Source organism: Somniosus microcephalus, unplaced genomic scaffold (assembly GCF_052327205.1).
Source record: "Somniosus microcephalus isolate GS21.2 unplaced genomic scaffold, FLI_Smic_1.0 unresolved_chr5, whole genome shotgun sequence".
Taxonomy (NCBI): Eukaryota; Metazoa; Chordata; class Chondrichthyes; order Squaliformes; family Somniosidae; genus Somniosus; species Somniosus microcephalus.
The window spans coordinates 35,263,601-35,335,689 of NW_028225183.1; positions in this window are offsets into that span (position 1 = coordinate 35,263,601).

The following is a 72,089-nucleotide window of genomic DNA, read 5'->3' on the forward strand; positions in this document are numbered from 1 at the left end:
CTCAACCTGACCAAACACACTGAAACTGACGCACTGACAACCTGACAGAGCACAAACCAACTGACACATTGACCACAACCAGAACGGTGACACAGAAACTGACCCACTGACCAAAACCTGACCAAACAATCAGGTTCTGACCCAATGACCACAACCTGACCGAAAACATAGAAACTGACAAACTGACCACATCCTGACCGAACACTCAGAAACTGATCCACTGGCCACCACCTGACCAAACATACAGAACCTGACCCACTGCCCACCACCTGAACAAACACACAGAAACATACCCACTGAACACAACATGACCGAACACACAAAAACTGACCCACTGACCACAACCTGACCGAAAAGACAGAAACTGACCCACTGACCACAATCTGACCAAACACACAGAAACTGACCCATTGACCACAACCTGACCAAACATACACAAACTGATCCACTGACCACAACCTGACCGAGCACACAGAAACTGAACCACTGACCACAAACTGACTCAACACACAGAAACTGTCACACTGACCACAATATGATCGATCACACAAAAAGTGACACACTGACCACAATCTGACCAAAAACAGGGTCACTGACCCACTGACCACAACCTGACAGAACACAGAGTAACTGACCCACTGACCACAACCTGACCAAATATAAAGAAACTGGCACACTGACCACAAACTGACTGAGCACACAGAAACTGACCCACTGCCCACAACCTGAGCTATAACACACAGAAACTGACACACTGCCCACAACCTGACCGAATACACAGAAACTTACCCACTGACCACAAACTGACCAAACACACAGAAAGAGACCCACTGACCACAACTTGAATGAACACACAGAAATTGACCCACTGACCATAACCTGACAAGGCAGACAGATACTGACCCATTGACAACAACCTGACCGAACACAGAAACTGACACACTGACCATAACCTGACTGTACACACAGAAACTGACCCATTGACCAGCACCTGACCAAACAGACAGAAAATGACCCACTGACCACAACATGAACAAACACATAGAAACTGTCCCACTAACCACAACCTGACCGAACATAAAGAAACTGACCCACTGACCACAACATGACCGGACACTCAGAAATTGAAACTGCCCACAACGTGACTGAACACTCAGAAATTGACCCACTGACCACAACCTGACCGAAAACGCAGAAACTGACCCACTGAACTCAACTTGACCGAACACACAGAAACTGAAGCACAGTAATTCGGTGAGATTTAAGGTGGTCATGGAAAAAGACAATGATGGCCCGGAAATAAGGGTTCTAAATTGGGGGATGGCCGATTTTAATATGATAAGGCAGGATCTGGCCAAAGTGGACTGGGAGCAGCTACTTATAGGAAAATCCACATCAAAGCAGTGGGAGGCTTTCAGAAGGGAAATAGAGAGAGTACAACGCCAACATGTTCCTCTAAAGGTCAAGGGTGGGACCAACAAGCAAAGGGAACCTTGGATGACAAGGGATATACAAAAATGCATTAGGAAAAAAAGAGGGGCTTTTGGCAGTTAGAAAAGATGAAAGACGGAGGAAGCCCTAGAGGAGTATAAAAAGTGCAGGGGCATACTTAAAAAAGAAATTAGGAGGGCGAGGAGGGGCCATGAAATAACACTGGCGAGCAAAATAAAGGAAAATCCTAAGATGTTTTATAAGTATATTAAGGGCAAGAGGATAACCAGGGAAAGGGTAGGGCCCATTAGGGACCAAAGTGGCAATCTGTGTGTAGAGCCAGATGATGTAGGCGGGGTTTTAAATGAAGTTTTTGCATCTGTGTTCACTATGGAGAAAGATGATGTAGACATAGAAATCGGGCAAGGGGACTGTGACATACTTGAACATATTAGCATCGGGAGGGAGGAGGTACTAGCGGTTTTAGCAGGCCAAAAAGTGGATAAATCCCCAGGCCCGGACGAGATGTATCCCAGGCTGTTGGGTGAGGCAAGGGAGGAGATTGCAGGGGCTCTGACACAAATTTTCAGAACCTCTCTGGCCACAGGGGATGTACCAGAGGACTGGAGAACAGGTAACGTAGTACCATTATTCAAGAAGGGTAGCCGGGGTAAACCAGGGAATTACAGGCCAGTGAGCCTAACATCTGTGGTAGGGAAATTATTGGAAAAAATTCTGAGGGACAAAATTAGTCTCCACTTGGAGAGGCAAGGATTAATCGGGGATAGTCAGCATGGCTTTGTCAAGGGTAAATCATGTCTGACAAATCTGATTGAATTTTTCGAGGGGGTGACTCGGTGTGTGGATGAGTGAAATGCTGTGGATGTGGTTTACATGGACTTCAGTAAAGCTTTTGACAAAGTCCCGCATAGGAGACTGGTCAAGAAGGTAAGAGCCCATGGGATCCAGGGTGCCTTGGCGCGTTGGATCCTAAACTGGCTGAGTGGCAGGAGGCAGAGGGTGATGGTCGAAGTTTGCTTTTGTGACAGGAAGCCTGTGTCTAGTGGGGTACCTCAGGGATCGGTGCTGGGTCCCTTGCTGTTTGTGATCTACATAAATGATTTGGATGAGAATGTAAAAGGTATGATCAGTAAGTTCGCAGATGACACGAAAATTGGTGGGGTGATAAATTGTGAGGAGGAAAGCCTCAGGCTACAGGAAGATATAAACGAGTTGGTCAGATGGGCGGAAAAGTGGCAAATGGAATTTAACCCTGAAAAGTGCGAGGTGATGCATTTTGGACGGACAAATAAGGCAAGGGAGTACACAATGAGTGGTTGGACCCTAGGAAGTACAGAGGGTCAGAGGGACCTTGGTGTGCATGTACATAGATCCCTGAAGGCAGCAGAACAGGTAGATAAGGTGGTTAAAAAGGCTTATGGGATACTTGCCTTCATTAGCCGAGGCATAGAATATAAGAGCAGGGAGGTTATGATGGAGCTCTACAAAACGCTGGTGAGGCCACAGCTGGAGTACTGTGTGCAGTTCTGGTCGCCTCACTATAGGAAGGATGTGATTGCTTTAGAGAGGGTGCAGAGAAGATTCACCAGGATGTTACTTGGGATGGAGCGCCTCAGCTATGAAGAAAGACTAAACATGCTGGGGTTGTTTTCATTGGAGCAAGAAGGCTGAGGGGGGACCTGATTGAGGTGTACAAAATGATGAGGGGCATAGATAGGGTAGATAAAGAGGAACTTTTCCCCTTAGTAGGGGGGTCAATAACAAGGGGACATAGATTCAAGGTAAGGGGCAGGAGATTTAGAGGGGATTTGAGGAGGATCTTTTTCACCCAGAGGGTGGTTGGAATCTGGAACTCTCTGCCTGAAAGGGTGGTAGAGGCAGGAACCCTCACAACATTCAAAAAGCATTTGGATGAGCACTTGAAATGCCATTGCATACAAGGCTATGGACCAAATGCTGGAAAATGGGATTAGACTGGACAGGGATTGATGGACGGCGCAGACACGATGGACCGAAGGGCCTCTTTCTGTGCTGTAAAACTCTATGACTCTATGACTACACAATCTGACAAAACACACAGAAACTGACCGATTGACCAGAACATCACCGAGCACACAGAAAGTGAACCAGTGAACACATCCTGACCGAACACACAGAAACTGAACAATTGACCATATCCTGACTGAACACACAGAAACTGACCACTGGCCACAACCTGGCAGAACATACATTAACTGACCCACTGACCACAACATGACCGAACACACAGAAACTGACCCACTGACAACAACTTCACCGAACACACCGAAACGGATCCACTGACCACATCCTGATCGAACTCAAATTAACTGACCCATTGACCACATCCTGACCAAATGAAAGGTAACTGACCCACTGACCACATCTTGACCTAACACACAGATACTGAAACATTGAACATATCCTGACCGAACACACAGAAACTCAGCCACTGACCTCAAACTGACAGAACACGCAGAAACTGACCTGTTGACCACATCCTGACTGGTCCCACAGAAACTGACACACTGACCACAACCTGGCAGATCACACATTAACTAACCCACTAATCACAACCTGACCAAACATACAGAAACTGACACATTCACCACAACTTGACTGAGTACACATAAACTGACCCACTGACCACAACCTGACCAATCTCACAGAAACTGCCCCACTGATCACAACCTGTATGAACGCACATAAACTGACTCATTGACCACATCCTGACAGAACACACAGAAACTGACACATTGACCACATCCTCACCGAACATTCAGAAACTTACCCACGACCACAACCTGACAGAACACACAGAAAATGACCCATTGACCACATCCTGACCGGAAACACAGACTGACCCATTGACCACTTCCTGACCGAACATTAAGGAAATGACCCACTGACCACAACCGGACAGAACACGCAGAAGCTGACCCACTTATCAGAACCTGACTGAACACAGAACATGACCCACTGATCAAAACATGACCAAACACACAGAAACTAATCCACTGACAAAAACCTGACCAAACACCCTGAAACTGATCCATTGACCAGATCTTGATCGAACTCAGCGAAACTGACCCACTGAATACAACCTGACCGGTCACACAGAAACTGAGTCATAGAATACAAACTGACCAAACACTCAGAAACTGACACACTGACCACAACCTGACCGAACACACAGAAACTGACCAGCTGACCACAAATTACCAAAACAGACAGATATGACGAATTGAACACAACCTGACCGAAGATACAGATTACTGACTCATTGACCACAACCTGACTGAACACACAGAAACTGACACATTGACCACAATCTGGCAGAACTCACAGAAACTGTCCCACTGACCACATCCTCTCCGAGCACACAGAAACTGACCCACTGAGAACAGTCTGATGAAGCACACAGAAACGGACCCACTGAACAGAATCTGACAGAACACACAGAAACTGACCGATTGACCACAACCTCACCGAGCACACAGCAACTGACCAACAGAACAGAACCTGACTGAACACACAAAGCTGACCCATTGCCCACAACGTGACCAAGCACACAGAAACTGGACCACTGCCCACAACCTGACCGAACATACATAAACTGATCCACTGACGACAACCTGATCGAACACACAGAAACTGAACCACTGACCGAAACCTGACTAAACACACAGAAACTGAACCATTGACCACAACCTAACCAAACACACAGAAACTGACCCATGGGCCACGACTTGACCGAGCACACTGAAACTGACCCACCGACCACATCCTGACCAAAATCACTGGAACTGAACATCTGACAATAACCTGACCGAGCCCGCAGGAACAGACCCACTGACCACAACATGATCGAAAACACAGAAACTGACGCACTGACCACAACCTGACCGAACACACAGAAACTCACCCGCTGCCAAATATTGAGTTTAAATGAATAAACTGACCCTGTGAAAAGAAACTGACCGATCAGACAGAAACTGACACAATGAACACAACCTGATCGAAAACACAGAAACTGACCCACTGACCACAACATGACAAAACACACAGAAACTGACCCACTGACCACAACCTGACTGAACACACAGCAACTGACCCACTGACCACAATCTGGACGAGCACACAGAAACTGACCCAATGACCACAATCTTTCCGAACACAGAGTACCTGACCCAGTGGCCACAACCTGACCGAGCATACAGAAACTGACTCACTGACCACAAACTGACCGAACACAAACAAACTGACCCACTGACCGCAACTTGAAAAAACATACAGAAACTGACCACATGAACAGAACTTGACCGAAAACAAAAAAACTTACCCAATGAACACAACCTGACAGAACACGCAGAAACTGCCCCGTTGACCACATCCAGAGGCGACCCACAAAAACAGAAACACTGACCACAACCTGGCACAACACACATTAACTAACCCACTGACCACAACCTGACCGAACACACAGAAACTGACCCACTGACAATGATATGACCGAAAACACAGAAGCTGACCCATTGACCACAACTTGACCGAAAACACGCAAACTGACCCACTGACCACAAACTGACAAATCACACAGCAACTGCCCCACTGACCACTACCTGACAGAACACACAGAAACTGACCCACTGACCACATCCTGACAGAACACACAGAAACTGACACATTGAACACATCCACACTGAAGGTTCAGAAACTGACCCAAAGAACACAACCTGACAGAACATACAGAAACTGGGCCATTGACAACAACCTGACTGAACACACAGAAAGTTACCCACTGAACGGAACCTGAATGAACAAGAAGAATATGACCCACTGACCAAAACTTCACCGAATACACCAAAACTGATCCAGTCACCACATCCTGATCAAACACACAGAAACTGACGCATTGACCACATCCTGACCGAACACACATAAACTGACCCACTGATCTTAACCTGACAGAACAGGCAGAAACTGATCCTTTGACCACAACCTGACTGAACACACAGAAACTGACACACTGACAACAACCTGACCGAAGATACAGAAATTTACCCATTGACCACAACTTGACTGAACACACGTAAACTGACGCACTCACCACAAACTGACTAATCACAAAGAAACTGCCCCACTGAACACAATCTGACAGAACACACAGAACCTGTCCCACTGACCACAATCTGACTGACCACAAAGCAACTGGCCCACCGTCCACAACCTGACCAATCACACAGAAACTGACCCACTAACCACAACCTGACAGAAAACTCAGAAACTGACATTTAGACCACATTCTGACAGAAAACACAGAAACTGGCACATTGACCACATCCACACCGTACATTCAGAAACTGACCCACTGAGCACAACCTGACCAAATGCACAGAAAGCGACAAATTGACCACAACCTGACCGGAAAAATAGACAGATCCATTCAAAACATCCTGACCGAACATACAGAAAATGATCCATTGACCACCAGCTGATAAAAACACGCAGACACTGACCCACTTACCACAACCTCTCATAACACAGAAACTGACGCAAGCCTGACCAAACACAAAGAAACTGATCCACTGACCGCAACCTGCTCAAACACACTGAAACTGAGCCATTGACCAAAACTTGACCGAACACACCAAAACTGACCTACTGATCACCACCTGACCTATCACATAGAAACTGACTCATAGAAGACAAACTGACCGAACACACATGAACTGACCCATTGACCACAACCTGACCGAACTCAACCAAACTGAGCCACTGATCACAAACTGACCGAACACACATGAACTGACCCGAATACACAGAATCTGATACACTGACCAAAACCTGACTGAACACACAGAATCTGACACACTGACCACAATCTCACCGAACACACAGAAACTGACCAGCTGACCACAAACTGATATATTGACGACAACGTGACCGAAGACACAGAAAATCACCCATTGACGACAACCTGACCGAAGACACAGAAACTGACCCGTTGACCACAACCTGATAAAACACACTGAAATTGAACCATTGACGATAATCTGACAGAAATAACAGAAACAGACACACTGACCAGATCCTGTCCGAGCACACAGAAACAGACCCACTGACAACAGTCTGATAAAAATACGCAGAAACTGACCCACTGATGGAACACACAGACACTGACACAATGGCCAAAACCTGAACAAACGCACAGAAACTGACCCACTGACTACAACCTGACCGAAAACAGAGAAACTGACCAACTGACCACAACCTGACAGCACACACAGAAACTGACCCACTGACCACAACCTGACGAAACACAAAGAAACTGACACACTGACCGCAAACTGACCGAGCACACAGAAACTGACCATCTGCAAACAAGCTGTCATAAGACACGGAAACTGACACGCTGACCACAAATTGACCAAGCCCATAGAAACTGACACAATGCCCACAACGTGACCAAACACTCAGAAACTGACCCACTGACCACCGCCTGACCAAACTGACAGAAACTGACCCACTGCCCACAACCTGAACAAACACACAGAAGCTGTCCCACTGACCACAACCTGACCGATCAAACAGCTTCTGACGCAACAGCCACAACCAGACCAACACACAGTTTTTTGACCCATTGACCACAACCTGACTGGACACACAGAAACTGACCCATTGAGCACAACCTGACAGAACACACAGAAACTAACCCACTGACGACATCCTGACTGAACTCAAAGAAACTGACCCACTGACCACAACCTGACTGAAAACAAAGCAACTGACACACAGACCACATCTGACGGAACACACAGAAACTGACCCACTGTGCACAACCTGACCGAGCAGACAGAAATTGACCCACTGACAACAACCTGACTGAACACACGGAAACTAACCTACTGATCACAACCCACCTGGACACACAGAAACTGACCCACTGAACAGAACCTGACTGAACACACAGAAACTGACACACTGCCTACAACCTGACCAAACACACAGAAACTGACCCACAGAACAGAACCTGACCGAAAACATAGAAACTGATCCACTGACCACAACCTGACCAAACACACAGAATCTGACCCACCAAACACAACCTGACGGAAAAGGCAGAATCTCACCCACCATCCATAATCTGACAAAACAAACAGAAACTGACGCACTGACCACCACCTGACCACATACATGGAAACTGACCCTGTGCCCACAACCTGACTGCACTCACAGAAGCTGAACCACTGATCACAACCTGTCCGAGCACACAGATTCTTACCCACTGACCACAATCTGACTGAACACACAGAAACTGAACCACAGATCACAACCTGTCCGAGCACACAGATTATGACCCACTGACCACAATCTGACAGAACATGTCTGAACACACAGTAACTGACCCACTGACAACCATCTGACGAAAAAAAAAACTGACCCACTGCCCACAACATTACCGAACACACAGAAACTGACTCACTGACCACAACCTGACCGAGCTCAAAGAAACTGACCAACTGGCCACAACCTGACCGAACACACAGAAAAAGACCCGCTGCCAACAACCTGATTGTACACAGAGAAACTGACCCACTGACCGCAACGTGACCGAACACTCATAAATTGACCCACTGACCACAACCTCACCGAACACACAGAAACTGACACACTGAACACACATGACCGAGCACAAAAAACTGACCATCTGCCCACAACGTAACCGAACACACAGAAACTGACCCACTGACCAGATTCTGATGACCACACACTGACCGAACACACAGTAACTGACACACAGAACAGAACCTGATTGAAAACACAGAAACTGACCCACTGCCCACAACCTGAACGAACACACAGAAACTGACCTCACAGAACAGAACCTGACGGAAAACATAGAAACTGATTCACTGACCACAGCCTGACAAAACACACAGAATCTGACCCACCAACCACAACCTGACGGAAAAGGCAGAATCTCAACCACCATCCATAATCTGACAAAACAAACAGAAACTGATGCACTGACCACCACCTGACCATGTCCACGGAAACTGACCGTCTGCCCACTACCTGATTGAATACATAGAAAATGACTCACTGACCACAACATGACCGAACACACAGAAACTGACACACATTCCACATGCTGACTGAAAACACAGAAACTGACCCACTGACCACCACATGACCAAACACACAGAACTTGACACACTGACCACAACATGACCGACAAACACAGAATCTGACCCACTGCCCACAAACTTAACAAACGCACAGAAAATGACCGACTGACCACAACCTGACTGAACACACAGAAAATGTCCCACTGCCCACAATCTGACTGATCCTAAAGAAATTAACTCACTGACCACAACCTGACCAAGCACACAGAAGCTATCCAATTGACCAGATCCTCATCTAACACACAGAAACTGATCACTGACCACAACCTGACCGAACAGACAGAAACAGACACATTGACTACAAATTGTCCGAACACACCCAAACTAAACCACTGACTACAACCTGAACCGAACACATAGAAACTGACCCACTGACCACAACATGAAAGAATACACAGAAACTGGCACATTGACCACAATCTGACCGATCACACAGAAACTGACAAATTGACCACATCCTGAGCAAACATACAGAAAATAGCCCACTGAACACAACCTGAAAAAACACAAAGGAACTGAACCATTGACCACAACCTGTCCGAGCACACAGATTCTGACCCACTGACCACAATCTGACTGAACACACAGAAACTGAACCACTGATCACAACCTGTTCGAGCACACGGATTCTGACCCACTGAACACAATCTGACAGAACACACAGAAAATGGCACACTGATGATAACATGTCTGAACACACAGAAACTGACCCACTGACAACCACCTGAAAAAAAACAGAAACTGACCCATTGCCCACAACATTACCGAACACACAGAAACTGACTCACTGACCACAACCTGACCGAGCACAAAGAAACTGACCAACTGGCCACAACCTGACCGAACACACAGAAAAAGACCCCCTGCCAACAACCTGATTGAACACAAAGAAACTGACACACTGACCACAACGTGACCGAACACTCAGAAATTGACCCACTGACCACAACCTCACAGAACACAGAGAAACTGACCCCCTGACCACAATCTGACCGAACATATTGAACACAAATGACCGAGCACAAAAAAACTGACCATCTGCACACAACGTGACCGAACACACAGAAACTGACCCACTGACCAGATTCTGACCGACCACACAGAACTGGCCCACTGACCACAAACTGACCGAACACACAGTAACTGACCCAATGATCAGAACCTGACCGAACACACAGAAACTGACACACTGACCACAACATGACCGAACACACAGAAAATGATGCATTGAGCACTGCCTGACCGAAGACAAAGATTTTTTACCCATTGACCACAAACTGACTGAACACACAGAAACTGACCCATTGAGCACAACCTGAGTGAACACACAGGAACTGACCCTCTGACGACATCCTGACTGAACACAAATAAACTGACCCACTGACCACATCCTGTCCAAGCACACAGAAACTGAACCACTGACAACAGCTTGATGAAACACACAGAAACAGACCCACGGAAAAGAGTTTGACGGAACACACATAATCTGACCCACTGCGCACAACCTGACAGAACACACAGAAACTGACCCATAGGCATCAACCTGCCTGAACTCACAGAAACTGACCCACAGAACAGAACCTGACTGAACAAACAGTAACTGACCCAGTGCCTACAAAGGGACCAAGCACACAGAAACTGACCCACAGAAAGGAAACTGACCGAAAACACAGACACTGACCCACTGCCCACAGCCTGACCGAACACACAGAAACTGACCCACAGAACAGAACCTGACCGAAGGAACAGAAACTGACCCGTTGACCACAACCTGACTGAACACACAGAAACTGACCCACTGACGACACCCCGACTGAACAGAAAGAAACTGACCCACTGACCACAACCTGACTGAACACAAAGCAACTGACACACTGACTACATCCTGTCCGTGCACACAGAAACTGAACCACTGACAACAGCCTGAAAAACAGACAGAAACAGACCCACTGAAAAGAATCTGATGGAACACACAGAAACTGACCACCTGCGCACAACCTTATCGAGCACACAGAAACTGACCCCCTGGCAACAACCTTCCTTAACACACAGAAACTGACCCACAGAACAGAACCTGACTAAACAAAAATAAACTGACCCACTGCCTACAACCGGACCAGGGACACAGAAACTTACCCACAGAACAGATGCTGACCGAAAACACAGAAACTGACCCACTGCCCACAACCTGACTGAACACATAGAAACTGACCCACAGAACAGAACCTGACCGAAAACACAGAAACTGACCCACTGCCCACAACCTGACCGAAAACACAGAAACTGATCCACTGACCACAAATTGACCGAACACACAGAAACTGACCCTCCAACCACAGTCTGACGCAAAAGGCAGAAACTCACCCACCATCCATAATCTGACAAAACACACAGAAACTGACGCACTGACCAGCACCTGACCATATACACGGAAACTGACCATCAGCCCACTACCTGACTGAACACATAGAAACTAATCCACTGATCAGAACTTGACCGAACACACAGAAACTGACACACTAACCACATCCTGACTGAAAACACAGCAACTAACCCACTGACCACCACCTGACCAAACACACAGAAACGTACCCACTGCCCACAACCTGACCGAACATACAGAAACAGACCCACTGCCCACAAACTGCCCGAACACACAGAAAATGACCCATTGACCACAAATTGACCGGACACTCCCAAACTAATCCAGTGACCACAACCTGACCGATCACACAGAAACTGACCAAATGACCACAACCTGACAGAATAGACAGAAACTGACACATTGAACACATCCTGACCGAACACACAGAAACTGACCCAATGACCACATCCTGACAGAACACACAGAAACTGACCCACTGAGAACAACCTGACTGAGCACATGGAATCTGAACCACTGACCACAACCTGACTGATCACAAAGAAACTAGCACACTGAACACAACCTGAGCTAGCACACAAAAACTTCCCAACTGACCACATCCTCATCAAACAGAAAGAAACTGATCCACTGACCACAATTGACCGAAAACACAGAAACTGACCTAGTGACAACAAATTGAATGATCACAACCAAACTGACCCACTGATTACAACCTGACCCATCACATAGAAGCTGATCCACAGACCACAACCTGACAGAATACACAGAAACTGACACATTTAAGACATCCTGACAAAACACACAGAAACTGACTCATCGAGCACATCCTCACCGAACACACAGAAACTGACACATTGCCCACATCATGACCAGAAATACAGAAACTGACCTACTGACCACATCCTGACTGAACACACTGAAATTGACACAGTGATCATGTCTTGACCGAGCACACAGCAACTGTCCCACTGACCACAACCTGACCAAGCACACAGAAACTGAACCAATAACCACATTGACCAAACACAAAGAAACTGACACACTGATCCAAATCTGACCAAACACACAAAACTGACACAGTGACTAAGTCCTGACCGAGCGCACAGTAACTGATCCACTTCTCACAACCTGAGTGAACACACAGAAAATGACCCACTGACCACAATCTGATCGTGTACACTGAAAATGACACACAGACCACAACCTGACCGAACACAGAGTAACTGAACAACTGCCCAGAACATGATTGATCAAAAGGAAACTGACCCACTGACCAAAAGCTGAACCAGCACACAGAAACTGCCCAACTGACCACATCCTCACCAAACACAGCAACTGCCCCACTGACCACTACCTGACAGAACACACAGAAACTGACCCACTGACCACGTCCTGACAGAACACACAGAAACTGACACATTGAACACATCCACACTGAAGATTCAGAAACTGACCCAAAGAACACAACCTGATAGAACATACAGAAACTGGGCCATTGACCACAACCTGACTGAACACACAGAAAGTTACCCACTGAACGGAACCTGAATGAACACGAAGAATATGACCCACTGACCAAAACTTCACCGAATACACCAAAACTGATCCAGTGACCACATCCTGATCAAACACAAAGAAACTGACGCATTGACCACATCCTGACGGAACACACAGAAACTGAACCATTGACCATATCCTGACCGAACACACATAAACTGACCCACTGATCTTAACCTGACAGAACAGGCAGAAACTGATCCTTTGACCACAACCTGACTGAACACACAGAAACTGACACACTAACAACAACCTGACCGAAGATACAGAAATTTACCCTTTGACCACAACTTGACTGAACTCACGTAAACTGACGCACTAACCACAAACTGACTAATCACAAAGAAACTGCCCCACTGAACACAATCTGACAGAACACACAGAACCTGTCCCACTGACCACAATCTGACTGACCACAAAGCAACTGGCCCACCGTCCACAACCTGACCAATCACACAGAAACTGACCCACTAACCACAACCTGACAGAAAACTCAGAAACTGACATTTAGACCACATTCTGACAGAAAACACAGAAACTGGCACATTGACCACATCCACACCGTACATTCAGAAACTGACCCACTGACCACAACCTGACCGAATGCACAGAAAGCGACAAATTGACCACATCCTGACCGGAAAAATAGACAGATCCATTCAAAACATCCTGACCGAACATACAGAAAATGATCCATTGACCACCAGTCAATAAAAACACGCAGACATTGACCCACTTACCACAACCTCTCATAACACAGAAACTGACGCAAGCCTGACCAAACACAAAGAAACTGACCCACTGACCGCAACCTGCTCAAACACACTGAAACTGAGCCATTGACCAAAACTTGACCGAACACACCAAAACTGACCTACTGACCACCACCTGACCTATCACACAGAAACTGACTCATAGAATACAAACTGACCGAACACACATGAACTGACCCATTGACCACAACCTGACCGAACTCAACCAAACTGAGCCACTGATCACAACCTGACCGAGCAAACATGAACTGACCCGAATACACAGAATCTGATACACTGACCAAAACCTGACTGAACACAAAGAATCTGACACACTGACCACAATCTCACCGAACACACAGAAACTGACCAGCTGACCACAAACTGATACATTGACGACAACATGACCGAAGACACAGAAAATCACCCATTGACGACAACCTGACCGAAGACACAGAAACTGACCCGTTGACCACAACCTGGCAAAACACACTGAAATTGACCCATTGACGATAATCTGACAGAAATAACAGAAACAGACACACTGACCACATCCTGTCCGAGCACACAGAAACAGACCCACTGACAACAGTCTGATAAAAACACGCAGAAACTGACCCACTGATGGAACACACAGACACTGACACAATGGCCACAACCTGAACAAACGCACAGAAACTGACCCACTGACCACAACCTGACCGAAAACAGAGAAACTGACCAACTCACAGCGCCAGGGACCCGGGTTCGAATCCGGCCTCGGGCGACTGTCTGTGTGGAGTTTGCACATTCTCCCTGTGTTTGCGTGGGTTTCCTCCAGCTGCTCCGGTTTCCTCCCACAGTCCAAAGATGTGCGGGTTAGGTTGATTGGCTATGATAAATTGACCCTTAGTGTTAGGGGGATTAAATACGTGGGGTTACAGGGATCGGGTGGGATATGTGTCGGTGCAGGCTCGATGGGCCGAAATGGCCTCTATCTGCATTGTGGGGTTTCTGTGATTTCTGTGAACCTGACAGTACACACAGAAACTGACCCACTGACCACAACCTGACCAAACACAAAGAAACTGACACACTGACCGCAAACTGACCGAGCACACAGAAACTGACCATCTGCAAACAAGCTGTCATAACACACGGAAACTGACACGCTGACCACAAATTGACCGAGCCCATAGAAACTGACACAATGCCCACAACGTGACCAAACACTCAGAAACTGACCCACTGACCACCGCCTGACCAAACTGACAGAAACTGACCCACTGCCCACAACCTGAACAAACACACAGAAGCTGTCCCACTGACCACAACCTGACCGATCAAACAGCTTCTGATGCAACAGCCACAACCAGACCAAAGACACAGTTTTTTGACCCATTGACCACAACCTGACTGGACACACAGAAACTGACCCATTGAGCACAACCTGACAGAACACACAGAAACTGACCAACTGATGACATCCTGACTGAACTCAAAGAAACTGACCCACTGACCACAACCTGACTGAAAACAAAGCAACTGACACACAGACCACATCTGACGGAACACACAGAAACTGACCCACTGCGCACAACCTGACCGAGCACACAGAAATTGACCCACTGACAACAACCTGACTGAACACACGGAAACTAACCTACTGATCACAACTTGCATGGACACACAGAAAATGACCCACAGAACAGACCTGACTGAACACACAGAAACTGACACACTGCCTACAACCTGACCAAACACACAGAAACTGGCCCACAGAACAGAACCTGACCGAAAACATAGAAACTGATCCACTGACCACAACCTGACCAAACACACAGAATCTGACCCACCAAACACAACCTGACGGAAAAGGCAGAATCTCACCCACCATCCATAATCTGACAAAACAAACAGAAACTGACGCACTGACCACCACCTGACAACATACACGGAAACTGACCCTGTGCCCACAACCTGACTGAACTCACAGAAGCTGAACCACTGATCACAACCTGTCCGAGCACACAGATTCTGACCCACTGACCACAATCTGACAGAACATGTCTGAACACACAGTAACTGACCCACTGACAACCAACTGACGGAAAAAAAAAACTGACCCACTGCCCACAACATTACCGAACACACATAAACTGACTCACTGACCACAACCTGACCGAGCTCAAAGAAACTGACCAACTGGCCACAACCTGACCGAACACACAGAAAAAGACCCCCTGCCAACAACCTGATTGTACACAAAGAAACTGACCCACTGACCGCAACGTGACCGAACACTCTGAAATTGACCCACTGACCACAACCTCACCGAACACACAGAAACTGACACACTGAACACAAATAACCGAGCACAAAAAACTGACCATCTGCCCACAACATAACCGAACACACAGAAACTGACCCACTGACCAGATTCTGATGACCACACACTGACCGAACACACAGTAACTGACACACAGAACAGAACCTGATTGAAAACACAGAAACTGACCACTGCCCACAACCTGAACGAACACACAGAAACTGACCCACAGAACAGAACCTGACCGAAAACATAGAAACTGATTCACTGACCACAGCCTGACAAAACACACAGAATCTGACCAACCAACCACAACCTGACGGAAAAGGCAGAATCTCAACCACCATCCATAATCTGACAAAACAAACAGAAACTGATGCACTGACCACCACCTGACCATATACACGGAAACTGACCGTCTGCCCACTACCTGACTGAACACATAGAAAATGACCCACTGACCACAACATGACCGAACACACAGAAACTGACACACATTCCACATGCTGACTGAAAACACAGTAACTGACCCACTGACCACCACATGACCAAACACACAGAACTTGACACACTGACCACAACATGACCGACAAAGACAGAAACTGACCCACTGCCCACAAACTTAACAAACGCACAGAGAATGACCCACTGACCACAACCTGACTGAACACACAGAAAATGTCCCACTGCCAACAATCTGACTGATCCTAAAGAAATTAACTCACTGACCACAACCTGACCTAGCACACAGAAGCTATCCAATTGACCAGATCCTCATCTAACACACAGAAACTGATCACTGACCACAACCTGACCGAACAGACAGAAACAGACACATTGACTACAAATTGTCCGAACACACCCAAACTAAACCACTGACCACAACCTGAACCGAACACATAGAAACTGACCCACTGACCACAACATGAAAGAATACACAGAAACTGGCACATTGACCACAATCTGACCGATCACACAGAAACTGACCCACTGACCACAACATGAAAGAATACACAGAAACTGGCACATTGACCACAATCTGACCGATCACACAGAAACTGACAAATTGACCACATCCTGAGCAAACATACAGAAAATGGCCCACTGACCACAACCTGAAAAAACACAAAGGAACTGAACCATAGACCACAATCTGACTGAACACACAGACACTGAACCACTGATCACAACCTGTTCGAGCACACGGATTCTGACCCACTGAACACAATCTGACAGAACACACAGAAAATGGCACACTGACGATAACATGTCTGAACACACAGAAACTGACCCACTGACAACCACCTGAAAAAAAACAGAAACTGACCCACTGCCCACAACATTACCGAACACACAGAAACTGACTCACTGACCACAACCTGACCGAGCACAAAGAAACTGACCAACTGACCACAAACTGACCGAACACACAGAAAAAGACCCACTGCCAACAACCTGATTGAACACAAAGAAACTGACACACTGACCGCAATGTGACCGAACACTCAGAAATTGACCCACTGACCACAACCTCACAGAACACAGAGAAACTGACCCCCTGACCACAATCTGACCGAACATATTGAACACAAATGACCGAGCACAAAAAAACTGACCATCTGCACACAACGTGACCGAACACACAGAAACTGACCCACTGACCAGATTCTGACCGACCACACAGAACTGGCCCACTGACCACAAACTGACCGAACACACAGTAACTGACCCAATGATCAGTACCTGACCGAACACACAGAAACTGACACACTGACCACAACATGACCGAACACACAGAAAATGATGCATTGAGCACAGCTTGACCGAAGACAAAGATTTTTTACCCATTGACCACAAACTGACTGAACACACAGAAACTGACCCATTGAGCACAACCTGAGTGAACACACAGGAACTGACCCTCTGACGACATCCTGACTGAACACAAATAAACTGACCCACTGACCACATCCTGTCCAAGCACACAGAAACTGAACCACTGACAACAGCCTGATGAAACACACAGAAACAGACCCACGGAAAAGAGTTTGACGGAACACTCATAATCTGACCCACTGCGCACAACCTGACAGAACACACAGAAACTGACCCACGGGCATCAACCTGCCTGAACTCACAGAAACTGACCCACAGAACAGAACCTGACTGAACAAACAGTAACTGACCCAGTGCCTGCAACGGGACCAAGCACACAGAAACTGACCCACAGAAAGGAAACTAACCGAAAACACAGACACTGACCCACTGCCCACAGCCTGACCGAACACACAGAAACTGACCCACAGAACAGAACCTGACCGAAAAAACAGAAACTGACCCGTTGACCACAACCTGACTGAACACACAGAAACTGACCCACTGACGACACCCCGACTGAACAGAAAGAAACTGACCCACTGACCACAACCTGACTGAACACAAAGCAACTGACACACTGACTGCATCCTGTCCGTGCACACAGAAACTGAACCATTGACAACAGCCTGAAAAACAGACAGAAACAGACCCACTGAAAAGAATCTGATGGAACACACAGAAACTGACCACCTGCGCACAACCTTATCGAGCACACAGAAACTGACCCCCTGACAACAACCTTCCTTAACACACAGAAACTGACCCACAGAACAGAACCTGACTAAACAAAAATAAACGGACCCACTGCCTACAACCGGACCAGGGACACAGAAACTTACCCACAGAACAGAAGCTGACCGAAATCACAGAAACTGACCCACTGCCCACAACCTGACCGAACACATAGAAACTGACCCACAGAACAGAACCTGACCGAAAACACAGAAACTGATCCACTGACCACAAATTGACCGAACACACAGAAACTGACCCACCAACCACAATCTGACGGAAAAGGCAGAGACTCACCCACCATCCATAATCTGACAAAACACACAGAAACTGACGCACTGACCAGCACCTGACCATATACACGGAAACTGACCATCAGCCCACTACCTGACTGAACACATAGAAACTGACCCACTGACCACAACTTGACCGAACACACAGAAACTGACACACTAACCACATCCTGGCTGAAAACACAGCAACTAACCCACTGACCACCACCTGACCAAACACACAGAAACGTACCCACTGCCCACAAACTGACCGAACATACAGAAACAGACCCACTGCCCACAAACTGCCCGAACACACAGAAAATGACCCATTGACCACAACCTGACCGAACACACATTAAATGTCCCACTGCCCACAATCTGATAATCTTAAAGAAACTAACCCACTGACCAAAACCTGACCTAGCACACAGAAGCTGTCCAACTGACCAGATCCTCATCAAACACACAGAAACAGACCACTGACCACAACCTGACCGAACAGACAGAAACTGACCCATTGACCACAAATTGACCGGACACTCCCAAACTAATCCAGTGACCACAACCTGACCGATCACAAAGAAACTGACCAAATGACCACAACCTGACAGAATACACAGAAACTGACACATTGAACACATACTGACCGAACACACAGAAACTGACCCAATGACCACATCCTGACAGAACACACAGAAACTGACCCACTGAGAACAACCTGACTGAGCACATGGAATCTGAACCACTGACCACAACCTGACTGATCACAAAGAAACTAACACACTGAACATTACCTGATCTAGCACACAGAAACTTCCCAACTGACCACATCCTCATCAAACAGAAAGAAACTGATCCACTGACCACAATTGACCGAAAACACAGAAACTGACCTGGTGACAACAAATTGAATGATCACACCCAAACTGACCCACTGATTACAACCTGACCCATCACATAGAAACTGATCCACAGACCACAACCTGACAGAATACGCAGAAACTGACACATTTAAGATATCCTGACAAAACACACAGAAACTGACTCATCGAGCACATCCTCACCGAACACACAGAAACTGACACATTGCCCACATCATGACCAGAAATACAGAAACTGACCTACTGACCACATCCTGACTGAACACACTGAAATTGACACAGTGATCATGCCTTGACCGAGCACACAGCAACTGTCCCACTGACCACAACCTGACCAAGCACACAGAAACTGAACCAATGACCACATTGACCAAACACAAAGAAACTGACACACTGATCCAAATCTGACCAAACACACAAAACTGACACAGTGACTAAGTCCTGACCGAGCGCACAGTAACTGATCCACTTCTCACAACTTGACTGAACACACAGAAAATGACCCACTGACCACAATCTGATCGTGTACACTGAAAATGACACACAGACCACAACCTGACCGAACACAGAGTAACTGAACAACTGCCCAGAACATGATTGATCAAAAGGAAACTGACCCACTGACCAAAAGCTGAACCAGCACACAGAAACTGCCCAACTGACCACATCCTCACCAAACACAGAAACTGACCCACTGATCACATACTGACTGAACACTCAGAAATTGACCCACTGACGACATCCTGACTGAACACAAAGCAACAGACCCACATACCACAACCTGATGGAACACACCGAAACTGACCCACTGAACACAACAAGACTGAACACACAGAAACTGTCACACTGAACACAACCTGACCAAACACACAGAAACTGACCCACCGCCCACAATCTGACCAAACACACAGAAACTGATCCACCGCCCACAATCTGACCAAACACACAGAAACTGACACACTGACCACATTCTGACCGTACACACAAATACTGACCCACTGCCCACATCTTGACCGAACACATAGAAACTGACCCATTGAAAACAACCTGAAACAACACACAGAAACTGACCCACTGAACACAACAAGCCTGAACACACAGAAACTGACACACTGAACAAAACCTGGCCAAACACACAGAAACTGACCCACCGCCCACAATCTGACCAAACACACAGAAATGACACACTGACAACATTCTGACCATACACACAAAAACTGACCCACTGCCCACATCTTGACCAATCACATAGAAACTGACCCATTGAAAACAACCTGAAAGAACACAGAGAAATTGACCCACTGACCACAACCTGACAGAACACACAGAAACTGAGCCACTGACAAATATTGTCCAAACACGAAGAAACTGACCCATTGAAAACAATCTGACCGAACACATAGAAACGGAGCCACTGACCACAACCTGACTGAATACACAGAAACTGATACATTGAACACAACCTGATGGAAAATACAGAAACTGACCCAGTGAACACAGCTTGACCAGACACACAGAAACTGACCGATTGACCACAATCTGACCGAACAGACAGAAACTGACACAGCGACCACAACCTGACCAAACACACAGAAACTGACCCACTGATCACAACCTGACCGAACACACAGAAACGGACCAACTTACCACAAACTGACCGACCACACAGAACTGGTCCACTGAACACAAACAGACCGAACACACAAAACTGACCCACTAACCACAAATTGATCAAACACACCCAAAATGATCCACTGAACAGAAACTGTCTGAACACACTGAAATTGATCCTCTGAACACATCCAGACTGAACTCAGAGAAACTGAACCACTGAACACAACCTGAGCGAGCACACAGAAACTGACCCATTGACCATATCCTGACCAAACACACAGAAACTGATCCACTGACCACAAGCTGAGAAAACCTGCAGAAACTGACCCATTGACCACAACCTGACTGAACCCACAGATACTGACGCACTGACCACAAACTGAACAAACACACAGAAACTAAACCAATGACCACATCTTGACTGAACACACCCACACTGAACCACTGACCACAACCTGACCGATCACACAGAAACTGAGCCACTGACCACAAACTGACATAATACACAGAAACTGACACATTGAACACATCCTGACAGAATACACAGAAACTGACCCATCGACCGCATCCTCATCAAACACACCGAAACTGAAACATTGACGAAATCCGGACCAAACGTACAGAAACTGATCCACTTGCCACATCCTCACCGAAAACACAGAAACTGCCCCATTGAACACTTCCTGACTGAACACACAAAAAATGACGCACTGACCACAACCTGAACAAACACACAGAAACTGACCCACTGACCACAACCTGTCAGAACACACAGAAACTGACCCACTGACCACAACCTGACCTAGCACACAGAAAATAACACAGTGACCAAGTCCTGACCGAGCACACAGAAACTGACCCACTGGCCACAACCTGACCCAGCACAAAGAAACTAACACAGTGACTACGTCCTGTCCGAGCACACAGAAACTGAACCACTGCCCACAACCTGACTGAAAACACAGAAACTGGCCCACTGCCCACATATTGATCGAGAACTCAGAAATGTCCCAGAGACCACAACCTGACCGAACACACAGTGACTGACCAACTGCCCACAACATGACAAAACACAAAGAAACTGACACACTGACCACATCATGACCGAACACACAGGAACTGAACCAATGACCACCACCTGACCAAACACACAGAAACTGCCCCACTGACCGCAACCTGACCGAACACACAGAAATAGAACCCCTGCCAACAACATGACTGAACACAAATAAACTGATCCACTGATCGCAACGTGACCGAACACTCAGAAATTGACCCACTGACCACAACCTGACTGAACACAGAGAAACTTACACCCAGCCTCAATTTGACCGAACACACAGAAACTGACCCACTGACCACAAATGTCCGAGCACGAAAAAACTGACCCTCTGCCCACAAAATGACCGAACACACAGTAACTGACCCACTGATCAGAACATGACCGAACACACAGAAACTGACACACTGACCACAACTTGACCGAACACACAGTAACTGACCCACAGATCAGAACATGACCGAACACACAGAAACTGACACACTGACCACAACTTGACCGAACACACAGAAACTGACCCACTGACGCCATCCTGACTGAACACAAAGAAACTGGCCCTCTCACCACAACCTGACTGAACACAGAGCAACTGACACACTGACCACATCCTGTCCGAGCACACACAAACAGAACCACTGAAAAGAATTTGACAGAACACACAGAAACTGACCCACTGCGCACAACCTAACCGAGCACACAGAAATGACCCACAGGCCACAACCTGCCTGAACACACAGAAACTGACACACAGAACAGAACCTGACTGAACAAACAGAAATTTACCCACTGCCTACAACCGGACCAAGCACACAGAAACTGACCCACAGGACAGAACCATACCGAAAACACAGAAGCTGATCCACTGCCCACGTCCTGAACGACCACACAGAAACTGGCCCAGAAAACAGAACCTGACCGAAAAAACAGTAACTGACCCATTGACCATAACCTGACTGAACACACAGAAATTGACCCACTGACGACATCCTGTCCAGGCACACAGAAACTGAACCACTGACAACAGCATGACGAAACACGCAGAACCAGACCCACTGAAAAGAATCTGATGGAACACACAGAAACTGACCCACTTCAGACAACCTCACTGAGCACAGAGAAACTGACACACTGAGAACAACCTGACCGAGCACACAGATACTAACACACTGACGACAACCTGAACTAGCACACAGAAACTGCCCAACTGGCCACATCCTCATCAAACACATAGAAACTGAACCACTGACCACAACCTGACCGAACACACAGAAACTGACCCAGTGACAACAAACTGAATGAACAAACCCAAACTGACCCACTGACCACAACCTGACAGAATACACAGACCTGACACATTGAATACATCCTGACAGAACATACAGAATCTGACACATTTACCACATCCTGAGCAAACATACAGAAAATGGCCCACTGACCACAACCTGAATAAACACAAAGGAACTGACCCATTGACATTCTGACAGAACACACAGATACTGACCCATTGACCACAACCTGACCGACCACACAAAAATTGTCAAATTGACCACATCCTGAGCAAACATACAGAAAATGGCCCACTAACCACAACCTGAAAAAACTCAAAGGAACTGACCAACTGACCACAACCTGACTGAACACACAGAAACTGAACCACTGATCACAACCTGTCCGAGCACACACATTCTGACCCACTGACCACAATCTGACAGAACACACAGAAAATGGCACACTGACCATAACATGACTGAACAGACAGAAACTGACCCACTGATAACCAACTGACATAACACAAAGAAACTGACCCAGTGCACACAACATGACCGAATACACATAAGCTGACTCACTGACCACAATCTGACCGAGCACAAATAAACTGATCAACTGACCACAACCTGACCGAACATACTGGAAAAGACCCCCTGCCAACAACCTGACTGAACACAAAGAAGCTGACCCACTGACCGCAACGTGACCGGACACTCAGAAATTGACCCACTAACCACAACCTGACCGAACACAGAGAAACTGACCCCTTGACCACATACTGACTGAATACTCAGAAACTGACCAATGACCACAAATGACCGAGCACAAATAAACTAACCCTCTGCCCACAAAGTGACCGAACAAACAGAAACTGACCCACTGATCATAACTTGAACGAATACACAGAAAATGGCACACTGACCACAACATGACCGAACACACAGAAAATGATGCCTTGACCGAAAACTGACCGAATTCACAGAAACTGACCCACTGACCACAAATGACTGAGCACACAGAAACTGACCCACTGAACACAAACTGACCGAACACACAGTAACTGACCCACTGATCAGAACATGACCGAACACACAGAAACTGACACACTGTCAACAACTTGACCGAACACATAGAAAATGATGCCTTGACCACAACCTGACCGAAGACACAAATTCTAACCCTTTGACCACAACCTGACTGAACACACAGAAAGTGACCCACTGATGTCATCCTGACTGAACACAAAGAAACTGACCAACTGACCACAACCTGACCGAACACACAGAAAAAGACCCCCTGCCAACAACCTGACTGAACACAAAGAAACTGACCCAATGACCGCAACGTGACCGAACACTCAGAAATTGACCCACTGACCACAACCTGACTGAACGCAGAGGAACTGACACCCTGACCACAATCTGACCGAACAAACAGAAACTGACCAAATGACCACAAATGACTGATCACAAAAAACTGACCCTCTGCCCAGAAAGTGACCGAACACACAGAAACTGACCCACTGACTACATTCTGAACGACCAGACAGAAACTGACCCACTGAACAAAACTGACCGAACGCACAGTAACTGGCCCACTGATCAGAACATGACCGAACACACAGAAACTGACACACTGACCACAACATGACCGAACACACAGAAAATGACCCATTGACCACAACCTGACCGAACACACATTAAATGTCCCACTGCCCACAATCTGACTAATCTTAAAGAAACTAACCCACTGACCAAAACCTGACCTAGCCCACAGAAGCTGTCCAACTGACCAGATCCTCATCAAACACACAGAAACAGACCACTGACCACAACCTGACCGAACAGACAGAAACTGACCCATTGACCACAAATTGACCGGACACTCCCAAACTAATCCAGTGACCACAACCTGACCGATCACAAAGAAACTGACCAAATGACCACAACCTGACAGAATACACAGAAACTGACACATTGAACACATACTGACCGAACACACAGAAACTGACCCAATGACCACATCCTGACAGAACACACAGAAACTGACCCACTGAGAACAACCTGACTGAGCACATGGAATCTGAACCACTGACCACAACCTGACTGATCACAAAGAAACTAACACACTGAACACAACCTGATCTAGCACACAGAAACTTCCCAACTGACCACATCCTCATCAAACAGAAAGAAACTGATCCACTGACCACAATTGACTGAAAACACAGAAACTGACCTGGTGACAACAAATTGAATGATCACACCCAAACTGACCCACTGATTACAACCTGACCCATCACATAGAAACTGATCCACAGACCACAACCTGACAGAATACGCAGAAACTGACACATTTAAGATATCCTGACAAAACACACAGAAACTGACTCATCGAGCACATCCTCACCGAACACACAGAAACTGACACATTGCCCACATCATGACCAGAAATACAGAAACTGACCTACTGACCACATCCTGACTGAACACACTGAAATTGACACAGTGATCATGCCTTGACCGAGCACACAGCAACTGTCCCACTGACCACAACCTGACCAAGCACACAGAAACTGAACCAATGACCACATTGACCAAACACAAAGAAACTGACACACTGATCCAAATCTAACCAAACACACAAAACTGACACAGTGACTAAGTCCTGACCGAGCGCACAGTAACTGATCCACTTCTCACAACTTGACTGAACACACAGAAAATGACCCACTGACCACAATCTGATCGTGTACACTGAAAATGACACACAGAACACAACCTGACCGAACACAGAGTAACTGAACAACTGCCCAGAACATGATTGATCAAAAGGAAACTGACCCACTGACCAAAAGCTGAACCAGCACACAGAAACTGCCCAACTGACCACATCCTCACCAAACACAGAAACTGACCCACTGATCACATACTGACTGAACACTCAGAAATTGACCCACTGACGACATCCTGACTGAACACAAAGCAACAGACCCACATACCACAACCTGATGGAACACACCGAAACTGACCCACTGAACACAACAAGACTGAACACACAGAAACTGTCACACTGAACACAACCTGACCAAACACACAGAAACTGACCCACCGCCCACAATCTGACCAAACACACAGAAACTGATCCACCGCCCACAATCTGACCAAACACACAGAAACTGACACACTGACCACATTCTGACCGTACACACAAATACTGACCCACTGCCCACATCTTGACCGAACACATAGAAACTGTCCCTTTGAAAACAACCTGAAACAACACACAGAAACTGACCCACTGAACACAACAAGCCTGAACACACAGAAACTGACACACTGAACAAAACCTGGCCAAACACACAGAAACTGACCCACCGCCCACAATCTGACCAAACACACAGAAATGACACACTGACAACATTCTGACCATACACACAAAAACTGACCCACTGCCCACATCTTGACCAATCACATAGAAACTGACCCATTGAAAACAACCTGAAAGAACACAGAGAAATTGACCCACTGACCACAACCTGACAGAACACACAGAAACTGAGCCACTGACAAATATTGTCCAAACACGAAGAAACTGACCCATTGAAAACAATCTGACCGAACACATAGAAACGGAGCCACTGACCACAACCTGACTGAATACACAGAAACTGATACATTGAACACAACCTGATGGAAAACACAGAAACTGACCCAGTGAACACAACTTGACCAGACACACAGAAACTGACCGATTGACCACAATCTGACCGAACAGACAGAAACTGACACAGCGACCACAACCTGACCAAACACACAGAAACTGACCCACTGATCACAACCTGACCGAACACACAGAAACGGACCAACTTACCACAAACTGACCGACCACACAGAACTGGTCCACTGAACACAAACAGACCGAACACACAAAACTGACCCACTAACCACAAATTGATCAAACACACCCAAAATGATCCACTGAACAGAAACTGTCTGAACACACTGAAATTGATCCTCTGAACACATCCTGACTGAACTCAGAGAAACTGAACCACTGAACACAACCTGAGCGAGCACACAGAAACTGACCCATTGACCATATCCTGACCAAACACACAGAAACTGATCCACTGACCACAAGCTGAGAAAACCTGCAGAAAGTGACCCATTGACCACAACCTGACTGAACCCACAGATACTGACGCACTGACCACAAACTGAACAAACACACAGAAACTAAACCAATGACCACATCTTGACTGAACACACCCACACTGAACCACTGACCACAACCTGACCGATCACACAGAAACTGAGCCACTGACCACAAACTGACATAATACACAGAAACTGACACATTGAACACATCCTGACAGAATACACAGAAACTGACCCATCGACCGCATCCTCATCAAACACACCGAAACTGAAACATTGACGAAATCCGGACCAAACGTACAGAAACTGATCCACTTGCCACATCCTCACCGAAAACACAGAAACTGCCCCATTGAACACTTCCTGACTGAACACACAAAAAATGACGCACTGACCACAACCTGAACAAACACACAGAAACTGACCCACTGACCACAACCTGTCAGAACACACAGAAACTGACCCACTGACCACAACCTGACCTAGCACACAGAAAATAACACAGTGACCAAGTCCTGACCGAGCACACAGAAACTGACCCACTGGCCACAACCTGACCCAGCACAAAAAAACTAACACAGTGACTACGTCCTGTCCGAGCACACAGAAACTGAACCACTGCCCACAACCTGACTGAAAACACAGAAACTGGCCCACTGCCCACATATTGATCGAGAACTCAGAAATGTCCCAGAGACCACAACCTGACCGAACACACAGTGACTGACCAACTGCCCACAACATGACAAAACACAAAGAAACTGACACACTGACCACATCATGACCGAACACACAGGAACTGAACCAATGACCACCACCTGACCAAACACACAGAAACTGCCCCACTGACCGCAACCTGACCGAACACACAGAAATAGAACCCCTGCCAACAACATGACTGAACACAAATAAACTGATCCACTGATCGCAACGTGACCGAACACTCAGAAATTGACCCACTGACCACAACCTGACTGAACACAGAGAAACTTACACCCAGCCTCAATTTGACCGAACACACAGAAACTGACCCACTGACCACAAATGTCCGAGCACGAAAAAACTGACCCTCTGCCCACAAAATGACCGAACACACAGTAACTGACCCACTGATCAGAACATGACCGAACACACAGAAACTGACACACTGACCACAACTTGACCGAACACACAGTAACTGACCCACAGATCAGAACATGACCGAACACACAGAAACTGACACACTGACCACAACTTGACCGAACACACAGAAACTGACCCACTGACGCCATCCTGACTGAACACAAAGAAACTGGCCCTCTCACCACAACCTGACTGAACACAGAGCAACTGACACACTGACCACATCCTGTCCGAGCACACACAAACAGAACCACTGAAAAGAATTTGACAGAACACACAGAAACTGACCCACTGCGCACAACCTAACCGAGCACACAGAAATGACCCACAGGCCACAACCTGCCTGAACACACAGAAACTGACACACAGAACAGAACCTGACTGAACAAACAGAAATTTACCCACTGCCTACAACCGGACCAAGCACACAGAAACTGACCCACAGGACAGAACCATACCGAAAACACAGAAGCTGATCCACTGCCCACGTCCTGAACGACCACACAGAAACTGGCCCAGAAAACAGAACCTGACCGAAAAAACAGTAACTGACCCATTGACCATAACCTGACTGAACACACAGAAATTGACCCACTGACGACATCCTGTCCAGGCACACAGAAACTGAACCACTGACAACAGCATGACGAAACACGCAGAACCAGACCCACTGAAAATAATCTGATGGAACACACAGAAACTGACCCACTTCAGACAACCTCACTGAGCACAGAGAAACTGACACACTGAGAACAACCTGACCGAGCACACAGATACTAACACACTGACGACAACCTGAACTAGCACACAGAAACTGCCCAACTGGCCACATCCTCATCAAACACATAGAAACTGAACCACTGACCACAACCTGACCGAACACACAGAAACTGACCCAGTGACAACAAACTGAATGAACAAACCCAAACTGACCCACTGACCACAACCTGACAGAATACACAGACCTGACACATTGAATACATCCTGACAGAACATACAGAATCTGACACATTTACCACATCCTGAGCAAACATACAGAAAATGGCCCACTGACCACAACCTGAATAAACACAAAGGAACTGACCCATTGACATTCTGACAGAACACACAGATACTGACCCATTGACCACAACCTGACCGACCACACAAAAATTGTCAAATTGACCACATCCTGAGCAAACATACAGAAAATGGCCCACTAACCACAACCTGAAAAAACTCAAAGGAACTGACCAACTGACCACAACCTGACTGAACACACAGAAACTGAACCACTGATCACAACCTGTCCGAGCACACACATTCTGACCCACTGACCACAATCTGACAGAACACACAGAAAATGGCACACTGACCATAACATGACTGAACAGACAGAAACTGACCCACTGATAACCAACTGACATAACACAAAGAAACTGACCCAGTGCACACAACATGACCGAATACACATAAGCTGACTCACTGACCACAATCTGACCGAGCACAAATAAACTGATCAACTGACCACAACCTGACCGAACACACTGGAAAAGACCCCCTGCCAACAACCTGACTGAACACAAAGAAGCTGACCCACTGACCGCAACGTGACCGGACACTCAGAAATTGACCCACTAACCACAACCTGACCGAACACAGAGAAACTGACCCCTTGACCACATACTGACTGAATACTCAGAAACTGACCAATGACCACAAATGACCGAGCACAAATAAACTAACCCTCTGCCCACAAAGTGACCGAACAAACAGAAACTGACCCACTGATCATAACTTGAACGAATACACAGAAAATGGCACACTGACCACAACTTGACCGAACACACAGAAAATGATGCCTTGACCGAAAACTGACCGAATTCACAGAAACTGACCCACTGACCACAAATGACTGAGCACACAGAAACTGACCCACTGAACACAAACTGACCGAACACACAGTAACTGACCCACTGATCAGAACATGACCGAACACACAGAAACTGACACACTGTCAACAACTTGACCGAACACATAGAAAATGATGCCTTGACCACAACCTGACCGAAGACACAAATTCTAACCCTTTGACCACAACCTGACTGAACACACAGAAAGTGACCCACTGATGTCATCCTGACTGAACACAAAGAAACTGACCAACTGACCACAACCTGACCGAACACACAGAAAAAGACCCCCTGCCAACAACCTGACTGAACACAAAGAAACTGACCCAATGACCGCAACGTGACCGAACACTCAGAAATTGACCCACTGACCACAACCTGACTGAACGCAGAGGAACTGACACCCTGACCACAATCTGACCGAACAAACAGAAACTGACCAAATGACCACAAATGACTGATCACAAAAAACTGACCCTCTGCCCAGAAAGTGACCGAACACACAGAAACTGACCCACTGACTACATTCTGACCGACCAGACAGAAACTGACCCACTGAACAAAACTGACCGAACGCACAGTAACTGGCCCACTGATCAGAACATGACCGAACACACAGAAACTGACACACTGACCACAACATGACCGAACACACAGAAAATGACCCATTGACCACAACCTGACCGAACACACATTAAATGTCCCACTGCCCACAATCTGACTAATCTTAAAGAAACTAACCCACTGACCAAAACCTGACCTAGCCCACAGAAGCTGTCCAACTGACCAAAACCTCATCAAACACACAGAAACAGACCACTGACCACAACCTGACCGAACAGACAGAAACTGACCCATTGACCACAAATTGACCGGACACTCCCAAACTAATCCAGTGATCACAACCTGACCGATCACAAAGAAACTGACCAAATGACCACAACCTGACAGAATACACAGAAACTGACACATTGAACACATACTGACCGAACACACAGAAACTGACCCAATGACCACATCCTGACAGAACACACAGAAACTGACCCACTGAGAACAACCTGACTGAGCACATGGAATCTGTACCACTGACCACAACCTGACTGATCACAAAGAAACTAACACACTGAACACAACCTGATCTAGCACACAGAAACTTCCCAACTGACCACATCCTCATCAAACAGAAAGAAACTGATCCACTGACCACAATTGACTGAAAACACAGAAACTGACCTGGTGACAACAAATTGAATGATCACACCCAAACTGACCCACTGATTACAACCTGACCCATCACATAGAAACTGATCCACAGACCACAACCTGACAGAATACGCAGAAACTGACACATTTAAGATATCCTGACAAAACACACAGAAACTGACTCATCGAGCACATCCTCACCGAACACACAGAAACTGACACATTGCCCACATCATGACCAGAAATACAGAAACTGACCTACTGACCACATCCTGACTGAACACACTGAAATTGACACAGTGATCATGCCTTGACCGAGCACACAGCAACTGTCCCACTGACCACAACCTGACCAAGCACACAGAAACTGAACCAATGACCACATTGACCAAACACAAAGAAACTGACACACTGATCCAAATCTAACCAAACACACAAAACTGACACAGTGACTAAGTCCTGACCGAGCGCACAGTAACTGATCCACTTCTCACAACTTGACTGAACACACAGAAAATGACCCACTGACCACAATCTGATCGTGTACACTGAAAATGACACACAGAACACAACCTGACCGAACACAGAGTAACTGAACAACTGCCCAGAACATGATTGATCAAAAGGAAACTGACCCACTGACCAAAAGCTGAACCAGCACACAGAAACTGCCCAACTGACCACATCCTCACCAAACACAGAAACTGACCCACTGATCACATACTGACTGAACACTCAGAAATTGACCCACTGACGACATCCTGACTGAACACAAAGCAACAGACCCACATACCACAACCTGATGGAACACACCGAAACTGACCCACTGAACACAACAAGACTGAACACACAGAAACTGTCACACTGAACACAACCTGACCAAACACACAGAAACTGACCCACCGCCCACAATCTGACCAAACACACAGAAACTGATCCACCGCCCACAATCTGACCAAACACACAGAAACTGACACACTGACCACATTCTGACCGTACACACAAATACTGACCCACTGCCCACATCTTGACCGAACACATAGAAACTGTCCCTTTGAAAACAACCTGAAACAACACACAGAAACTGACCCACTGAACACAACAAGCCTGAACACACAGAAACTGACACACTGAACAAAACCTGGCCAAACACACAGAAACTGACCCACCGCCCACAATCTGACCAAACACACAGAAATGACACACTGACAACATTCTGACCATACACACAAAAACTGACCCACTGCCCACATCTTGACCAATCACATAGAAACTGACCCATTGAAAACAACCTGAAAGAACACAGAGAAATTGACCCACTGACCACAACCTGACAGAACACACAGAAACTGAGCCACTGACAAATATTGTCCAAACACGAAGAAACTGACCCATTGAAAACAATCTGACCGAACACATAGAAACGGAGCCACTGACCACAACCTGACTGAATACACAGAAACTGATACATTGAACACAACCTGATGGAAAACACAGAAACTGACCCAGTGAACACAACTTGACCAGACACACAGAAACTGACCGATTGACCACAATCTGACCGAACAGACAGAAACTGACACAGCGACCACAACCTGACCAAACACACAGAAACTGACCCACTGATCACAACCTGACCGAACACACAGAAACGGACCAACTTACCACAAACTGACCGACCACACAGAACTGGTCCACTGAACACAAACAGACCGAACACACAAAACTGACCCACTAACCACAAATTGATCAAACACACCCAAAATGATCCACTGAACAGAAACTGTCTGAACACACTGAAATTGATCCTCTGAACACATCCTGACTGAACTCAGAGAAACTGAACCACTGAACACAACCTGAGCGAGCACACAGAAACTGACCCATTGACCATATCCTGACCAAACACACAGAAACTGATCCACTGACCACAAGCTGAGAAAACCTGCAGAAACTGACCCATTGACCACAACCTGACTGAACCCACAGATACTGACGCACTGACCACAAACTGAACAAACACACAGAAACTAAACCAATGACCACATCTTGACTGAACACACCCACACTGAACCACTGACCACAACCTGACCGATCACACAGAAACTGAGCCACTGACCACAAACTGACATAATACACAGAAACTGACACATTGAACACATCCTGACAGAATACACAGAAACTGACCCATCGACCGCATCCTCATCAAACACACCGAAACTGAAACATTGACGAAATCCGGACCAAACGTACAGAAACTGATCCACTTGCCACATCCTCACCGAAAACACAGAAACTGCCCCATTGAACACTTCCTGACTGAACACACAAAAAATGACGCACTGACCACAACCTGAACAAACACACAGAAACTGACCCACTGACCACAACCTGTCAGAACACACAGAAACTGACCCACTGACCACAACCTGACCTAGCACACAGAAAATAACACAGTGACCAAGTTCTGACCGAGCACACAGAAACTGACCCACTGGCCACAACCTGACCCAGCACAAAGAAACTAACACAGTGACTACGTCCTGTCCGAGCACACAGAAACTGAACCACTGCCCACAACCTGACTGAAAACACAGAAACTGGCCCACTGCCCACATATTGATCGAGAACTCAGAAATGTCCCAGAGACCACAACCTGACCGAACACACAGTGACTGACCAACTGCCCACAACATGACAAAACACAAAGAAACTGACACACTGACCACATCATGACCGAACACACAGGAACTGAACCAATGACCACCACCTGACCAAACACACAGAAACTGCCCCACTGACCGCAACCTGACCGAACACACAGAAATAGAACCCCTGCCAACAACATGACTGAACACAAATAAACTGATCCACTGATCGCAACGTGACCGAACACTCAGAAATTGACCCACTGACCACAACCTGACTGAACACAGAGAAACTTACACCCAGCCTCAATTTGACCGAACACACAGAAACTGACCCACTGACCACAAATGTCCGAGCACGAAAAAACTGACCCTCTGCCCACAAAATGACCGAACACACAGTAACTGACCCACTGATCAGAACATGACCGAACACACAGAAACTGACACACTGACCACAACTTGACCGAACACACAGTAACTGACCCACAGATCAGAACATGACCGAACACACAGAAACTGACACACTGACCACAACTTGACCGAACACACAGAAACTGACCCACTGACGCCATCCTGACTGAACACAAAGAAACTGGCCCTCTCACCACAACCTGACTGAACACAGAGCAACTGACACACTGACCACATCCTGTCCGAGCACACACAAACAGAACCACTGAAAAGAATTTGACAGAACACACAGAAACTGACCCACTGCGCACAACCTAACCGAGCACACAGAAATGACCCACAGGCCACAACCTGCCTGAACACACAGAAACTGACACACAGAACAGAACCTGACTGAACAAACAGAAATTTACCCACTGCCTACAACCGGACCAAGCACACAGAAACTGACCCACAGGACAGAACCATACCGAAAACACAGAAGCTGATCCACTGCCCACGTCCTGAACGACCACACAGAAACTGGCCCAGAAAACAGAACCTGACCGAAAAAACAGTAACTGACCCATTGACCATAACCTGACTGAACACACAGAAATTGACCCACTGACGACATCCTGTCCAGGCACACAGAAACTGAACCACTGACAACAGCATGACGAAACACGCAGAACCAGACCCACTGAAAAGAATCTGATGGAACACACAGAAACTGACCCACTTCAGACAACCTCACTGAGCACAGAGAAACTGACACACTGAGAACAACCTGACCGAGCACACAGATACTAACACACTGACGACAACCTGAACTAGCACACAGAAACTGCCCAACTGGCCACATCCTCATCAAACACATAGAAACTGAACCACTGACCACAACCTGACCGAACACACAGAAACTGACCCAGTGACAACAAACTGAATGAACAAACCCAAACTGACCCACTGACCACAACCTGACAGAATACACAGACCTGACACATTGAATACATCCTGACAGAACATACAGAATCTGACACATTTACCACATCCTGAGCAAACATACAGAAAATGGCCCACTGACCACAACCTGAATAAACACAAAGGAACTGACCCATTGACATTCTGACAGAACACACAGATACTGACCCATTGACCACAACCTGACCGACCACACAAAAATTGTCAAATTGACCACATCCTGAGCAAACATACAGAAAATGGCCCACTAACCACAACCTGAAAAAACTCAAAGGAACTGACCAACTGACCACAACCTGACTGAACACACAGAAACTGAACCACTGATCACAACCTGTCCGAGCACACACATTCTGACCCACTGACCACAATCTGACAGAACACACAGAAAATGGCACACTGACCATAACATGACTGAACAGACAGAAACTGACCCACTGATAACCAACTGACATAACACAAAGAAACTGACCCAGTGCACACAACATGACCGAATACACATAAGCTGACTCACTGACCACAATCTGACCGAGCACAAATAAACTGATCAACTGACCACAACCTGACCGAACACACTGGAAAAGACCCCCTGCCAACAACCTGACTGAACACAAAGAAGCTGACCCACTGACCGCAACGTGACCAGACACTCAGAAATTGACCCACTAACCACAACCTGACCGAACACAGAGAAACTGACCCCTTGACCACATACTGACTGAATACTCAGAAACTGACCAATGACCACAAATGACCGAGCACAAATAAACTAACCCTCTGCCCACAAAGTGACCGAACACACAGAAACTGACCCACTGATCAGAACTTGAACGAACACACAGAAAATGGCACACTGACCACAACTTGACCGAACACACAGAAAATGATGCCTTGACCGAAAACTGACCGAATTCACAGAAACTGACCCACTGACCACAAATGACTGAGCACACAGAAACTGACCCACTGAACACAAACTGACCGAACACACAGTAACTGACCCACTGATCAGAACATGACCGAACACACAGAAACTGACACACTGTCAACAACTTGACCGAACACATAGAAAATGATGCCTTGACCACAACCTGACCGAAGACACAAATTCTAACCCTTTGACCACAACCTGACTGAACACACAGAAAGTGACCCACTGATGTCATCCTGACTGAACACAAAGAAACTGACCAACTGACCACAACCTGACCGAACACACAGAAAAAGACCCCCTGCCAACAACCTGACTGAACACAAAGAAACTGACCCAATGACCGCAACGTGACCGAACACTCAGAAATTGACCCACTGACCACAACCTGACTGAACGCAGAGGAACTGACACCCTGACCACAATCTGACCGAACAAACAGAAACTGACCAAATGACCACAAATGACTGATCACAAAAAACTGACCCTCTGCCCAGAAAGTGACCGAACACACAGAAACTGACCCACTGACTACATTCTGACCGACCAGACAGAAACTGACCCACTGAACAAAACTGACCGAACGCACAGTAACTGGCCCACTGATCAGAACATGACCGAACACACAGAAACTGACACACTGACCACAACATGACCGAACACACAGAAAATGACGCCTTGACCACAACCTGACCGAAGACACAGATTTTTGACCCATTGACCACAAACTGACTGAACACAAAGAAACTGACCCATTGACCACAACCTGACTGAACACACTGAAACTGAGCCACTGATGTCATCCTGACAGAATACAAAGAAACTGACCCACTGACCACAACCTGACTGAACACAGAGCAACTGACACACTGACCACATCCTGTCCGAGCACACACAAACTGAACCATTGACAACAGCCCGATGAAACGGACGGAAAGAGACCCACTGAAATGAATTTGATGGAACACACATAAACTGACCCACTGCGCACAACCTGACCGGGCATACAGAAATGACAAACAGGCTACAATGCCTGAACACACAGAAACTCACCCAGAGAACAGAACCTGATTGAACAAACAGAAACTGACCCACTGCCTACAACAGGACCAAGCACAAAGAAACTGACCCACAGAACAGAACCTGACCGAAAACACAGAAACTGACGCACTGCCCACAGCCTGACCGAACACATAGAAACTGCCCCACAGAACATAACCTGACCGAAAAAAAGAAACTGACCCATTGACCACAACCTGACTGAACACACAGAAAATGACCCACTGACGACATCCTGACTGAAGTAAAGAACTGGACCCACAGGCTACAACCTGCCTGAACACACAGAAACTGACCCACAGAACAGAACCTGACTGAACAAACAGAAACTGACCCACTGCCTACAACCGGACCAAGCACACAGAAACTAACCCACATAACAGAACCTGACCGAAAACACAGAAACTGACGCACTGCCCACAGCCTGACTGAACACACAAAAACTGACCCACAGATCAGAACCTGACCGATAAAAAAGAAACTGTCCCATTGACCACAAGCTGACCGAACACACAGAAACTGACCCAGTGACAACAAATTGAATGAACACACCCAAACTGACCCACTGACTGCAACCTGACCGATCACATAGAAAATGACCCACTGACCACAACCTGACAGAATACACAGAAACTGACACATTGAATACATCCTGACAGAACAAACAGAATCTGCCACATTGACCACATCCTGAGCAAACATACAGAAAATGGCCCACTGACCTCAACCTGAACAAACACAAAGGAACTGACCCATTGACATTCTGACAGAACACACAGAAACTGACCCATTGAACACAACCTGACCGATCACACAGAAACTGACACATTGACCACATCCTGAGCAAATATACAGAAAATGGCCCACTAACCACAACCTGAAAAAACTCAAAGGAGCTGACCCATTGACCACAACCTGACCGAACACACAGAAACTGACCCACTGTCCACAACCTGCCTGAACACTCAGAAATTGACAAACTGACCACAACCTAACTGAACACAGAAAAACTGACCCCCTGACCACAATCTGACTGAACACACAGAAACTGACCCCCTGACCACAATCTGACTGAACACACAGAAACTGACCCACTGACCACAAATGACCGAGCACAAAAAACTGTCCCTCTGCCCACAAAGTGACCAAACACACAGAAACTGATCCACTGACCAGATTCTGACCGACCACACAGAAACTGACCCACTGAACACAAACTGACCGAACACACAGTAACTGACCCACTGATCAGAACATGACCGAACACACAGAAACCAATACACCGACCACAACTTGACCGAACACACAGGAAATGATGCCTTGACCACGACCTGACCGAAGACACAGATTTTTGACATATTGACCACAATCTGACTGAACACACAGAAACTGAACCATTGACCACAACCTGACTGAACACACAGAAACTGACGCATTGCCCACAGCCTGACCAAACACACAGAAACTGACCCACAGAACAGAACCTGACCGAAAACACAGAAACTGACCCACTGCCCACAGCCTGACCGAACAAACAGAAACTGACCCACAGAACAGAACCTGATGGAAAAAACAGAAACTGACCCATTGACCACAACCTGACTGAACACACAGAAACTGACTCACTGACGACATCCTGACTGAACACACAGAAACTGACCCACAGAACAGACCCTGACCGAAAACACAGAAACTGACCCACTGCCCACAGCCTGACCGAACACACAGAAAATGACCCACAGAATAGAACCTGACCGAAAAAGCAGAAACTGACCCATTGACCACAACCTGACTGAACACACAGAAAGTGACCCACTGACGATATCCTGACTGAACACAAAGAAACTGACCCACTGACCACAACCTGACTGAACACAAAACAACTGACAGACTGACTACATCCGGTCCGAGCACAGAGAAACTGAACCACTGACAACAGCCTGACGAAATACACAGAAACAGACCCACTGAAAAGAATCTGCCGGAACACACAGAAACTGCCCCACTTCGCACAACCTGACCGAGCACAGAGAAACTGACCCACTGACAATATCCTGACTGAACACACAGAAACTGACCCACTGAGAACAACCTGACCGAGCACACAGAATCTAACACACTGACCACAACCTGAACTGGCACACAGAAACTGCCCAACTGGCCACATCCTCATCAAACAAAAATAAACTGAACAACTAACCACAACCTGACAGAATACACAGAAACTGACACATTGAATACATCCTGAAAGAACACACAGAATCTGACACATTGACCACATCCTTAGCAAACATACAGAAAGTGGTCCACTGGCCACAATCTGAACAAACACAAAGGAACTGACCCATTGACCACAACCTGACCGAACACACAGAAACTGACCCACTAACCACAACATGACTGACCACACATAAACTGAACCACTGATCACAACCTGTCGGAACACAAAGATTCTGACCCACTGACCACAATCTGGCAGAACACAGAGAAAATGACGCACTGACCATAATATGACTGAACACATAGAAACTGACCCACTGCCCACAACATGACCGAACACACAGAAACTGACTCACTGACCACAACCTGACCGAAAACACAGAAAAAGTCCCCCTGCCAACATCCTGACTGAACACAAAGCAACTGACCCACTGACCGCAACATGACCGGACACTCAGAAATTGACCCACTAAAAACAACCAGACCGAACGCAGAGAAACTGAGACCCTGACCACAATCTGACCGAACACACAGAAACTGACCAAATGACCACAAATGATTGAGCATAAAAAAAACTGACCCTCTGCCCACAAGGTGACCGAACACACAGAAACTGACCCACTGACCAGATTCTGACCGACCAGACAGAAACTGATCCACTGAAAAAAACTGGCCGAACACACAGTAACTGACCCACTGATCAGAAGATGACCAAACACACAGAAACTGACACACTGACCATAACTTGACCAAACACACAGGAAATGACGCCTTGACCACAACCTGACCGAAGACACAGATGTTTGACCCATTGACCACAAACTGACTGATCACACAGAAACTGACCCACTGACCACAACCTGACTGAACACACAGAAACTCAACCACTGATCACAGCCTGTCCGAGCACACAGATTCTGTCCCACTGACCACAATCTGAAAGAACACACAGAAAATGGCACACTGACCATAACATGACTGAACACACAGAAACTGACCCACTGATAACCACCCGACAAAACACACCGAAACTGACCCACTGCCCACAACATGACCGAACACACAGAAACTGACTCACTGACCACAACCTGAACGAGCACATTGAAACTGACCAACTGACCACAACCTGACCGAACACACTGGATAAGACCCCCTGCCAACCACATGACTGAACACAAAGCAACTGACACACTGACTACATCCTGTCTGTGCACACAGAAACTGAACCACTGAAAATAATCTGACAGAACACACAGAAACTGACCCACTGTGCACAACCTGACCGAGCACACAGAAACTGACCCATTGACAACAACCTGATTGAACACACAGAAACTGACCCACAGAACAGAACCTGACCGAAAACACAGAAACTGACCCACTGCCCACAGCCTGACCGAACACATAGAAACTGACCCACCAACCACAACCTGACGGAAAAGGCAGAAACTCACCCACCATCCATAATCTGACAAAACGCCCAGAAACTGATGCACTGACCACCACTTGACCATATACACGGAAACTGAACCTCAGCCCACTACCTGACTGAACACATAGAAACTGACCCACTGACACAACATGACCGAACACACAGAAACTGACAAATTAACCACATCCTGACTGAAAACACAGCAACTAACCCACTGGCCACTACCTGACCAAACACACAGAAACGTACCCAGTTCCCACAAACTGCCTGAACACACAGAGACTGACCCACTGCCCACAGCCTGACCGAACACATAGAAACTGACCCACCAACCACAACCTGACGGAAAAGGCAGAAACTCACCCACCATCCATAATCTGACAAAACGCCCAGAAACTGATGCACTGACCACCACTTGACCATATACACGGAAACTGAACCTCAGCCCACTACCTGACTGAACACATAGAAACTGACCCACTGACACAACATGACCGAACACACAGAAACTGACAAATTAACCACATCCTGACTGAAAACACAGCAACTAACCCACTGGCCACTACCTGACCAAACACACAGAAACGTACCCAGTTCCCACAAACTGCCTGAACACACAGAGACTGACCCACTGCCCACAACCTGAACAAACGCACAGAAACTGACCCTCTGACCAAAACCTGACCTAGCACACAGAAGCTGTCCAACTGATCAGATCATCATCAAAAGCACAGAAACAGACCACTGACCACAGCCTGACCGAACAGAGAGAAACTGACCCATTGACCACATATTGACCGAACACACCCAAACTAACCCACTGACCACAACCTGACCAATCACACAGAAACGGACCCACTGACCACAAACTGACAGAATTCACAGAAACTGACACATTGAAAAAATCCTGACAGAACACACAGAAACTGACCCAATGACCACATCCTGAGTGAACACACAGAAACTGACAAACTGAGAACAACATGACAGAGCACAAGGAATCTGACCCACTGACCACAACCTGACTGATCACAAAGAAATTAACCCACTGACCACAACCTGAACTATCACACAGAAACTGCCCAACTGATCACATCCTCATCAAACACAAAGAAACTGAACCACTGACCACAATCTGACTGAACACAAAGCAACTGACACACTGACCACATCCTGTCCGAGCACACAGAAACTGAACCATTGAAAACAGCTTGACGAAACACACAGAAATAGACCCACTGAAAAGAATTTGACAGAACACACAAAAACTGACCCACTGCGCACAACCTGACCGAGCATACAGAAATGACAAACATGCCACAAACTGCCTGAACACACAGAAACTCACCCACAGAACAGAACCTGATTGAACAAACAGAAACTGACCCACTGCCTACAACCGGACCAAGCACACAGAAACTGACCCACAGAACATAACCTGACCGAAAACACAGAAACTGACGCACTGCCCACAGCCTGACCGAACACATAGAAACTGCCCCACAGAACAGAACCTGACCAAAAAAACAGAAAATGACCCATTGACCACAACCTGACTGAACACATAGAAAATGACCCACTGACGACATCCTGACTGAACTAAGAAACTGACCCACAGGCCACAACCTGCCTGAACACACAGAAACTGACCCACAGAACAGAACCTGACTGAACAAACAGAAACTGAACCATTGCCTACAACCGGACCAAGCACACAGAAACTGACCCACAGAACAGAATGTGACCGAACACACAGAAACTGACCCAGTGACAACAAATTGAATGAACAGACCCAAACTGACCCACTGGCCGCAACCTGACCGATCACGTAGAAAATGACCCACTGACCACAACCTGACAGAATACACAGAAACTGACACATTGAATACATCCTGACAGAACGCACAGAATCTGACACATTGACCACATCCTGAGCAAACATACAGAAAATGGCCCACTGACCACAACCTGAACAAACACAAAGGAACTGACCCATTGACATTCTGACAGAACACACTGAAACTGACCCATTGACCACAATCTGACCAATCACACAGAAACTGACACATTGACCACATCCTGAGCAAATATACAGAAAATGGCCCACTAACCACAACCTGAAAAAACTCAAAGGAACTGACCCATTGACAACAACCTGACCGAACACACAGAAACTGACACACTGACCACAACCTGACCGAACAGAAAGAAACTGACCCCCTGACTACAATCTGACCGAACACACAGAAACTGACCCAATGACAATAAATGACCGAGCACAAAAAAACTGTCCCTCTGCCCACAAAGTGACCAAAGACACAGAAACTGACCCACTGACCAGATTCTGACTGAACACACAGAAACTGACCCATTGAACACAAACTGACCGAACACACAGTAACTGACCCACTGATCAGAACATGACCGAACACACAGAAACTGACACACTGACCACAACTTGATGGAACACACAGAAAATGATGCCTTGACCACAACCTGACGGAAGACACAGATTTTTGACCCATTGACCACAATTTGACTGAACACACAGAAACTGAACCATTGACCACAACCTGACTGAACACACAGAAACTGATGCACTGCCCACAGCCTGACCGAACACACAGAAACTGACCCACAGAACAGAACCTGACCGAAAACACAGAAACTGCCCCACTGCCCACAGCCTGACCGAACACACAGAGACTGACCCACAGAACAGAACCTGACCGAAAAAACAGAAACTGACCCATTGACCACAACCTGACTGAACACACAGAAACTGACTCACTGACGACATCCTTACTGAACACACAAAAAACTGACCCACAGAACAGAACCTGACTGAAGACACAGAAACTGACCCATTGCCCACAGCCTGACCGAACACACAGAAACTGACCCACAGAACAGAACCTGACCGAAAAAACAGAAACTGACCCATTGACCACAACCTGACTGAACACACTGAAAGTGACCCACTGACGACATCCTGACTGAACACAAAGAAACTGACCCACTGACCACAACCTGATTGAACACAAAACAACTGCCACACTGACTACATCCTGTCCGAGCACACAGAAACTGAACCACTGACAACAGCCTGACGAAACACACAGAAACAGACCCACTGAAAAGAATCTGCCGGAACACACAGAAACTGCCCCACTTCGCACAACCTGACCGAGCACAGAGAAACTGACCCGCTGACAACATCCTGACTGAACATACATAAACGGACCCAGTGAGAACAACCTGACCGAGCACACAGAATCTAACACACTGACCACAACCTGAACTGGCGCACAGAAACTGCCCAACTGGCCACATCTTCATCAAACAAAAAGAAACTGAACAACTGACCACAACCTGACCGAACACACAGAAACTGACCCAGTGACAACAAATTCAATGAACACACCCAAATTGACCCACTGACAACAACCTGACTGATCACTTAGAAACTGACCCACTAACCACAACCTGACAGAATACACAGAAACTGACACATTGAATAAATCCCGACAGAACACACAGAATCTGACACATTGACCACATCCTGAGCAAACATATAGAAAATGGTCCACTAGCCACAACCTGAACAAACACAAAGGAACTGAACCATTGACCACAACCTGACCGAACAAACAGAAACTGACCCACTGACCACCACCTGACTGTCCACACATAAACTGAACCACTGATCACAACCTGTCCGAGCACACAGATTCTGACCCACTGATCACAATCTGTCAGAACACACAGAAAATGGCACACTGACCATAACATGACTGAACACATAGAAATTGACCCACTGATAACCAACTGAAAAACACACAGAAACTGACCCACTGCCCAAAACATGACCGAACACACAGAAACTGACTCACTGACCACAATCTGACCGAGCACAAAGAAACTGACCAACTGACCACAACCTGACCGAAAACACAGAAAAACTCCCCCTGCCAACAACATGCCTGAACACAAAGAAACTGACCCACTGACCGCAACATGACCGAACACTCAGAAATTGACCCACTGGCCACAACTTGACTGAACACAGAGAAACTGACCCCCTGACCACAATCTGACAGAACACACAGAAACTGACCCACTGACCACAAATGACCGAGCACAAAAAAACTGACCCTCTGCCCACAAAGTGACCGAACACACAGAAACTGACCCACTGACCAGATTCTGACCGACCACACAGAAACTGACCCACTGAACACAAACTGACCGAACACACAGTAACTGACCCACTGATCAGAACATGACCGAACGCACAGAAACTGACACACTGACCACAACTTGCACAAACGCACAGAAAATGATGCATTGACCACAAAATGACCGAAGACACAGATTTTTGACCCATTGACCACAAACTGACTGAATACACAGAAACTGACCCATTGACCACAACCTGACTGAACACAGAGAAACTGACCCATTGACGTCATCCTGACTGAACACAAAGAAACTGACCCACTGACCACAACCTGACTGAACACAGAGCAACTGACACACTGACCACATTCTGTCTGAGCACACAGAAACAGAACCACTGACAACAGCCTGACGAAACAGACAGAAGCAGACCCACTGAAAAGAATTTGACGGAACACACATAAACGGACCCATTGCGCCCAAACTGACCGAGCACACAGAAATGACCCACAGGCCACAACCTGCCTGAACACACAGAAACTGACGCAGAGAAAAGAACCTGACTGAAAAAACGGAAACTGAGCCACAGCCTACAACCGGACCAAGCACAGAGAAACTGACCCACAGGACAGAACATTACCGAAAAAACAGAAACTGACCCATTGACCACAACCTGACTGAACACACAGAAATTGACCCACTGACGACATCCTGACTGAACACAAAGAAACTGACCCACTGACCACAACCTGACTGAACACAAAGCAACTGACACACTGACTACATCCTGTCCGGGCACACAGAAACTGAACCACTGACAACAGCCTGACGAAACACACAGAAACAGACGCACTTCGCACAACCTCACCGAGCACAGAGAAGCTGACCCACTGAGAACAACCTGACCAAGCACATAGATACTAACACACTGACCACAACCTGACTAATCGCACAGAAACTGACCCAGTGACAACAAATTGAATGAACACACCCAAACTGACCCACTGACCACAACCTGACCGATCACATAGAAACTGACCCACTGACCACAACCTGACAATACACAGACCTGACACATTGAAGACATCCTGACAGAAAACACAGAATCTGACACATTGACCACATCCTGAGCAAACATACAGAAAATAGCCCACTGACCACAACCTGAACAAACTCAAAGTAACTGACCCATTGATATTCTGGCAGAACACACAGAAACTGACCCATTGACCACAACCTGACCAACCACACAGAAACTGACACAGTGACCACATCCTGAGTAAACATACAGAAAACGGCCCACTAACCACAACCTGAAAAAACTCAAAGGAACTGACCCATTGACCACAACCTGATCGAACACACAGAAACTGACCCACTGACCACAACCTGACTGAACAGACAGAAACTCAACCACTGATCACAACCTGTCCGAGCACACAGATTCTGTCCCACTGACCACTATCTGAAAGAACACACAGAAAATGGCACACTGACCATAACATGACTGAACACACAGAAACTGACCCACTGATAACCACCTGACAAAACACACAGAAACTGACCCACTGCCCACAAAATGACCGAACACACAGAAACTGACCCACTGACCACAACCTGAACGAGCACATTGAAACTGACCAACTGACCACAACCTGACCGAACACACTGGATAAGATCCCCTGCCAACAACCTGACTGAACACAAAGCAACTGACACACTGACTACATCCTGTCTGGGCACACAGAAACTGAACCACTGACAACAGCCTCATGAAACACACAGAAACATACCCACTGAAAATAATCTGACGGAACACACAGAAACTGACCCACTGACAACAACCTGATTGAACACACAGAAACTGACCAACAGAACAGAACCTGACCGAAAACACAGAAACTGAACCACTGCCCACAGCCTGACCGAACACATAGAAACTGACCCACCAACCACAACCTGACGGAAAAGGCAGAAACTCACACACCATCCATAATCTGACAAAACGCGCAGAAACTGATGAACTGACCACCACTTGACCATATACACGGAAACTGAACCTCAGCCCACTACCTGACTGAACACATAGAAACTGACCCACTGACACAACATGACCGAACACACAGAAACTGACAAACTAACAATATCCTGACTGAAAACACAGCAACTAACCCACTGGCCACTACCTGACCAAACACACAGAAACGTACCCACTTCCCACAAACTGCCTGAACACACAGAAACTGACCCACTGCCCACAACCTGAACAAACGCACAGAAACTGACCCTCTGACCACAACCTGACCGAACACACAGAAAATGTCCCACTGCCCACAATCTGACTAATCATAAAGGAACTAACCCACTGACCAAAACCTGACCTAGCACACAGAAGCTGTCCAACTGATCAGATCCTCATCAAAAACACAGAAACAGACCACTGACCACAGCCTGACCGAACAGACAGAAACTGACCCATTGACCACATATTGACCGAACACACCCAAACTAACCCACTGACCACAACCTGACCAATCACACAGAAACGGACCCACTGACCACAATCTGACAAAATTCACAGAAACTGACACATTGAAAACATCCTGACAGAACACACAGAAACTGACCCAATGACCACATCCTGAGTGAACACACAGAAACTGACCCACTGAGAACAACATGACCGAGCACAAGGAATCTGACCCACTGACCACAACCTGACTGATCACAAAGAAATTAATCCACTGACCACAACCTGAACTATCACACAGAAACTGCCCAACTGATCACATCCTCATCAAATACAAAGAAACTGTACCACTGACCACAATCTGACTGAACACAAAGCAACTGACACACTGAGCACATCCTGTCCGAGCACACAGAAACTGAACCATTGAAAACAGCTTGACGAAACACACAGAAACAGACCCACTGAAAAGAATTTGACAGAACACACATAAACTGACCCACTGCGCACAACTTGACTGAGCACACAGAAACTGACCCACAGAACAGAACCTGACTTAACAAACAGAAACTGACCCACTGCCTACAACCGGACCAAGCACATAGAAACTGACCCACAGAACAGAACCTTACCGAGCACACAGAAACTGACCCATTGCCCACAGACTGAACGAACACACAGAAACTGACCACAGATCAGAACCTGACCGAAAACACAGAAACTGACCCATTGCCCACAGCCTGACCGAACACTCAGAAACTGGCCCACAGAACAGAGCCTGACCGAAGAAATAGTAACTGACCCATTGACCACAACCTGACTGAACACAAAGCAACTGACACACTGACTACATCCTGTCTGGGCACACAGAAACTGAACCACTGTCAACAGCCTGACGAAACACACAGGAACATACCCATTGAAAAGAACCTGACGGAACACACAGAAACTGACCCAGTGACAACAACCTGATTGAACACACAGAAACTGACCCACTGACCACAACCTGCGTTAACACACAGAAACTGACCCACAGAACAGAACCTGACCCACTGCCTACAAGCGGACCAAGCACACAGAAACTGACCCACAGAACAGAACCTGACCGAAAACACAGAAACTGACCGACTGCCCAATACCTGACTGAACACATAGAAACTGACCCACTGACCACAACATGAACGATCACATAGAAACTGACACACTAACCACATCCTGACTGAAAACACAGCAACTGACCCACTGACCACCACCTGACCAAACACACAGTAACGTACCCACTGCCCACAACCTGAACAAACGCACAGATACTGAACCATTGACCATATCCTGACCGACCACACAGAAACTGACCCACTGACGTCAACCTGACAGAACACACAGATACTGACCTGTTGACCACACCCTGACTGGTCCCACAGAAACTGACACACTCACCACAACCTGGCAGATCACACATTAACCGACCCACTGACCACAACCTGACCGAAAACACAGAAACTGACGCATTCACCATAACTTGACTGAGTACACGTAAACTGACTCACTGACCACAACCTGACCAATCTCACAGAAACTACCCCACTGATAACAACCTTTTAGAATGCACATAAACTTACTCATTGACCACATCCTGACAGTACACACAGAAACTGACACATTGACCACATCCACACCGAACATTCAGAAACTGACCCACGACCACAACCTGACAGAACACACAGAAAATGACCCATTGACCTCATCCTGACCGGAAACACAGACTGACCCATTGACCACATCCTGACCGATCATTAAGGAAATGACCCACTTTCCACAACCGGAGAGAACACACCGAACCTGACCCACTTATCACAACCTGACAGAACACAGAACATGACCCACTAATCAAAACCCGACCGAACACAGAGAAACTAACCCACTGACCAGAACCTGACCAAACACACTGTAACTGATCCATTGACCAGAACTTAATCGAACTCACTGAAACTGACCCACTGACTACAACCTGACGGATCACACAGAAACTGAATCATAGATTATAAACTTACCGAACACACAGAAACTGACACACTGGCCACAACCTGACCGAACACACAGAAACTGACCAGCTGACCACAAATTACCAAAACACACAGAAACTGACCAATTGACCACAACCTGACTGAACAGACAGAAACTGACCCATTGACCACAATCTGACAGAACTCACAGAAACTGTCCCAATGACCACATCCTCTCCCAGCAAACAGAAACTGACCCACTGACAACAGTCTGATGAAGCACACAGAAACGGACACACTGAACAGAATCTGAAAGAACACACAGAAACTGACCCATTGACCACAGACTGACCGAGCACACAGAAAGTGACCAAAAGAACAGAACCTGACTGAACACAGAGAAGCTGACCCACTTCCCACGACGTCACAAAGCACACAGCAACTGAACCACTGCCCACAACCTGACCGAACACACAGAAACTGACCCACTGACCACAACCTGACCGAACACACAGAAACTGACCCACTGACAACAACCTGACCAAACACACAGAAACTGACCCATGGACCACGAATTGACCGAGCACACTGAAACTGACCCACTGACCACAACCTGACCAAAATCACAGGAACTGAACATCTGGCAATAACCTGACCGAGCCCACAGGAACTGACCCACTGACCACAACATGACTGAACACACTGAAAATGATCCATTGACCAGAACTTGATCGAACTCACCCAAACTGGCCCACTGAGTACAACCTGACCGATCACACAGAAATTGAATATTAGAATACAAACTGACCGAACACACAGAAACTGACACACTGACCACAACCTGACCGAACACACAGAAACTGACCAGCTGACCATAAATTATCAAAACACACAGTAACTGACACATTGACCACAACCTGACTGAAGTCACACATTACTAACCCATTGACCACAACTTGAGTGAACACACAGAAACTGACTCATTGACCACAAGCTGACTGAACACAAAGAAACTGCCCCACTGACCACATTCTGTCCGAGCACACATGAAACTGATCCACTGACCAGAATCTGACGGAACACACAGAAACTGACCCACTGACCACAACCTGACCGAGCAAACAGAAACTGATCCACTGACCACAACCTGACTGAACAGACAGAAACTGAACCACTGACCACAACCTGACCAAATACACAGAAACTGAACAACTGACCACTGCCTGACGAAACACACAGAAACTTACCCACTGACCACAACCTGACCGAACACACAGAAACTGATCCACTGACCACAACCTGACCGAACATACAGAAACTGACCCACTGACCACAACCTGACAGAACACACAGAAACTGATCCACTGACCACAACCTGACCGAACACACAGAAACTGAACCACTGACCACAACTTGTTCAAACACACAGAAACTGAATCATTGACCACAACCTGACCAAACACACATAAATTGACCCATGGTCTACAACCTGACTGAGCGCACTGAAACTGAGCCACTGACCACATCCTGACGAAAAACAAAGGATCTGAACATCTGACAATAACCTGACCGAGCCCTCAGGAACTGACCTACTGACCACAACCTGACCGAACATACAGAAACTGACCCACTGACCACAACCTGACTGAACACACAGAAACTCACCCGGTGCATATATTGACCGAAAACGAATAAACTGACCCAGTGAAAACAAACTGAACGAACACACAGAAACTGACCCAATGAACACAATCTGATGGAAAACACAGAAACTCACACACCGTCTAAAACTTAACAAAACACACAGAAGCTGACCGACTGGCCACAACCTGAGTGAAAACACAGAAACTGGCCCACTGAAAACAACCTGACCGAACACACAGAAACTGATACACTGACCATAATGTGACTGAACACAAAGTAACTGACCCACTGACCTTCACCTGACCATATACACGGAAACTGACCCACTGCCCACAATCTGAGCAAATACACAGAAACTGACCCACTGACCACATCCTTTCCAAAATCACAGGAACTGAACATCTGGCAATATCCTGACCGAGCCCACAGCAACTGACCCACTGACCACAACATGACTGAACACACTGAAAATGATCCATTGACCAGAATTGATCGAACTCACCCAAACTGGCCCACTGAGTACAACCTGACCGATCACACAGAAACTGAATATTAGAATACAAACTGACCGAACACACACAAACTGACACACTGACAACAACCTGACCGAACACACGGAAACTGACCAGCTGACCATAATTTATCAAAACACACAGTAACTGACACATTGACCACAACCTGACTGAAGTCACACATTACTGACTCATTGACCACAACTTGACTGAACACACAGAAACTGACTCATTGACCACAACCTGACTGAACACATAGAAACTGACCCATTGACCACAATCTGACAGAACTCACAGAAACTGTCCCACTGACCACATCCTGTCCGAGCACACATGAAACTGATCCACTGACAACAGTCTGATGAAGCACACAGAAACTGACCCAAAGGCCAGAATCTGACGGAACACACAGAAACTGACCCACTGACCACAACCTGACCGAGCAAACAGAAACTGATCCACTGACCACAACCTGACCGGACACACAGTAACTGACCCACTGACCACAACCTGACAGAACACACAGAAACTGATCCACTGACCACAACCTGACCGAACACACAGAAACTGAACAACTGACCACAACTTGTTCAAACACACGGAAACTGAACCACTGACCACAACCTGACCAAACACACATAAACTGACCCATGGACTACAACCTGACTGAGCACACTGAAACTGAGCCACTGACCACATCCTGACGAAAAACAAAGGAACTGAACATCTGACAATAACCTGACCGAGCCCTCAGGAACTGACCTACTGACCACAACTTGACCGAACACACAGAAACTGACCCACTGGCCACAACCTGACTGAACACACAGAAACTCACCCAGTGCAAATATTGACCGAAAGCGAATAAACTGACCCAGTGAAAACAAACTGAACGAACACACAGAAACTGACCCAATGAACACAATCTGATGGAAAACACAGAAACTCACACACCGTCTAAAACTTAACAAAACACACAGAAGCTGACCGACTGGCCACAACCTGAGTGAAAACACAGAAACTGGCCCACTGAAAACAACCTGACCGAACACACAGAAACTGATACACTGACCATAACGTGACTGAACACAAAGTACCTGACCCACTGACCTTCACCTGACCATATACACGGAAACTGACCCGCTGCCCACAATCTGAGCAAACACACAGAAAGAGAGCTACTGACCAGAACCTGACCGAACACACAGAAACTGAACCACTGCACACAACCTGACTGAACACACTGAAACTGATCCATTGACCACAACTTGACCAAACACACAGGAACTGATCCACTCACCACAACATGACTGAACACACAGAAACTGACCCACTGACCACAACCTGACTGAAAACACAGAAACTGACCAACTGGCCACAATCTGACCAAGCACACAGAAACAGACCCACTGTCCACAATCTGGCCGAGCACACAGAGACTGACCAACTGACCACAATTTTACCGAACACAGAGTATCTGATCCACTGACCACAACCTGACCGAGCACACAGAAACTGACCCACTGACCACAACCTGACCAAACACAAAGACACTGACACACTGACCACAAACTGACCGAGCACACAGAAACTGACCCTCTGCATACAAGCTGACATAATACACAGAAACTGACACACTGCCCACAACCTGACCAAACAAACATAAACCGACACACTGACCACAACCTGACTAAACACAAAGAACCTGACACAATGACCACAAACTAACCGAGCCACTAGAAACTGACCAACTGCCCACAACCTTACCGAACACACCTAAACTGACCCACCATCAACAAACTGACAAAGCACACAGAAAGTGACCGACTGACCATAACCTGCCCGAACACACAGAAACTGACCCACTGACCACAACCTGATCAAACACACTGAAACGGACCAACTGAACTCAAACTGATTGACTACAAAGATACTGGCCCACTGAACACAAACAGACTGAACACACGGAAACTGACCCGCTAACCACAAATTGACCGTACACAACAAAACTGACCCACTGACCACAACTTGATAAAACAAACAGAGACTGAGCAACTGAACAGAACCTGACTGAATACACAGAAACTGACCCACTGAACACAACCTGACATAAAACGCAGAAACTGCCCCATTGACCACATCCTGAGTCGAACCACAGAAACTGAAACACTGACGACAAACTGGCACAACACACATTAATTGGCCCACTGACCACAATCTGACTGAACACACAGAAACTGACCCACTGACAACGACCTGACCGAAAACACAGAAGCTGACCCATTGACCACAACTTGACCGAACACAGGCAAACTGACCCACTGACCACAACCTGACAACTCACACAGCAACTGACCCACTGAGCAATGCCTGACAGAACACACAGGAACTGTTCCACTGACCACATCCTGACTGAACACACAGAACCTGACCGATTGAGCAAAACCTGGCTGAACACACAGAAACTGACCCGCTGAACAGAACCTGAATGAGCACGAAGAAACTGACCCACTGACCACAACTTCACCGAATACACCAAAACTGATCCAGTGAACACATCCTGATCGAACTCAAAGAAACTGACCAATTGACCACATCCTGATCAAACACAAAGAAACTGACCCATTGTCCACATCCTGACTGAACACACAGAAACTGACCCACTGACAACATACTGACCAAAGACACAGAAACTAACCCATTGACCACAACTTGACTGAATACACGTAAACTGACGCACTGACCACAACCTGACCAGTCACACAGAAACTGCCCCACTGACCACAAACTGACTGAACACACAGAATTTGACCCACTGACATCAATGTGACTGACCACACAGAAACTGGCCCACTGACCACAACCTGACCAATCACACAGAAACGGACCCACTAACGGCAACCTGACAGAAAACACAGAAACTGACCATTAGACCACATTCTGACAGAACACACAGAAACTGGCAGATTGATCACATCCACACCGAACATTTAGAAACTGACCCAGAGACCGCAGCCTGACAGAACGCACAGAAACCGACCCATTGACCACATCCTGACCGGAAACACAGACTGACCCATTCACCACATCCTGACCGAACATACAGAAAATGACACACTGACCACCACCTATGAAACACAAAGAAACTGACACACTGCCCACAACCTGACCGAACACACAGAAACTGACACACTGAACACAACATGACCAAACACAAAGTAACTGACATACTGACCACAAACTGACCGAGCCCATAGTAACTGACCCACTGACCACAACCTGATGGAACACACTGAAACTAACCCACCGTCCACAAACTGACAAAATACACAGAAACTGACTGCCTGGCCACAACCTGGCTGAAATCAAGGAAACTGACCCACTGACCACAACCTGATCAAACACACAGAAACAGACTGACTGAACTCAACCTGACTGACTACAAAGAAACTGACCCACTGAACACAAACAGACTGAACACACAGAAACTGACTCTCTTACCACTAATTGACCGAACACAACCAAACTGACCCACTGACCACCACTTGAAAAATCACACAGAAACTGATCAACTGAACAGAACCTGACCGAACACACAGAAACTGTCCCACTGATCACAAACTTACAGAACATGCAGAAACTGCCCCGTTCACCACATCCTGTGTCGACCCACAGAAACTGAAACACTGACCACAACCTGGCACAACACAGATTAACTGACCCACTGACCACAACCTGACAGAACACACAGAAACTGACCCACTGACAACGACCTGACCGTAACACAGAAGCTGACCCATTGACCACAACTTGACAGAACACATGCAAACTGACCCACTGACCACAACCTGACAAATCACAGAGCTACTGACTCACTGACCACTACCTGACAGAACACACAGAAACTTACCCACTGACCACATCCTGACAGAACACACAGAAACTGACACATTGACCACATCCACACCAAACATTCAGAAACTGAACAACTGAACACAACCTGACAGAACATACAGAAACTGACCCATTGACCACAACCTGACTGAACACACAGAAACTGACCCACTGAACAGAACCTGAATGAACACGAAGAAACTGACCCAATGACCACAACTTCACCGAATACACCAAAACAGATCCAGTGAACACATCCTGAACGAACTCAAAGAAACTGACCGATTGACCACATCCTGATCAAACACAAAGAAACTGACACATTGACAACATCCTGACCGAACACACAAAAACTTAACCATTGACCATATCCTGACCGAACACACAGAAACTGACCCACTGTTCTCAACCTGACAGAACACGCAGAAACTGACCCATTGACCACAACCTGACTGAACACACAGAAACTGACCCACTGACAACAACCTGACTGAAGAGACAGAAACTGACCCATTGACCACAACTTGACTGTACACACGTAAACTGACGCACTGACCACAACCTGACCAATCACACAGAAACTGCCCCACTGACCACAACCTGACTGAACACACAGAATCTGACCCACTGACCACATTCTGACTGACCGCACAGAAACTGACCCATTGACCACATCCTGACCGGAAACACAGACTGACTCATTCACCACATCCTGACCGAACATACAGAAAATGACCCACTGAACACAACCCGAAAAAAACACGCAGAAACTGACCCACTTACCACAACCTCTCATGACAAAGAAACTGAGGCACTGACCAGAACCTCACCAAACACAATGAAATTGAACCCCTGACCACAACCTGCTCAAATACACTGAAATTGAGCCATTGACCACAACTTGACCAAACACACCCAAACTGACCTATTGACCACAATCTGACCTATCACACAGAAACTAACTCATAGAAGAAAAGCTGACTGAACACACATGAACTGACCCATTGAACACAACCTGACCAAACTCAACCAAACTGAGCCACTGACCACAACCTGACCGAACACACATGAACTGACCCATTTACCACAACCTGACCGAACTCAACCAAATTGAGCCACTGACCAAAACCTGACTGAACACACAGAATCTGACACACTGACCACAATCTGCCCGAATACACAGAATCTGACACACTGACCAAAACTTGAATGAGCACACAGAATCTGACCCACTGACCACAATATCACTGAACACACAGAAACTGACCAGCCGACCACAAGTTGTCCGAACACACAGAAACTGACACATTGATGACAACGTGACCGAAGGCACAGAAACTGACCCATTGATCACAACCTGACCAAACACACTGAAATTGACCCACTGACGACAATCTGACATAACTCACAGAAACTAGCCCACTGGCCACATCCTGTCCGAGCACACAGAAACTGACCCACTGACAACAGTCTGAAAAAACACACAGAAGCTGACCCGCGGAACAGAATCTGATGGAACACACAGAAACTGACACACTGACCACTACCTGACCGAAAACAGAGAAAATGACCCACAGAACTGCACCTGACTGAACACACAGAAACTGACCCACTGACCACATCCTTAACAAACTCACAAATCTGATCCACTGAACACATCCTGACTGAACTCAGAGAAAGTGATCCACTGAACACAACCTGAACAAACACAAAGAAACTGACCAAGTGCCCACAACCTGACCGAATACACAGACACTGACACACTGACCCCATTCTGACCGAACACACAGAAACTGATACATTGACCACATTCTGACCGAAGACAAAGTAACTGACCCAATGAACAAAACCTGAGTGAACACAATGAAACCGACCCAATGAACATATCTTGACAAATCACACACAAACTGACTAAATAAATACAAGCTGACCAAGCACACAGAAACTTAGCCACTGACCACAACCTGACCGAGCACACAGGAACTGACCCACTGACCACAACCTGACCAAGCACACAGAAACTGACCTACAGACCACAACCTGACCAAACACACAGAAACTGACCCACTGACCACAATCTGACCGAACATACAGAAACAGACCCACTGACCACAACCTGACCGAACTCACAGAAACTGACCCACTGACCACAACCTGACCGAACACACAGAAACTGAGCCACTGAACAGAACCTGACCGAACACACAGGCACTGACCCACTGAACAAAACTGCAACGAACAAACTGAAAATGATCCACTAAACACATCCTGCTCGAAATCAAATTGACACATTCACCACACCCTGACCGAACACATGGAAACTGACCCATTGACCACATTCTGAACGAACACACAGAACCTGAACCATTGACTATATCCGGACCGAACACACATAAAGAGAAACCAATGACAACAACCTGACAGAACACGCAGAAACTGACCCGTTGACCACATCCTGACTGGGCCCACAGAAACTAACACACAGACTACAACGTGGCAGAACATAAATTAACTGACCCACTGACCACAACATGACCGAACACACAGAATCTGAGCCGCTGACAACAACCTGACAGAACACACAAAAACTGGCCCATTGCCCACAACCTGACTGAACACACCCAAACTGAACCACTGACTACAACCTGAACAATGACACAGAAACGGACTCACTGACCGCAACCTGAAATTACACACAGAAACTGACCCATTGAACACATCCTGACAGAACACACAGCAACTGACACGTTGACCACATCCACACCGAACACACAGAAACTGACCCACTGACCGCAACCTGACAAAACACACAGAAACTGACGCAGTGGAAACAACCTGACTGAACACACAGAAACTGACCCACTGACCACAACCTGACAGAACACACATAAACTGATCCATTGACCACATCCTGACTGGACCCAGAGAAACTGACCCACTGAAAACAACCTGGCAGAACACACATTAACTGACCCACTGAAAGAACTTGACCGAACGCACAGACACTGACCCACTGACAACAACCTGAATGCACACATAAACTGACACATTGACTGCAACTTGACTGAACACACGCAAACTGACCCACTGACCACAGCCTGAGCAAACACAGAGAAACTGATTCATAGAATACAAACAGACCAAACACACAGAAACTGACCAAAAACAGAGAAACAGACCCATTGACCACAACTTGACCGAATACATCCAAACTTTCCCACTGACCACAGCCTGACCAATCACACAGAAACTGACCCATTGACCACAACCTTACAGTACTCACATAAACTGACCCATTGACCACATCTTGATGGAACACACAGAAACAGACACATTGACGACATCCACACCGAACATTCAGAAACTGACCAACTGACCAATACATGACAGAACACACAAAAGCTGATGCATTGACCACAACCTGACTGAACACACAAAAACTGAACAATTGACCACAATCTGACAGAACTCACAGAAACTGACCCACTGACCACATCCTGTCCGAGCAAACAGAAACTGACCCATTGACCACATCCTGAACGAACACACAGAAAGTGACACATTAACCACATCCTGAGAGATATCAGAGAAACTGACCCACAAATCACATTGTGACCAAACACATCAAAACTGACCCAGTGACCATACTTGATAGAACACACAGAAACTGAGACATCGACCACATCCTGACAGAACACACAGAAACTGACACATTGACCACATCCACACCGAACATTCAGAAACTGACTCACTGAGCACAACCTGACAGAACACACAGAAAATGACCCACTAACCATTACTTCAGCGAACACAACGAAACTGATCCACTGAACGCATCCTGATCAAACTCAAAAAAACTGACACTTTGACCACATCCTGAGCAAACACACAGAAACAGACCATTTGACAAGATCCTGAACGAGCACACAGAAACGGAACCATTGACCATATCCTGACTGAACACACAGAAACTGACCCATTGACAACATTCTGACTGGACCCACAGAAACTGACCAACTGACCACAACCTGGCAGAACACGCATAAAATGACCCATTGAATACAACTTGACAGAACACATGCAAACTAATCCAATGACCACAGTCTGAGCAACCACACAGAAACTGACTCATAGAATACAAACTGACCTAACACACAAAAACTGACCCAAAGACGACAACCTGACAAAACACAAAGAAACCGATGCATTGAACACAAATTGACCGAACACACCCAAACTGTCCCACTGACCACAGCCTGACCCATCACACAGAAAGTGACCCATTGACCATAACCTGACAGAACGCACATAAACTGACACGTTGCCCACATCCTGACAGAACACAGAGAAACTGACACATTGACCACATCCACAACGTACGTTCAGAAACTGACCAACTGAGCATAACCTGACAGAACGCACAGAAGCCGAACCATTGTCCACATCCTGACCGAAAACACAGACTGATATATTGACCACATTCGGACCAAACACGCAGAGACTAACCCACTGACCACAACCTGACAGAACACACAGAAACTGACCCATTGAGCACATCCTCACCGAAAACACAGACTGAACTATTGACCACATTCTGAACAAACACGCAGAGACTGACCCACTAACCACAAGCTGACAGTACAAACAGAAACTCACCCACTGGCCACAACTTGACCAAACACAAAGAAACTGACACACTGATCACAACCTGCACAGAAACACTGAAACTGACACATTGACCACAACTTGATTCAGCACACCCAAACTGACCCACTGACCACAACCTGGCTGATCACACAGAAACTTAACCATAGACTACAAAATGACTGAACACACATGAACTGACACATGGACCACAACCTGACCGAACTCAACCAAACTGAACCACTGACCAGAACCTGACTGAACAGACTGAAACTGACCCACTGACCAGCATCTGTCTGAACACAAATAATCTGACACACTGACCGGAACCTGACTGAACACACGGACACTGACCAGCTTATCACAAACTCTCCGAACACACAGAAACTGACCCATTGAACACAACCTGACGAAACACACAGAAATTGACCCATTGAACACAACCTGACTGAACACAAAGAAACTGACCAATTGACCACAATCTGACAGAACTCAAAGAAACTGACCCTCTGACCACATCCTGACCGAACGCACAGAAACTGACCACTTGACTGCATTCTGACCGAACTAAGAGAAACTGACCAACTGACCACATCCTGACCAAACAAACCGAAACTGACCCATTGACCAAAACCTGAGAGAACACACAAAAACTGACCCACTGACAAGAACCTGACTGAACAAACAGAACCTGACCCAATGACCACTACCTGACAGAACACACAGAAACTGACCTATTGACCACATCCTGACCGAACATTCAGATACTGACCCATTGACCACAACACGGCAGAACAGGCAAAAACTGAACCACTGACCACAACCTGACAGAACGCACAGAAACTGAAACACTGACAAGAACCTCACCGAACAGACAGAAGCTGACCCACGGACCACAGCCTGACCAAACACACTGAAACTGAGCCATTCACCACAACTTGCCCGAAACCTCCCAATCTGAACTACTGACCACAAACTGACTGACCACACAGAAACTTACCCATTAAATTCAACCTGACAAAACACACATGAACTGACACATTGACCACAACCTGACCGAACACACAGAAACTGAGCCACTGACCACAACCTGACCGAACATACAGAAACTGACCCACTGACCACCACCTGTCTGAACACAAAGAATCTGACAAACTGACCACAACCTGAATGAACACACAGAAACTTACCAGCTGACCACTAACTGACCAATCACACAGAAACTCACCCATTGACCACAACCTGACCGAACACACAAAAATTGACCCATTGACCACAACATGACTGAACACAAAGAAACTGACCAATTGTCCACATTATGACAGCTCTCACAGAAACTAACCCACTGACCACATCCTGTCTGAGTACACAGAAATTGACCCTCTGACCACAACCTGACCGAACACACATAAAATGATGGACTGACCACATCCTGACAGAGCTCAGAGAAACTGACCCACTGACCACATCCTGACACAACACACCGAATTGTCCCACTGACTACAACCTGACCGACCACACAGAAACTGACCCACTGACCACAATCTGACAGAACTCACAGAAACTGAATCGCTGACCACATCTTGACTGAACACACAGAAACTTACCCTCTGACCACCACCTGTCTGAACACACAGAAACTGAACCTCTGGCCACAGCCTGACTGAACACACAGAAACTGCCCCATTGATCACAATCTGACCAAACACACAGAAACTGACCCACTGACCACATCCTGCCGAGCACACAGAAACAGCCCCTCTGACCACAACCTGACCGAACAGACAGAAACTGATGCACTGAACAGAATCTGACGGAACACACCAAAACTGACCCACCGAACAAAACCTGACTGAAGACACCTAAAGTGTCCCACTGACCACAACCTGCCCGAGCACACAAAAACTGACACAATGACCACAACCTGAACGAAAACACAGAAAATGACACCCTGACCACAAGCATATTGGACACACAGAAACTGACTCCTGAACAAAATCTGACTGAACACACAGAAACTGACCCACTGACCACAACCTGAATGAACTCACCATAACTGATCCACTGAACATATCCATACCGAACTCAGAGAATCTGCCCCACTGACCATATTCTGAATGAACACACAGAAACTGACCCATTGATCACATCCTGACCGAACACACAGAAACTGCACCATTGACCATAACCTGACTGAACTCAGTGAAACTGACCCACTGACCATAACCTGGCAGTACACAACGAAACATAACCACGGATCACAACCTGACTGATTCCAGAGAAACTGACCTACTGATCAGAACATGACCGAACACGCATAAACAGACCCACTGACAACAACCTGGCCATAAACACAGAAACTGACCCACTGCCAACAACCAGGCCGAACAAACAATAACTGCCCAGCTCACCACAAACTGTCCGAACACACAGAAACTGACCCATTGGCCACCACCTCTTCAAACACAGAGAAACGGACCCACTGACCACAACATGAAAGAACACACAGAAAATGACCCACTGCCCACAATCTGACAGAACTCACAGAAACTGAAACACTGGCCACATCCTATCTGAGCACATAGAAAATGACCCCCTGACCACAACATGTCCGAGCACACAGAAAATGACCCACAGAACAGAAACTGACTGAACACACAGAAACTGACACACTGACCACAATCTGACCGAGCACACAAAAACTGGCACAATGACCACAAATGACCAAAAACTGACCATATTCTGACCGAAATCAGAGAAACTGACCACTGCCCACATCCTGAGCAGAACACGCCGAACCTGACCCACTGACCACCAATTGACCGATCACAGAGAAACTGACCCACTGAACAGAACCTTACCGAACAAGTATAAACTGACCCACTGACCGCAACCTGGCAGAACACACAGAATCTGACCCACTGAATACCATCTTGAACAAACACACAGCAACTGACCCAATGAACACAACCTGACCGAACACACAGAAACCAATCCACTGACCACAAGCTGACAGAACAAACGGAAACTGACACACTGATCACCACCTGTCCGACCACACAGAAACTGACAAACTGAACACAAACTGTCCAAACACACAGAAAATGAACCACTGACCACAACCTGACTGAGCACAGTGAAACTGACACAATTATGTCAACCTAAATGAACTCACAGAAACTGACCCACTGGCCAAATCCTGACCAAACACACAGAAGATGACACAATGACCACAGCCTGACAGAACACACAGAAATTAACCCACTGGTGACAACCTGACCAAACACACAGAAACTGACCCATTGACAAGCACCTGTTCAAACACACAGAAACTGACCCACTGACCATAACCTGACTGAACACACAGAAACTGAACCACTGAACACAACCTGACTGAACATACAGAAACTGAACCAGTGACCACAACCTGACTGATCACACAGAAACTGACACACTGACAACAACCTGATGGAACACACAAAAACTGATCCATTGACCTAATACTGATTGAACACACATAAACTCACCCATGACCAGAACCAAAATGAGCACAGAAAGACTGACATAATGACCACAACCTGAATGCACACACAAAAACTGACCCACTGAACACATCCTGACCAAACTCAGAGAAATTGAACGACTGATCACATCCTGACCAAACACACAGAAACTGACCCACTGACCAGCACCTGTCTGACAATAAAGGGTCTGACACACTAACAAGAACCTGACTGAACACATGGAAACTGACCAGCTGACCACAAACTCTCCGAACACACAGAAACTGACCCAATGACCACAACCTGATGAAACACACAGAATTTGACCAATTGACCACAACCTGACTGAACACACAGAAACTGACCAATTGACCACAATCTGACAGAACTCAGATAAACTGACTCACTGACCATAACCTGACAGAACACACATAAACTGACCCATTGACCTCATCCTGAAGGAACACTCAGAAACTGACACATTATCACATCCATACTGAATATTCAGAAACTGACCCACTGACCACAACCTGACAGAACAAACAGAAACTGACCCATTGACCACCTCCAGACCAAAAGCACAGACTGACCTATTGACCACATCCTGACCGAACATTAAGAATCTGACCCACTGACCACAACACGACCGACGATGCAGATACTGACCCACTGACCACAACCTGACAGAACACATAGAAACTGACACACTGACCTCAAACTGATCGAATACAACGAAACTGACCCACTGACCACAACCTGACCAAACACAATTAAACTGACCCATTGACCATAACTTGCCCAAACACTCCCAGACTCACCAACTGACTACAACCTGACTGATCACACAGAAACTTACCCAGAGAATACAACCTGACCGAACACACATGAACTGACACATTGACCACTAACTGACCGAACTCAACCAAACTGAGCCACTGACCACAACATGACCGAACACACAGAAACTGACCCACTGAAAACAAGCTGTCCGAACACACAGAAACTGACCCATTGACCACAACCTTCCCGAACACACAGACATTGACACATTGACCACAAACTGACTGAACAAACAGAAACTGACCAATTGACCACAATCTGAGATAACTCACAGAAACTGACCTACTGACCACATCCTGTCCGAGCACACAGAAACTGACCCACTGACCACATCCTGACCGAACACACAGAAACTGACCAATTGACCACATCCGGAATGAACTCAGAGAAACAGACCCACTGACCACATCCTGATCGAACACACCAAAACGGACACACTTACCTCCACCTGACCGAACACGCAGAAACTGACCCATTGACAAGCACCTGTTCAAACACACAGAAACTGACCCACTGACCACAAGCTGACTGAACACACAGAAACTGAACCACTGACCACAAACTGACTGAACATACAGAAACTGACACACTGACAACAAAATGAACAAACACTCTCAAACTGACCCACTGACCACAACATGACCAAGCACTCAGAAACTGTCCCATTGACCACATCCTGACCGAACATTCAGAAACTGACATAATGAACACAGCACGACAGAAAATGCAGAACCTGACCCACTGACCACAACCTGACCAAACACACTGAAACTGACCCATTGACCACAACTTGACCGAACACACAGAAACTGACCCACTGACCACAACCTGACAGAATACACAGAAACTGACCCGCTGACCACAACGTGACCGAACACACAGAAACTTACCCACTGCCCACAATGTGACTGAAAACACAGAAACTGAACCACTCACCACAACCTGACCAAACACACTGAAGCTGACCCATTGACCACAACTTGACCGAACACAATCAAGCTGACCCACTGGCCACAACCTGACCGATCACACAGAAATTTACCCATAGAATGCAAACTGACAGAACACACATGAAGAGACCCCTTGACCACAACCTGACCGAACACAACCTAACTTAGCCACTGACGGCAAACAGACCGAACATACAGCAACTGACCCACTGACCACCACCTGTTTGAACATAAAGAATCTGACACACTGACAAGAACCTGACAGAACACACGGAAACTGACCAGCTGACCACAAACTGTCCGAACACACAGAAACTGACCCAATGACCAGGACCTGATGAAACACACAGAAATTGCCCCATTGATCACAACCTGACTGAACACACAGAAACTGAACAATTGACCACAATCTGACAGAACTCACAGAAACTGACCAACTGACCGCATCCTGTCCGAACACACAGAATCTGACCCACACACATATCCTGACCAAACACACAGAAACTGACCCATTGACCACAAACTGACAGAACACACATAAACTGACCATTGACCACATCCTGACGGAAAACACAGAAACTGACACATTATCACATCCATACTGAACATTCAGAAACTGACCTACTGACCACAACCTGACAGAACACACAGCAACTGACCCATTGACCACATCCAGACCGTAAACACAGACTGACCTATTGACCACATCCTGACCGAACATTCAGAATCTGACCCACTGACCACAACACGACATACGATGCAGAACCTGACCCACTGACTACAAACTGACCAAAAACAAAGAAACTGACCCACTGACCACAACCTGACCAAGCACATTAAACTGACCCATTGACCATAACTTGCCCAAACACTCCCAGGCTGATCCACTGACAACAACCTGACCGATCACACAGAAATTTACCTAGAGAATACAACCTGACCGCACACACATGAACTGACACATTGACCACAACCTGACCGAACTCAACCAAACTGAGCCACTGACCACAACATGACCGAACACACAGAAACTGACCCACTGAAAACAAACTTTCCGAACACACAGAAACTGACCCATTGACCACAAACTGACCGAACACACAGACATTGACACATTTACCACAACCTGACTGAACCCACAGAAACTGACCAATTGACCACAAACTGACAGAACTCAGAGAAACTGACCTACTGAACATACCCTGTCCGAGAACACAGAAACTGACCCACTGAATACACCTTAACCAAACACACAGAAACTGACCATTTGACCACATCCTGAACGAAGTCAGAGAAACTGACCCACTGACCACATCCTGATCGAACACACCAAAACTGACACTGACCTCAAACTGTCCGAACACACAGAAACTGACACATTGACAAGCACCTGTTCAAACACACAGAAACTGACCCATTGACCTCAACCTGACCAAACACACAGAAACTGACCAACTGACCACAACCTGACAGAACACACAGAAACTGATCCACTGACCAAATACTGTCCGAACACAGAGAAATCCAACCACTGACCAGAGCCAAACTGAGCACAGAAAGACTGATAAAATGACCACAACCTGAATGAACACACAAAAACTGACCCACTGAACACATCCTGAACAAAATCAGAGACAGAAACGGTCCCATTCACCACATCCTGACTGGAGCCACAGAAACTGACCCACTTACCACAACCTGGTAGAACACACATTAACTGACCCACTGACCACAACCAGACCGAACACACAGAAACTGACCTATTGACCACAGCTTGACCGAACACATCCAAACTGTCCCACTGACCACAGCCTGACCAATCCCACAGAAACTGACGCACTGACCACAACCTGACAGAACACACAAAAACTGACCCACTGACCACAACCTGACAGAAAACACAGAAACTGAACGACTGACCACAACCTGACAAAACACACAGAAACTGACCAATTGATCACATCCTGACCGAACATTCAGAAACTGACACAATGAAAAAAACATGACAGCAAATGCAGAAACTGACCCACTGACCACAACCTGACAGAGCACACAGAAACTGACCCACTGATCACAACGTGAGCAACACACATAAACTGTCCCACTGACCACAAACTGACCAAACACACTGAAACTGACCCATTGACCACAACTTGACTGAAGACACCCAAACTGACCCACTGACCACAACCTGACCGATCACACAGAAACTTACCCATGGAATACAACCTGACTGAACACACATGAACTGACCCATTGACCACAACCTGACCGAACTCAACCAAACTGAGCCACTGACCACAAACTGACCGAACAGACAGAAACTGACCCACTGGCCACCACATGTCTGAACATAAAGAATCTGACACAGTGATAAGAGCCTGACTGAACACACAGAAACTGACCAGCTGACCACAACATGACCCAACACACTGAAACTGACCCATTGACCACAACTTCACCTTAAAGACCCAAAGTGACCCATTGACCACAACCTGACCAAACACACTGAAACTGACCCATTGACCTCAACTTGACCGAAAACACCCAAACTGAACAATTGACCACAACCTGACCGAAGTCAACCAGCATGAGCCACTGACCACCACTTGTCTGAACATAAAGAAACTGACACATTGGCAACAACCTGATGTAACACATGGAAACTGACCAGCTGACCACAAACTGTCCGAACACACAGAAACTGACCCACTGAACACAACCTGACGAAACACACAGTAATTGACCCATTAACCACAACCTGACTGAACACACAGAAACTGAACAATTGACCAGAATCTGACCGAACTCAGAGAAACTGACCAACTGACCACATCCTGAACGAACACACCAAAACTGACCCACTGACCACCACATGTCTGAACTCACAGAAACTGACCCACTGGCCACAATCTGAACGAACACACAGAAACTGATGCACTGAACAGAATCTGATGGAACACACAGAAACTGACCCACTGACCACAACCAGAATGAACACACAGAAACTGATCCACTGACCACAACGTGATGTAGCATACAGAAACTGAACCACAGAAAAGAAACTGACTGAAGACACAGAAAGTGTCCCACTGACCACAACCTGACCGAGCACACAAAAACTGACACAATGACCAAAACCTGAACGGACACACAGAAAATGACACCCTGACCACAAGCATCTTGGACACACAGAAACAGACCGCTGAACAGAACCTGACTGAACACACATAAACTGACACACTGACCACAACCTGAATGAACTCACAATAACTGATCCACTGAACACATCCATACCGAACTCAGAGAAACTGCCCCACTCACCATATTCTGAACCAACACGCAGAAACTGACCCATTGACCGCATCCTGACCGAACACACGGAAACTGCAACATTGCCCACAACCTGAATGAACTCATTGTAACTGACCCACTGACCACATCCTGACTGTACACATCGAACCATAAACACTGACCACAACCTGGCTGATCCCAGAGAAACTGTCCATCTGATTAGAAACTGAACAAACACACATAAACAGACACACTGACCACAACCTGGCAGTACACACAGAAACGGACACACTGACAACAACCTGGCCGAACAAACAATAACTGCCCAGCTGACCACAAACTGTCCGAACACACAGAATCTGACCCATTGACCACCACCTCTTCAAACACGCAGAAACGGACCCACTGACCACAACATGAACGAACACACAGAAAAAGACCCACAGAAAAGAACCTGACTGAACACACAGAAACTGACCCATTGACCACCACCTCTTCAAACACGCAGAAACGGACCCACTGACCACAACATGAACGAACACACAGAAAAAGACCCACAGAAAAGAACCTGACTGAACACACAGAAACTGACACAATGACCACAACCTGACTGAGCACACAAAAACTGATACAATGACCACAACCTTAATGAACACACAAAAACTGATCTGCTGAACACATCCTGGCCAGACTCAGAGAAACTGCGCCACTGACCATATTCTGAACGAACACACAGAAACTGACCCATTGACCACAACCTGACCGAACACACATAAACTGACCCATTGATCACATCCTGACCGAAATCAGAGACACTGACCCACTGCCCACATCCTGACAGTACACTCCGAAACTGACCCACTGACCACAAAATGACTGATCACAGAGAAACTGATCAGTTAAACAGAACATGCGCGAACACGCATAAACTGACCCACTGACCACAACCTGACCGAACACACAGAATTTGACTGACTGAAAACAACCTGAACAAACACACAGAAACTGACCAAATGAACATAACCAGACCGCACACGCAGAAACTGATCCACTGACCACAAGCTGACAGAACACATGGAAACTGACACACTGATCACCACCTGTCCGAACACACAGAAATTGACCCACTGACCACCACCTGTCTGAGAAAACAGAAACTGACACACTGAAACCAGTCTGAACACACACACACAAACTGACCCACAGACCAAATTTGGCCGAACACACAGAAACTGTCCCGCAGGCTACATCCTTACCGAAGAGACAAAAACGGACTCACTGACCACAACCTGCCCGCTGACACAGAAACTGACACACTGACCACAACCTGAATGAACACACATAAACTGACAAACTGAACAGAACTGTCCAAGCTCACAGGAACTGAACCACTGACCACAACCTGTCCGAAAAAAAGAAACTGAAACACTGACCAAACCTGACCGAACACACAGAAACTGACAAAATGACCACAACCTGACAGAACACACAGAAACTGATCCACTGTACACAAATTGACCGAACACACAGAAACTGACCCAATGACCACAACCTGTCCAAAAGCAAAGAAACTGAAACACTGACCAAACCTGACCGAACACACAGAAACTGACCCACTGACCACAACATGTCCGAGCACACAGAAACTGACCCACTGACCACAACCTGTCTGAGCACACAGAAACTGACTCTCTGACCACAAAATGACCGAACACACAGAATCTGACCTCCTGACCAC